The sequence below is a fragment of the Nomascus leucogenys genome, chromosome 5 (assembly GCF_006542625.1).
Source record: "Nomascus leucogenys isolate Asia chromosome 5, Asia_NLE_v1, whole genome shotgun sequence".
NCBI classification, from domain to species: domain Eukaryota; kingdom Metazoa; phylum Chordata; class Mammalia; order Primates; family Hylobatidae; genus Nomascus; species Nomascus leucogenys.
Window position 1 is genome coordinate 9,971,636 of NC_044385.1, and position 72,089 is coordinate 10,043,724.

Consider the following 72,089-nt stretch of genomic DNA (forward strand, 5'->3'; position numbering starts at 1 on the left):
TGAAATAAACATATCGGTGAAGAAAATGAATCTGGAACCAAAGAGGATTTTAATTAAGAGCCCCAAACAGGCTGGGTGGGGTGGCTTGTGCCTGTAATCTCAGCTACTCAGAAGGCTGAGGTGGGAGGATCACTTGAGCCCAAGAGTTTGAGGCTGTAGTGAGCTATGATCGCACCACTGCACTCCAGCATGGGCAACAGAGCAGGAAAACAAACAAACAAACAAAATGGAAAAATGCACAAGAATGGAAAACACTAATATATGAAAAATGATGTACTGAAACAGCCATCCATTTGCTCCTAACGTCAAAAGACAAAATTACAACAAACATAGCTTAAAGATCTTCACTGGCTTTTATTTGCCATTCTAGAATTGAGCAACATCTCATTATATAAGTAGAATGAATGTTCCAAGGAGCTGAGCAGAGGATGTTGGCTTTATAGGCAGAAAAGTGCTGAAGAAAGCAGGAACAGAAAACAAAAAGCAGATTAGTTATTTCAAAGTTACTATTCTTGTAGGGCATGGTGGCTCACGCTTGTAATCCTAGCACTCTGGGAGCCTAAGGTGGGTGCATCACCTGAGCTCAGGAGTTCGAGACCAGCATGGCCGGCATGGCAAAACCACATCTCTAGTAAAAGTACAAAAAATTAGCCAGGTGTGGTGGTGCATGCCTGTAATCCTAGCTACTTGGGAGGCTGAGGCACAAGATTCGCTTGAACCTGAGAGGCAGAGGTTGCAGTGAGCCAAGATGACACCTCTGCACTCTGGCCTGGGCAACAGAGCAAGACCCTGTCTGAAAAAACAGAGACGAAGTTACTACTCTTGTAAAGGTTAAAGCAGAGGGGACTTCCTTACCACGTAGGCTAAAACTGACCTGTTTGGGGATATGACTATTATCTCTGTTTCTCCTGATTTCTGGAAAGGTCAGATAAACAAATTAGTTTTGGCTTGGTGAGGTGGAACTTCAGCCTGAGTGGGTCCATTTGGTTTGATCTGTTGGACCTAGTGCAGGAGCTCAGTCCAAACCAATGGCCTCCTGTGAATTTTATTTAACACTAGGCAACTGTATGGTGTTAGAATGAGGGCTACAGTTAGGCTTAGCATTTCAGCCTTTTGGGCTTCAGTCTTCTCAGTATAAAATGAGCATAACAGTGTTATACGAAGTACTCTCAGGGTTATGAGGGACACTGAAGCCTGGAAACTGAAGTAAAAACTTGGGTGGGGTGCACTTTCCTTTATCTATGCCAGGTGACTTTTCAAAATGAAAATCAACTTTGGCAAAATTTCCAAGAGTTGAGATGAGTGTATTCTTTCTATTTGAAATGATTTAGAAAATTTATCACATTCTTGTTTTGAGACTTGAAGAACAGTCATATCAGACTACATGTTTTCTCATCTTTCCATCCATACACTTAACAGTTATGATCAAACAAACAATGCATCATAAATTGAGTATTTAAAGATTTATTTTATTTTCTTTTTCTCCTTGCGTTTTTTAAACCATTTTAATCTGTTTTGGAGAGACTAGGTGGGGGCAGTACTTTTATGAAAGTAGTAATTTAAATGACAATACGAGAGATGAATCTTATATAAAAAGCTGGATAATTTTCCAGGAAATAATATATTTGTAAGAGAAACTGGAGATAGATGGTGGCTTGGGTCTTTTTAAAAATAAACTTACAAACTTACTAAATCAGAGATTCACCTTATGTATTTGCAATTTTATAAACATTGGTTTCTCATAATAGTTCTTAAATATTTTAAATATTGTCCTTAAACATTACTGAGTAGACAAAATAACAATAAAAATAATATTTCAGCTCAGAGCTCAAAAGTATGATAAGTAAAAGTACTGTCTTGTGTACATAAGAGTTGCTTTCCGCATTCGCCACCTAAAGGGAAATTTGTTAATGCTTTTCTATGAATTAATTTTACTGTCTTTGAATTCCTTTGCAAAATTTTTAAACAATTTTTTGTCACATAGAAGATAGACAAGCTTCCTAGTGAGTAGAAATAATTCAAGTGAATGATAACAAGAAAGGAAAAAAATATGTCTAGAAATGACATAAATTTCCAAGGGCAAATCTAGAATATTCAATCTATGCATGGTTCAGAAAGCATTATTTTCTAGGTGAATGTGTAGTCTTCTAGATATTAGGTGGTGATTCACTCTCCACATTTCACTGGGCATTTATGTACCTCTGTGCCACCTGAACTCTGTTATCTTTCATTACAGGGCAAAGAGGAAGGAAGTAAACTGATTAATATTTATGAACTCCAATGCAAAGTTGGAAAGCTAAGGAATAGTGCTACTCATTGATCTGTAATATTTTTCAAGGTAAACCATAGAATAAAATGAATTTCTTTAAGCATGAAACCAGATGTCTGTTCAAAATAGATCTCTCGCTGCATTGGGATACCTTGTCACAAAGAGAGATTCATAGGAACTAAATGTTTGCTGCATCAATTCTTCTTGCAGAAAATCTTAATTGATTACGGTTTACCTAAATCTTTAAATAAGTATTTAAAGAATAGGTAAATTTTCTTAATAAAAATACAGTTTTAATTTTTATAAGTTATATTTATAACATCTTTCTACTTTAAAATTCTATGACACGTTTATACTACACAAACATTATTTAATGATATATAAGGAATGGTCTTTATAAAGAATTATTATAAATGTGGCCAGGCGTGGTGGCTCATGCCTTTGGGAGGCATGAGCACTTTGGGAGGCCAAGGGGGGTGGATTATCTGAGGTCAGGAGTTTGAGACAAGCCTGGCAAACATGGCAAAACCACGTCTCTACTAAAAATACAAAAGTTAGCTGGGCGTGATGGTGCATGCCTATAATCCCAGCTACTCAGGAGGCTGAAGCAGGAGAATTGCTTGAACCCAGGAGGCAGAGGTTGCAGTAAGCCAAGATCATGCCACTGTACTCCAGCCTGGGCAACACAGCGAGACCCCATCTCAAAAAAAAAAGTGTGATTAATTTCATCTATAATTGAATATTTTCTTTCAGTAAGATAAACCTGTTTGTTTTTTTTTAAGTTTGGACTTTGAATATCTTATGTCTTAATACAGAGACTACAAACCTCAGAAAAATCATGGGGATGATTTGTTAAATTAATATCTTCTAGAATATTTTTTTCATGTGCTGAAATGAAAGCAAAACAATTTGAAGTAAAACTAATACTCAAAAGCAATTCTTGTCAAAAATATTTTTTAATTGCATTACATGGAAATAGAATTATTTCTGAATAGCAGCAAATGAGAAAACCAATTAAAACTAGAAATCCAAAGACAAAAATGACTTGAAGAAAAACACCCGTTTTTGTGTTATGGTTTTTTAAGATGACTAGAGAGAAAACAGCTGTTAAGAAACACAAAATGCTAATTATCATGTTTAGTTAAGAGAAATGATTATCAGCAAAAGTAAAAAAGGGAGGGGAGGCATTATAGTAATGGAAATCAAATCACATAATGTTGGCATTCAACTGAACCCATTTTATCTTGTTCAGAGCAATCCAAGAGGTAAACAGGAAAAAAGAAAATAAAGAGCTTGCAAACACACAGAATTAGACAACAAAACAGTGGGAGCTCAAGCTGCTGGCTTGAACAAAGGTAACATGCAGGGAGAGCGAGGAAATGCCTGCTGTGAATGAAAACCTCTGCCCTATTCTGTTTTGTGGATACTCTTTTAGGTTAGCTTCGGGAAAGCCATTAAAAAGATATGAGAATAAGCCATTCAACATATATTCCTTGGATCAATTATTATCTCTGTGGATGTGGAGTTAATAGCCAGGGGTATCATTTTACTTGGAATTTTAGGCCCACGGGCAAGCATGGATCTCTTTAAATTTTGAAATAATAGCTGTAACCCAGCAAAAGTTGAAGAGGTCCACTAGATTCCATTTATTAATAGAAAGAAGAAAGTCACATTCAGAATGTTACTACCCACATAGTACATTGATTCATTTGGGGAACTTAATTCTCTAGAAAAAAAAAAAAAAGTTCCCTATCGCAGTCTCTTCCACAGTTTTAAAGACTTGAGAGGCTTTTATCCAAAATGCACTAATATAAATAAAGTAACAATATTAAACATCTCTATGTTGACACCTAAATATCCAAACACATCAGTACCTCCTATTTCCAAAAACTTAAAAGGACAATTCTAGCCCTCCTGCAAATAAGTGAGTCCAGGAATGTTCAGAACTTATGTAATTAAAAAAAAAAAAGTTTCTTTTATGTCTAAACTAAATCATATATTTTGCATTTTAATTCAATAAATATATTGAATTCCCATTCTGAGTCAAGCATTGAACTAGCTGTTCTATGGAATACAAAGATTGAAAATACATGACTCTTAATTTCAAGGATCTCATCATACCTAGGATGTGTGGAAGAAATAGCAGCTGCCATTGATCCAACACCTATGTGAGCTAGGTTCCAGTCGTCACCTGTATCGTCATCCCAAAATTAAAAACGAAGTCACGGAGGAACATCAAGTTGAACTTTTGCAAGGCCATGCAGTTCACTGAAAAGTTGTTTCCAGTATAAATCTTTCTACTATGTCACACTTTACACAAGAGTCTGCCATTTGCTTGGGTACTAAGTTACTTCCCAGTCATCTTCCTTCACACACCGGGGCCTGTTGTGGGGTGGGGGGAGGGGGGAGGGATAGCATTAGGAGAGATACCTAATGTTAAATAACAAGTTAATGGGTGCAGCACACCAACATGGCACATGTATACATATGTAACAAACCTGCAGGTCGTGCACATGTACCCTAAAACTTAAAGGATAATTTAAAAAAAAAGAAAAGAAAACTCCTAGCTCCTTTACCATTCTCACCTAATTATTATGTCTGCAGCTTCTTGTTCATTCCTTCAACAGTGACTCAGTGACTGTATGATTGAGTTGCAATAGTGAGTAGTATTGAATACCTGAGCGTTCCCAGTCATTCCTTCTAGCATCCCACAGTTTACAGCAAGACAGAGAAAAACTTCCTGAGTCCTAGGAAAATTGAAGCCTACTTTTAAACCTGATACATTCCACACATGCTCTTAGCAGCTCAAGTCTTCTGGAAAGTATTCAGGGCCAAAGGGCTAAGAAACCAGGAGCCGATGATGTAAAGACACTGGATTCATTACTGGAAAACATAACATTTTATTCAAACAATTGTTGCCGCTGCTATTGACATTGTCGATGCAGCCTTAGGCATCGACAATGACAAATGGTCTATACTGTTAGCCCAGGCTATAAAGTCAACAGGAAAACTCTGAACATTCGTCAAAACTTTGACTTAACTGAAGCACTTTAATATTCTAACCAGGCATTGTCTGACATACACCACAGCATGAATTACCCTCTGGCTTTGCCTAAAATTTTATTTTCTTCCCCGCTCCTCAGATTCATTTGACATGTAGGTCACAACACTGAGATAAAATTAGTCTTGATGCTCTTGAGGAAGCCTATTGGTGAGAATTTTACTTCATTCCTTAATTATCCATGAATAATGGGGAAAAGAAGATTAGCAAGACAGTGTATTATAAAATCTACAAACAATGGATTCCTTTCACTCATTCTAACAACTACAAATAATTTTTAAAATAATTTTCAAAATATATCAAATGTTATCAGCAATGATTGAACTCAGAAAGGCTTATTTAACTGCCTACCTTAGCACTTAACACTGTGCCTGGCACTTAATAAGTTTTTGTTGAACAGATGAACCTCCCATACTACTAATCTTTATTGTTCTATAGGATATTTTTATTTTATTTTACCTTTTCAACATATTTGCAGTGAAACAACACACGTTCAGAAAATGTATAAAATTGTTTATTCTTCATGATAATCCTAAAATACCATAAATCCTGCAATGTGTTCTAATTTTTCAAATACATACTGTATTCAAAATAATTTTAGTTTTGAGTGCATTTAATCCTATTCTACTATTACAGGTCTACTGACCTATAAACCTCAAACAAGTATGGTCACTCACTTAGCCAGAAGATGAGTATCCCTGAGCTCTTGTTCTGGGTGTATTAATTACCACACACCTGGTAGCTTTAAACAACAGAAATTTAGTCTCTCACAGTTCTGCAAGCTCAATGGCCACATCAAGGTGTTAGCAGGGCCATGCTCCGTCTGAGACACTGAAGAACAAACTGTTTCATACCACTCTCTCAGCTTCTAGCGGTTGCTTCAGTCTTTCCTGTTCCTTGGATGCATCACTCCAATCTCTGCTGCCATCTTCACATGGTGTTCCTCTCTCTGTGTCTTTGTTTCTGTCTCCAAATCCTCTCTCCTTGTAAGGACACCAGTTATTGGACTTAGGGCCACCCTTAGTCCAGTAGCACCTCATCATAATCTGATTACATCTGCAAAGGCCTTGTATTCAAGAAGGTCACATTCCTAAGTTCTGAGTGGACATGCATTTTTGTAACGCTATTCAAGAAATTCATAAAGAAGTTCAGCACTTTTGGATTGGTATCAAAATTCTAACGTCAGCAAATGAATTGCTTTCTTTATTAGTATGACTGTGTTCATTAACACAGATAATATATTGGGTTGAAGAAACTAGATAGATCATCTTGGTCTACAGAATAGTCAATGATAGTCTTCAATGACAGCTCAACTTTATCAAAGGAATATGTGTGGAGAGTTGATCTAGTATCAGTAGCCAGGTTTTATTCCCTCAAATACAATCACTCAATTACAATTCTGCTACGTGAATAGCTCCAAGTAATAAATATTCCTTCCCAGTGACTGCAGACAGGCACATGTATAGCTAGCCATTTTCTTCTGTGATTATTTGATATACCCTTTTCTGAATGGTACCCAGTTGTCCCTTCCCAGCTTTTCCTCCTATTTCTCATCCCACCATGTTGCTTCTAACCCCTGTCTCAGTCCATCTAAAGAATCAGACATATCATGGGTAAAGCCATTTAACTTTGCAGGAGGAAAACCATTTTGGCATATGTCTTTTGTTTTCCTACTCATTACTTTCTTACACTTGCTAGTCCCTATACCTGGGGTGCGTTTTCTTGAAATATTTAAATGACCGTCTTCTGACTTCTTTCTGGTCTCTGCTTCAATCTGAGTTCCTCACAGAGGCCTCCCTTGACCACTCTATCTAAAGTAGCTACCCATCTCCATCACAGTTTATTCCTTTACCCTGTTTCTTTCCTTCATATCACTTATTCCAACTGAAAAAAATATGTAATATTTATAATCTAAATAAAATATAATTTATAGGTTTAATTATTTACTGTCTGTATACCCCACTACCCTATAAGTTCCTAAAGTTTCTGATTTTTGTCTATTCAATGCACTGTTGTATTCCTTGCACTGACAAATACAGTAGTAGCCTGACCGATAGCAGATGCTTAATAAATGTGTTGTATGATTAAATACATTAATGATTTGTAGTACTTTATGTCTCTGACAAATTCCTATCTGTACTAACCATTGGCCTGAAAAGTCAACATGAACAAATATGTAACTCACCACGATATTTCCTCCCTGAAATGTATCTAATTCTTGTAGAATACCAGGGATAGATACACAAATAGGAGGAGCTGCTTTCTTCATGATGAGTTCAACAGCCCATGCAAATATGTAATCAGTGATATAGAAATTAGCCAATCATTCATTGGGGATTTCACTGTGTACTAACAAATCACTTTTTTTCGTTTTAGCACACAGTTCAAACAAAGGGCTACATTTTACTAATAGTAGCCAGTTGAAATAACTTATGACAATAATTCTAATCCTTTCTTTTTTACTGCTATCACATGAATACACATTATGTATGTTTTACTCTTATTAAATTTTTTCCACAATATTTAGCTAAGCATGCATTTTAGAGCATCAATTTGTCACACTTTTCTGCCCTCCCTGAGTTTGGAGCCAAATGAGAAAAGCCACAGGAGACAAATAAATGGAGACCAAAATGTCAACCTGTTTCTCATCAGCTGATTAGTGTGGTTTTAGATCTATAGTAAAAAGGACTTTCTAACACCTCATCCCAAAATACAGATGGTACTTCCCGTCATATAATTCCTGGGCAAAGGAATATCTCCTTCCCTTCCCTCCTAATCTTACTTCATGGGAAAAACAGATGTATCAATTTTGCCATTGTCTCATTAATGCTGTATAACAAATAACTACAAAATCACAGTGTCCTGCACAATAAATATTTATCTGTGCTCTCAAGTCTATGACTTGGCCTAGAGGTTCCACTGATCTTGGTGGGACTCCCTTGTGTATCCAGGGTTAGCTGGCAGGTCAGCTGGGTGGGGTCTGGCTGGCTTAGGATGCCATCAGCAGGGACAACTCTTTCTGCTGCAAGTAGTTTCTCTCTCTCCAGCAGATAAGTCTGGGCTTGTTCTTATGGCACAGCAGGGTTCAAAGAGAGCCAGGAAAGCACAAACATACTGTCATTTCTCCTGCAACCTGCTAACCTAAGCAAGTCACAAAACCAGCCTATATCCAAGAGGTGCGAAAATAGACTGCACATCTTGAAGGAAGGAACTGAAAAATAACATTGCAAGGGCATCAAAACAGGGCAAGTAGGGGGTTGGGCCAATTTGAAATCAATACACCACAGTCAGATTGCACCCTCTTTACAGGCAGGCAGATCCAACAAAAGATGGAGAAAAGGGCAGAGCTGATCCTGCTGATTTCTTCCTCAAATGAGGAGGAAATGAGGAAAAGAAAGAGGAAAGATTAACCATCCACAGGATACCCAATGCCAGGAGAAAGGATAACCTCTAAATGTAGATTCATTTATCTACACAACGTCACCAATTCAGCCAACTCAATCCAACATAAAATGAAATAAATGAGTAAAAGCAAAATCAGTATTTAGTGACGTAAAAAACAACATTGCTGACTAATTAAATCTTTCACACTCTCATGAATCGCTTTGCTGACTTTTTGTCAGGTAAACACAGTATGTTTGTTTTTTTTTCTTTTTTTCTCACAAAGATACTATGTATTTGGCTTTTCCAATAAACTCAAACAAACTTCACTTGAAAGATTTCGGTTTGTGTTTTAATTAATTCAAGTCATAAAATGGAATAGTAGACATATAGAAATGGCATGGTTTCTTCTTTGAAATTCTTAAAAGTCTGTGGTTATTGAATCAGAACATTAAGTTTAGAATATATGCCAAGTAAACGAGTGACTTCTCCTGCCATGTTACATGTAACAATTTTGACTTGATGTAATCATTTGGAGGAATCTATTTTTGATGGATTTGCTCAAAAAAGGCCAGTCTTTAATTAGGTATTGTTATCACTATCACCAATCATAAGAGTAATGTTTGAGGATATTTTAACAGACTACTACCACAATCAAACCTGGTCAAGTCCTTTAGCCAGAAAAATAAATCTTGTTTTATTTTACAATAAAAAAAATAGCAAATTTATTAACACATACAATATATAATACAAAGTATTCTATTTTATATTGGTTTCCAATGTAACTACAGTTTGCCATGTTACAAAGTTTTCTTATTGTTTTTCATATTTACTTTTGCATAGCTTTATAACTTAATAGAATTAGATCCTTTAGAACTATAGTCTCCAAAGTTTCTGATCTTATAGCTCTAAAGTAAAAAAAAATAAAATGCCTTTTTATATGTAAGTATTTGCATGCTACAGGTATATAATGTTATGTATCTAAAAAATTATGTATAAAATGGAAATTAAGAAATATGAACTAAAATATACTTGAGTATAAGTCTCAACACTTTCATTCCACACCCCGATGATAATTCTGCTCCCACCAAATGAACAAAGCATTGTAGGGAAGCAGAAAGGAGACTAGAGGAAGCAGTTGTTCAAAAAGTCATTCAAGTATTTAAACTTCTGAAGTTCAACCCTTATACTACCTTTTAAAAAAATGTACAGATATCAAAACGTAATAGAAAAAAACGTCCCCATCAAATCTCTACCTTCAACCCTTCTATATGATAGACTTTGAGGAAGAGGTCTTCAGGCGGCTACTGCTATTATCTGCTCAGACACTTTCCCAACACATTCACTTCCTATAACAGATCTTAGCACTCTGATCATAGCAGTGAGTACCTGAGATTCTCTGGGCCAATTGACTTTACTCTCCTGGAATTGAACATGACTGATGACATACGGGAGCAAGAGGTAGTTAAAACTTCCCAACTGATGGCTGCACCTTAGAAATTCCATGAACTTTCTCTATCTGGATATTCAGCACTGTGCTGGGTACTGTCTTCATAAAGCAGGATGGCCCACTCTGCTTCTATTTCTGAGCTATCTCAGTAACTTTCCAGGAAATCCCTCTTCTTTCTCAGGTTACTCAGTGGTGGATTTTATTGTTTCAACCAAAGAAGTGTAACTGCTGATCCTTTAAGACAGTTTTGAGGAGTTCAAACTCTCATTCATTCAGCCAGTCAGTCTTTCTTTTAACAAATCTTTTTTGAGTATCTATTATGCATTGGGTGCCAGGCCATAGGATAAAAATATGAGTAAGACATGTTAGCTGTTCTTCAAAAGAACAACTTTATATCTGGGGAAATAGAGTTACATAGATAATTGCATTCGAGTTCTCTGATTGTGATAAATACAAGATGCTACAGGACTGAGGAGCAGAGTCACAGAACTCAACTGTGAAAAGACAGGGGCTGCCTTTTGAAAAAGCTGGTACAAAGGCCAAGCACTAAACTATACATCTTTGTGAACGTGACTTCTGGTTGGGACATTCTGAGCACAGAGAAACCATCAAAGCAAATGTCCAATGAGGAAAAGGCAATAAAGTGTATGGGAAACTACCATAGTTTGGTGTTGAGTATGGATTATGGCACTGGGGATGAAGATAGATACTAAAGAGTTAGGACATTATTCTGTATATAATTTTTAAAAAATACTTCTTATCAAATTAGACTGGCTCTTCTGCAATAAATCTGTTAAATGATCTGCAAATTCTTACACTATTTCTGCAATTCAATCAGAATTGAATGATCTGCTTACAGTAAGTAATAAGTCACAAAGAGAGAGACCAATAGCAATTTTTTTAATGGAAAAGGTCTTGGTATGTTGCCCAAGCTGGCCTCAGACTCCTGGGCTTGAATGATCCTCCCACCTCAGCCTCCCTAGCAGCTGGAACTATTGATGCACACCACCATGCCTAGCTCACTATTATCAGTTGCTAATTTTCTTAAAGCAAAATCAGAAATGAACATTGATTTTATGATTAAGGATCTTTTGACCTATGTTCAATGTCTTACTTTATTTCTGCTGCTGTAACAAAATACCTGAGACTGGGTAATTTATAAACAAGAAAAACTTATTTTTCACAATTCTGGAGCCTGGAGGTTCACAATCAAGTCACCAGCAGGTTAGGTATCTGGTGAGGGCATGATCTCTGCTTCCAAGATGGCGCCTTGTTGCTGCATCCTTGGGAAGGAGCAAACTCTGTGTCCTCACATGTAGAAGGGACAGAAAGGAATGAACTTTATCCCTCAAGCTATTTCATAAAGACACTAGTCTTACCCATCCTCATGACTTAGTCACTTCCCAAAGACCCCACCTCCTGGTACTATCACATTGTCAGTTAAGTTTTAACATATGAATTTTGGGGGGCACATGCAGACCATAGCACTCAATCAACACAAGGATGTATCAAGCCACTGAAAAATAGCAGTAAACATGGTGAGAGAAATATGCCTGGTAAGATTATGTAGAGTCATAAAATTAAACTCCATAGTAATAAGGTTCTGCTAACCACACATCTTTTTGTTAATATTGCTGGAATCTAGATTGTCTACTTCTGCTTTTAGTTTACCCTGTGGTAATGTGTCTTAAATATAATTTGAGAAGATTTTTCCTTTTGGCTTTTTATTCTTGTTGAACAATACAGACTTCAGCATATGCCTTAAATTGATTATCTCAAATGTCACCAACTTCAGGTGTTATCCTGGCCAGCATTCTAAGAAGTGAGCATTCTGAAGGAAGCAATTGCAATATTTATTCCCTCTGGCAAGTGGCAGCAGATGCTTAGCATTTTAATGCTCATTTGCAACAGCCAATGTTTTGCTTTAACAAAGCAGTTGTCTTTTCAAAATTGAAAGCCCTTTGATAACAGAAGTTCTATTGTTGCACAGAAAAGAGAGATAAGACCACAAAAATTTAAATCAAGAATGTTGACCTCTCATAACCTTTTCATCTTGGGTCTTAGAGACAATTTCATCCAATGGCTTCCGCAGGTGTCCTCAAAGATGAGATTAACTGTGTCTAGGCTCCAGGTAATTATTTTTCCGCACACCTGCTTTCCCTCAGTCTGATGCAGACACCTGCACACATTTTTTGGAAAATGAAATTAATTCAGAGAAAGGCGCATTTAAAGGTACTGTTTCCTAATAAACGAATTTCGCCTTAGAGATGAAAAGATGTTTGATTTTCCTTTTTAGCTGCTTGATTCCTTATCCTCTAAAACGTGTGTAAATCCTTGACTTGGGGATTCTAATCTCTAAAGAGAACACCATCCACGTGAAATCATGCCTGAAACAGTTTCTCTTCATTAAATGCTGCTGTTTTTCTTCTTTAATCGCTTGGCCCTTCCAAGTGTTTCTTCCTCTTATAATGGGTATACCAAAAAACACTTGGCTCCATGTTACTTCAGATTTTCATAAGCAATAATTAGCTCTATTCCCCTTTGCGGCTCAGGGACGCAAAAGTTAGTAGGAACAGCATCTGGAGCAGCTCCCCATACCCCCCAGCCCAACACTGTCTGGGCTTAAGGATGTCTCCACCAGTATGCTGTTGGTTCTGACTCAGCAGTTATCAGCAAAGAACTGAATGCATATTTCATAAACAAGGATAACGTCTACAGAAGTGATGGCGAAGTGCTTCAGTTTCTCCAAAGCAGATTAACTTTGGCCATTAGGCACCTTCAGAGTGAACGGCACAACAAGATAAGACTGGACACCAGAGGTTGCTGACGTGCCAGAGGGTTTCTCATTAAAAGAGCATTGCCTGTTTTTGAGGACATGGAAAGACCCAATGGATGGATAAGCACTAGAAGTGACACTATCATTCATTTGATTTCCATTTAGAATTATCAGTAGCATTCATTCATTACATAATTTTTGTGAATGCAAATTGTAATTGAGCTCTCTATGGAAAAGAAGGCAATGTTGCAATGTCCACCCACTGTGACACCAAAGGAGCTATTTCCAGAACAGATTTCCTCAGTGTTTGTTGAAGAAGGAAAGGTCCCATTTTCTCCTCTTCATAATCTTGTTCTGTAGTTTCATTTTCCTCCACTAATATTCTCAATCTAGTAGTTACGCCCAAATATTTTTTCTATTTTCTAAAAAGAATCTGTTGGTTAAAACTCTGGGGAAAAAAGAATAAATACAGTCTATGTCCTCAAGGAGCTTAGAGTCTAATGGGAGACAGGTTGGCACAATGGGTATGGAGAACCAAAGGAGTGAAGCATATAAGGTGAACTTTCTGAACTTGGTACTTTTTATGAGTGTATGTTTTCATTATACAATACATTATATCCTTCTTAAGAACAGAACCATAGCTATGATCTCTTTACGTTGCCCACATCAGTTGGTACAGCTATTTGTATTTAATGAGTAATCAATATTTGACTGTGAAAAACAATGGTGCTGAATGTTGTCTCTAAGAATTATTTTAATGTTTCCTCTGCCAAGGCAAAGATTAAATAGATTAAAGCAAATGCATTTTCGCTGCAAACAAATCAGTGAATATTAAAGTGTCTTAGAGTCACAAGGGATGATTTCATTGTTGGTGCTATGCCTTTGACAGATGCCCAGATAACAAACATTAATTTCTTCAATATTTTAAAAGTCCTTAGATTATTATATTATACATATTATTATATTATATGGATTATTATATCTGATAAACATGTGATTGCCTTGTAAGGATGCTGGAGATTGGAGTAGTCAGGAACTACTGACAGGAAGCTCTTGACAAAATTATCTGAGGAGCCCAGAACAGGGATTAGGGATTGTTGTAAGAGGCAGAGCCATGCCTCTTTTCAAACAGAGCATCCATAAGCACCAACAAAGTTGGGTGATATGGATGACACCCAGCTACTCTGAAACAAGAGAGATGCCCCCAAAAGGAGATTCAAGAAGTATGGTTACGATGGTCAAGCTCTCCGACTGTCACAAGCAAGATTTCAGATTAGACTTACTAATTTGCACATGTGAAAAAAAGCTGCACTCCCTTTCTCGGGTAGTAGCCTAATAAAGTGAAAAAAGAAACACTGAGGCCGGGCATGGTGGCTCATGCCTGTAATCCCAGCACTTTTGGAGGCCGAGGCGGGCAAATCACTTGAGCCCAAGAGTCCAAGACCAGCCTGGGCAACATGGCAAAACTCTGTCACTAAAGAAAAGAAAAAAACAAAACAAGAATTAGCCAGACGTGGTGGCACGTGCCTGTGATCCCAGCTACTCGGGAGGCTGAGGTGGGATGATAGCTTGAGCATGGGAGACAGAGGTGGCGGAGATCCCTGATCACACCACTGCACTCCAGCCTGGGTGACACAGCGAGACCCTGTCTCAAAAAGAAAGGAAAGAAAAGAAAGGAGAGAGAGAGAGAAAAGAAAACAGAAGAGAAGAGAAGAGAAGAGAAGAGAAAAGAAAAGAAAAGAAAAGAAAAGAAAGAAAAAAGACAAGACAAGACAAGACAAGACAAGACAAGACAAGACAAGACTGATGTTGAGCTTTCTGCCTTACCTAAGGAGGGAGAGGCCTGTGGTCAGTATAGACACAGACAATCTCACCACTCCAACTGTGAGAATAAAACTTGAAGCTCATTTGCTCCTCTGTGCAAGACAGAGAAAAATCATTAACAATTCAAATAGGGATTTGGTTTGAATGCCTGGGAATTAGCTAAACGGCAGAAAAATAAGGGAAGCAGCAGAGTAAGACAGAGGTCAAGAGGGGCAGGAATGTGAGACTTTGCAGCCCATGGTAGAGATAGAAGTTGCCAGAAAACCCGAAGAGCACCTCCTATGACTTGCAGAGGCACAGATGGAAGTCAAGCTGATGATCATCCTTAGTCCTCCTGCTCGCCTGCAGGGGTCAGACTCTAGGATGCCCTACTGTGGCCCCACCTCCTGGTATCCATACCCTTACATCTCCTGTCCTTGAGTGTGGGCAGGACCTGTGACTTCTTTGTGACCAACAGAATATTGCAAAAGTGATAGACGTCACTTCCATGATGAGGTTACATGAGATTGTTATTTCTGCCTTACTGTCACACTCTGTTGCCTTCTTGACTTGCATATTTTAATAAAGCAAGCATCCATGTTGAAAGCTACATGGTAGGAAATTGTTAGTGACAACAGCAAGGAACTGAGGCCCTCAAGGAAACCATTTGAAAGCAACTGATTCCTGCGAACAACCAGGTGAGCTTGGAGGCAGTTCTTTTACCCGTTAACTCTTTAGACGATACAGCAGGTATAGGTGACATCTTGATTTCAGCCTGTGACCCAAGAACAGGGTACCCAGCTAAGTCATGCCTGGACTCCTGAACCACAGAAACTGTGAGATAATAAATGTGTCTTGTTTTAAGCTTCTGGTTTTGGGTAATTCATTACATAACAGTAGATCATTAGTAAACTCTCTGTGGCTTGGTGGGTTCCCACAGACTGGAATCCACGAGAGGCACCCATACTGGAAACGGTCAATCATCTGAACATGACCATTTCCAGGGGGAGGACTGACACTCAGGATATGGTGTGATAGTTAATTTTATGTGTCAACTTGACTGAGCCATAATGTCAACACGGATATTTGGTTAAGTATTATTTCTTGGCGTGCCTGTGAGGGTGCTTCTGGATGAGATTAGCATTTCAATTAGTAGACAGAGTAGAGCAGATGCCCTCCCCAAAGTGGTGGGCCTCATCCAATCAGTTGAAGGCCTGAATAGAAAAACATTGGAGTTCAAAAGGATACTTTCTCTCTGCCTGATTGTGTTTGCACTGGGACATTTGTCTTCTCCAGCCTTTGGATTCAGACTCAGCTGGAACTTATACTATCAGCTTTCCTGGTTGCCAGGCATTTAGACTTGAACTGGAACTATAGCTTCAACTTTCCTGGGTCTCTAGCTTGCTCATTTCAGACTTCATCCTTTTCAGCCTCCAAAAATCACATGAGCTAATTCCTTAAACAATCTCTCTCTCCTCCCCGCCTCTGTTGTACATATATCTATATGTATATATACACACACACATATATATACATATATACACACACATATATATGTGTGTGTATATATATAATTGTGTGTATACAGCATATATATCTGTACTATATACACATTTATATATTGTATGTATATATATTATATATGGATAATATGTATGTATATATTATATATGTTTACGTCTTATATATGTATAATTGTGTATATATACATATATATGCATAATTGTGTGTATATATACATATATACACACGCATACATATAAAGTAACGGTTTTAGATATTTACTTCAGATATTAGCCAGTGCCATGGCTTGGTTGGTTGAAGTGCCTGTCTAGTAGATATTTACTTCAGCTATCAGAGGAAACTTGCATTATTAAAAGCTAAGAAGCAACCAAAACTGCTAGTTTGACTAAAATGTCCTATGAAATAGATACCCTGAGACATATGTATCCAGGGTCTTAAGAATACTTTACCAACATTAACTTTATTAAGCCTCATATCACCTCTATTAGTATTATCATACCCCCGTTTGAAAGATGTAGAAAGAATCAGACTGGAAAGTGAAATAGGGAGTCCAAGGTCACAAGCTTGTGTGTCTGGAATATAAAACCTTTAAAGGTTGGGCATTTGGGATGTCTTCTTTTTCCATATTGACGAGAACTAGTCATGCAAGGGATAGCTTAGGAAGACTATTATTTGTAAGTCCCCTTCCTCTCTTTTCCAAGCCTTTTGCATAGCCATTTTCATAAATGCTTATGAATTATACATCAGTAGAATCTCTGTATTCTGAATGCACTTACATTTCAGAGTTGTACAATCTTGAATTCATTATTTTGCTTATTTTTCCTTTATTACTCCTCTTCATTTCTGCTAAACATTGTTCCTGTTATAGGCACATTATACCTTGCCAAAGCCCTAACAATTTAGAGTAGAAGAAAACGCTTCCCTCTTCTTATTCATATTTTATCCTCCAAATTTCAGAACATTATTCTGACTTCTGACTATGGCTGAGAAAAGAGGTCACAAATTTCTCCCCACTACCACCAAAAAAAAACTATAAAGTTGAGAAAAATTAACAAAATTAGCCATTCTGATGCTATGGAAATTGACCAACAATATATCAAAATCTGAAAAGAGCTTATGCTTGATGAATTGCTGAACTTTAGTTAAGAATAGCAAACATCTGTGGTATTCTTTCCTGGAGCTGCTCTTATTCACCCCCAAGCTCAGTCAACAAGGAGGTTCTTCCAGAGCAAGTCATGCCATGAGGACCAGCAGCTTTGCTGACAGTGGTCAAAAAGGCCACACTCAATTTAGAGTGGCATAAAATACCTATGCCTAGTGTTAGGGCAAGTGAAACTGATGACTTTGGCAGTCGGTAAGCAGGAAGGACGAATGATTCTACTATCCTGAGGTTTAAGTGATGGGGCAAACTATCTTGGATGAAGCCACCAACACAGAGGAGACCAAAGAGGGAATAAGCTATCCACATACTCCTGGCTTACACTAAGCTGCAAACATGAACATAAGAGACACAAAAGAGCCCAAGGGAAAGTAAAAGCTGGGCATACTTGAAAACACCTTGAGCTTTTAACGTGCTCTCTGCCCACGTTTAGATCTATTAACAGAGGACAGAAGCCATACTGGCTTGGGGTATTTGAACACAACAATTGTCGAATCATTAGGTGATAGCTAAGCTATGTAGGCATAGGACCAACCCCTAGGGAGTCAGGCTTAAAAATAAAAATAGGAATGTTTAAAAACTCTACAGTTATATAACATAGGGGAAAACAGACCAATTTAGCCCAAATTAACAAACAAACAAAGAGCAACAGTAACAAATTTCAGTGTAATTAAAAAAAAATCAGAATCCAGAGCTGCTACAATGCATAATCAAAAATGTTCAGTTTTCAATAAAAATTATAAGACATACAAAGAAACAGGAAAGTGTGATCCATATTCAGGGCAAAAAAAAAGCAGTCAAATAAAATGGCCACTGAGTGTTCTCAAATGTCTGATTTAGAAGAAATAGATTTTAAAGCACCTATTACAAGTATTTCCAAAGAATTTTTAAAAACATTATTTGAAGAATGAAAGGAAAGTACGACAACAATGAATCATTAAATAGAGAATCTCAGTAAAGATATTATACATTATTTTTTAATGGAAATTATTGAGTTGAAAAGTACAATAACTGAGAAAATCTCAAAAGTATATTTGAGATGGCAAAAGAAAACAACAAGGAAATAAAAGAAAAATTAATAGATTTACACAATATTAAAAACAGAGAGACACAAAGACTGAAGAAAATTTAACAGAGCCTCACAGACCTGTGGGACAACATATATGAACAAGGACATGGGGAATGAAGCGCTATTGGAAAAAAATACCATATTATACTGAAATTTAGTATTAATCTGAAGTAGATTATGCTAAATTAAGATGCATATTACAATATCAAGAGCCACTAAAAAGAAAAAAGTCACAAACAAATGTAGTAAAAAGTTATCAACAGAGGAATTAAAATGGTATGCCAAATAACATTTATTTAATGTAAATGAACACAGTAAAGGAGGGACTTAGAAACAAAAGAGACAAGAGACATATAGGAAACAAGGAAAATGGCAAATATAAATCCAACTATATCAATAGTTCCTTTAAATGTAAGTAGTCTAAACACACCAATTAAATGGCAGGCTGATTTACAAATAAGATCTAACCATATGCTGTTGGATATCTAAGGTTCAAAGTCACATTTACATTTCAAAGATTCAAACTGGTTGAAAAATCAAAGGATGGAAAATGATATGCCATACAAACAGTAACCAAAAGGTGGTTGTGATACAGAAGATAGAAATTATGTAGGCAGATAGTAAGGGCAAAAGAGTCCTTGGCAGAACTTCCCTTCTAACAAAAACCAGCCCAAGAAATCATCTCTTTTCTAACAAAGAGCAGCCTGAAAGATCGAGCTGCAAACATAGATAAGGAAGCTGGAAGCTTGCACTGGGGAATGGCGGCAGCTGCACCAGTAGAATACGGCTACCTGGGGGCCAGGCGTGTCCACCATGGAAACTCCAACTTCCCTATTTTGTTAGCATGTGTACAGTAAGAAAGAAACGGACAACATGGAGAAGCCCAGGCAGAGAACCCACCTCATAATAAAAGATTGGGGTGGGGGCTGCCAGTGATTCATGCCCGATGCAGATGCCACACCTTGTCCTAACCATTATTTCACACCCAATGTAGATCAGACACCACCTCTCCACCAGCTCATCTGTAACCCCCTTCCATTTCACACCAGGTCAGCAACCCATTTTTCCGAAACCCCTCTCTGTAGCAGAGAGCTGTTCTCTTTATTTTGCCTATTAAATTTCCACTCTTAACCTCACTTTCTGTGTGTCCACGACCTTGATCTCTGTGGCTGTGAGACAATGAACCTTGGGTGTCACCCCAGACAACAAAGCCACTTTAGTTGCAGTGGCCATAGTAATAACAAAAAAAAGAGATACAGACAAAAAATACTATGAGAGGCAAAGAAGAACATTTCATAATGATAAAAAAGTCAATATATCAGCAAAATATAACAATTATAAATATATATACATCTGAAAACAGAGTGCAAACACACATGAAACAAAAATTGACAGAATAAAAAAAGAAACAAAATTCAAAAATAACCAATCTGGGATTTTAATATCTGACTCTCAATAATGAATAGAACAACGTGGCAGAAAAACAGCAAAGAGATAGATGACTGAGGCAGGCTAACTGACACATAGAGCACACTTTACCCAATGACTATAGAATAAAAATTATTTTCAAGTGCACATGGAACATTCTCCAGACTAGACCATATGCTAGGCCATAAGGCAAGTTTCAATAAGTTTAAAATAATTGAAATCATACACAGTATATTTTCCAGCAACAACAGAACTAAATCAGAAGTCAACAACGGAATAAAATTTAGGAACGCACGACAGTTTGTAACATAAACAGCACACTTCTAAATAGTCCATGGGTCAAAAAAAAGTCACAAGAGAATTAGATAATATTTAAACTGAATTGCAGTGCAAACATAATATAAAATTTATGAAATGCAGCTAAAGCAGTGATTAAAGAGAAATTTATAAATGTAAAACCTAATATCAAAAAAACAAGCTTTCAAGTCAAATACATAAGATTCCACCTTAAGAAACTAGTAACAGAGGAAACCAAACCCAAAGCAGAAGAAACGAAACAATAAAGAGCTGAAATCAATTAAATGAAAACCAAAAAAGAAAATAGGGAAAATGAATAAAACCAAAAAATCAGTTCTATGAAAAGATCAACAAAACTCATAAACATTTTATTAAACTGATTGTTACAGGACTGCCAGGTTCATACGCCCACTGCACAGCAACAGACCAATACATTGAACAGCAGCATTGCAACAGAGAAAGAGTTTAATAATTGAAACAGGAGGAATTTTCATGCCTCAAATCTGTTTGGTCCAGGGGTTCTGGAAAAGGGTTTTTAAAGGGATTTGTGGAGGACAGAGGGCTGGAAAATTTAGTGTCATTGATGCCAGGTGAGGTGTCAGAGCCCAAGCATCAAAAAAGTGGTTGACGCATGGGTTGGTGAGAATTTACTGCCAATATAGATTTGAAAAAGGAAAGTTGTATTAGATAGAAAGAATGCTGCTGGAGTGCAGCAGGTACCTCAGCAAGGGAGAACTGAGTGCACCAAGGGGCATTTTTCCTTAATGGCATTTATGGACCTTAAAGTGAAAGCTGAAGGGCAATTTGCATGACAAATAATTACATTTGCAGACATCTTGGTGCCTCAATGTTGGTAAGGGTTGCACCATGCATGCATTCTGGAGATGTAGAGAAATTCTAGTTACCTATAAATTTTAAGTTAAAAAGGGGCTGAGAACCAGGTGCCTTTAGATAATAAGGAAGTCTAAATTCCTCAGGTAAGGCGGTTTTTGTCTCCAGGGCCTGCCTGATCACCAGGTGATCTCTGTTTTCCTTATTATCCCCCTGACAAATATTTTGGTTAAATCTTTGACCCTTTGTATTATCCCATGCTCATGTCTACCTGCTGTCTATGAGGGTCTCAAGACAGGGAAAACACAACAGTGAAGAGGGACATGGGGTCTGTCTGGCTACTTCTTGCTGGAAAGAGGCGGTGAGGGTATAGGTTGTGTTTTTCCCTTTCTTGCTCTCTGCCATGAAGGGAATGAAGGGAGGTAAAAAATTCATTCGCGGGGTGGGGTAAGACCAGATTCCATCAAGAGGCCCCATGTATGTGGAAGTTGCTGTTGCATACCAGTATTGGGATTGCATAGTCATCTGTAGGTGGAATTGTTGTAATCTGGAAGATACAAATTTAATGAGAGCATTAAAAAGGCAGGGACCAAATATTAAAAGAAGAATGACAAGGAATAAAAGTTCGAGGAATGGGAGAAGCCAAGTAATTTTGGAAACCAATCAGTAAAAGTTTTGGCCTAGTCTTGGTTACTTTGGGAAAGCGTGCGTTGCCAATTGGCTTGTTTGAAAATTTCTTGGACATTAGTTTTCATTGCTCCAGACACATTAATGTAGGTGTAACAAGTTTTGTTGATGACAGCACAGACTCCTCTTTGTTCAGCTAGGTGGTAATTTAGAGCTCACCTGTTATCAAAAGCCCTTCCTGCTACTGAGGCTAAAGACTTTCCTAGTGCTGATAGACTTGCACTAGTTTTTGCTAAGTCTATTTTAAGGGAGTCAGTAAGTTCTCATAGTGGGATTTCATGGTAAATAAAACCTCCCCAAGGAGTGAGAGTTCCAATAGTTTCTACAACTCTCAGCCACAGTTAGATTAACCCAAGGCTCATTCATAGAGATGGAAAAGATAGCGGCCTGGACAGCCTCAAGACCCCATCAGTCATCTAGAGGATAACCTTCAGAGGCTTAATCATAATCCAGGAATAGAGTTAAAGGTGCTTTTCCTTGCCTTCGCCTTTGCCCTTGCCCTTGTCCTCATTCTGCAGGACCCCCTTGTTGGACAGGTTGGTGAGGCTGTGGCTCAGACAGTCCAGAAGGAATAGGTGCCCCTCCACCCGCCAACAAGGGAGGGAGGGACACACTTACTCTTCCAATGATTGTCTGCCATGAGGACAGGGTCCTAGGGGTGGCTTGTAACCTGGAGGTTTGGGACATCCGCTACTCCAGTGTCCTGGATTTCTGCATTCAGAAATGAGGGCAAGATCCCATTCTATTAGTATTATAGGGCTGGGCCCTGGGGTTATTGGCTAATGAAAAAGAATGTGCCAATGCTGTCACCATGTGATTAGCGTGGCAATGGCATTTTTCCTCCTCCAATTGAACATTTTTATTTTTGATGTTTCCTCTCAGTTACTGAAAATATTAAAAGCTGTATTAAATGAAGCAGGAAAGGGAGTTTGTGGGCCTTACTCTAATTTTTGGAGTTTTGTCTGATGTCTGGGGAAGCCTGACTTATAAAATGTAATGCCAGAATGGATTGGCCATCAGGGATTTCAGGGTCTAAATCTGTATATTTATTCATGACCTCCACCAATCTAGCTTGGAAAAGGTGGGGTTTTTAGGTGGTTTCTCAGTAATTTTTCATAATTTAGAAAAGTTGACAGGTTTTATTACAGTTTTTTTCATTCCTTCCAACAAATAAGTTATCATATAATCTTGTCTGCCCCTGCCTCTGTTTGGGCCTGCACTGGCAGCCTGGTTTTGCCAACTGGGTTCTGTGATAGGGACAGCCTCTGCCCCAGCTCTATTATCATTAGGATTGTGTGCATGAGCTTCATCTGTCCAAGCTTAAGCTAAAGACCATATGGTTACAGGTAGTTATACAGGCACGAGGAGGGCAGGAGAGGGCTCTCCCCCATCCATGACTAGGAATTTCAGGTGATGGTTTGGTAATGATCACATTGCCTCTCTATGCAAGTGATAAACTGGCAGCCAGTGGCAGGGAGAGGCCATTTCCTGATGGTCCACATCTATTGCACCAAAGTGTTAACTGAATGCAGGTTACCAGATAGAAGCAACTTCCCAGGCATGTGCATTAAGAGACAAAATGGCAGAGTATGACCTTCTGGGGAACACTCCACTGGACAAGGGAAGAAAGCCTCATTAGGCATGCATACAACTTCCTAAATACACTGTGTGTGCTCACTTCCCAAGAGTAACGGGGGACACTGTGTGTGTGGACAGCCCACCCTAAGGGAAGAATCGTGGGAAAGGGGCCAACTTATAATATAGAGTCCTAGAATCAGTGGTAAACACGGTGCTTGGGTCTCTTCCAAGCCTACTTTCCTTTCTTTCCTGTTCTAAAAATAAAGCCTTTTTAAAAAAACTTCCACTCCTGCTTTGAAACTTGCCTCAGTCTCTTTCTCTGTCTTATGCCCCTCAGGTGAATTTTTTCTTCTGAGGAGGCAAGAAGAGGTTGCTGCAGACCCATGTGGATTCACCACCACTAACTCTGATACCTTCCACTGGTAACAATCTGCATAGTTGGCTGGATGTGGTGGCTCACGCCTGTAATCCCAGCACTTTGGGAGGTCAAGGTGGGCAGATCACTTGAGGTCAGGAGCTCAAGACCAGCCTGGCCAACATGGAGAAACCCCATCTCTACTAAAAATACAAAATTAGCCAGGCATGGTGGCACATTCCTACTCGGGAGGCTGAGGCAGGAGAATCACTTGAACCCAGGAGGCGGAGTTGCAGTGAGCCGAGATCATGCCACTGCACTCTAGGCTGGGCAACAAGAGAGAAACTCCGTCAAAAACAAAAAAACAAAAAAACAAAAAAACAAAAAACATAGTTTTTCTTCATAGGAACAAGTAGTTAATATCACAAATATATCTTGGCAGGTTAAATCAAAAGCAATAGTTAAAGCATGAAATTCTTGAGTGAACTTAGAGGGATCCTAGCTAAATGAACCCAATTTGGATTGAATTGGTGAAAGATCAGACATTTAAAAAGGGACATGAACTCTAATTGTTCCCGAATCTCCATTTGCCACCTTGCAGAGAGGCAAAACATTTTTGAGATTTTTCTGAGGGTTCTGTACTAGTGGCATATGTGACTCTGGTCTGAGTATGTGAGGGGAATAAAGTGTCTGGATATGGGGGTGGTTCATTAGGGGATGGGGCAAATGGAGAGAGTTTAGGTGATGTGGGAGCAGGCTGAGGAGAGCGTGATAGGCAAAAGAAAGGATCATCTAAATCATCAGAATCAGGGAGAGAGGAAGTTTGTTGGAAGCATACATGACAATTTTTATGTAATTTTGGGGTTTGGGATAAAGCCAAAAAGACCCAAACATATGGGATCTCTGAATCCTTTCCAAGGTTGCAGCAAAATGAGTCTAGTTGTAAAATAATATTCCAATCCAGCGTCCCATTAAGAGGCCAATTTAAATTATTGGGGAGCTTATATAGAACCCAAGCTATATTATAAAAGAAAATCATACGCTTCTTTTTGAGAGATTGTGGGTCACAATGGGATCACTAATTAAGAATGCAACTCAAGGGTGAGTCAGATGGAATTGAAAAAGGAATTGAACCCATGCTGGGTTTTGATAAAGGGCTATAAGAGCCCTGAGGCATTCTTGAGGGATTTAGACCTTCCTTTTCTCTTTGTCTCACTTTATTCAGAGGCATCCCACCAGGGATAATGCGCCTGCCCTTGCCTGGATGACCAGTCCAGACATGCCCTTGTTTCAGTGGTCAGACCTAACATGAAGGAGAACTCATCCTTTATATGGGATGCTGTGATGACCTGTGATGAAGCTGAATCCAAAATTGGGTCCACTTAGGGTGCAATGTATATACTGCTCAGGTGATGGGTGCCCCAAAATCTCACAAATGACCACTAAAGAACTTATTTATGTAACCAAACACCACCTGTTCCCTAATAACCTATGGAAATAAAAAGTTTGTTTAAAAAAAGTTAACTGCTGAATCCCCAGCACCTAGAAAAGTGGAAGCATATAAAAGATGCTTAATAAATATTTGTTGAATTAAAAAAAAAATGGGTCTGCCATCAGTGATCAGTAGAGTATGTCTATGCAGAGTTCATATGGCTGCTGCTTGTTTCCAAGGCATGGTTTACAGGATGATGAGTGAAAGGGGACTGGCCATCCTGACAGGCAATAGCGAATTGGTTCTTTTGTCTTCACCTTCAGGTAACACCAGGAAGTGCCCTAGGCCAGAAACCCTCAATTGCCAAAGAGTACTCCAGCTGCTTCACTGGCAGTCCAAAAACAGAATGCAGTCTGGCCAGTCTCTTACCCCTAAGGGCAACGACAGACAGGAATCCCTTCTCTGGGGCCTCAAGATCCCACTGAAGAGTGGCCTAGGCCAGGAACCTTCAGTTCCCAAGAGTACAGAATTAGACCACCGAGAGGAGCTGGAAGGAAAAAAGAACGCAGAAATGCCAGTAAAGTCCCCATATGGGCCACCAAGATGCCAGCCCCAGCATCAGAAAGCGGTCAACTCTCGGGTTTGCAAAAATTTACCAACAGCCGGGTGCAGTGGCTCACTCCTGTAATCACAGCACTTTGGGAGGGCGAGGCAGGTGGATCACTTGAGGTCAGGAGTTCCAAACCAACCTGGCAAACATGGTGAGACCCGATCTCTACTAAAAATACAAAAATTAGCTGGGCGTGGTGGCGGGCTCAAGGAGAATCACTTGAACCCAGGAGGCAGATGTTGCAGTGAGCGGAGATCACGCCACTGCAATCCAACCTGGGTGACACAGCGAGACTTCACCTCAAAAAAAAAAAAAAAAAGAGAAAAGAAAAAAAAATCACCGATAACTGTATAGGTTTGAAAATAGAAAGTTTTATTAGAAAGGAAGAATGCTGCAGAAAAGTGCAGTGGGGCGCCACAGCAAGAAGGAACTTAGTGTGCCCAGGTGGATTTTTCCTTAGTGATATTTATGGACCTTAAAGTGGGAGCTAAAGGGTCATTTGCATGATAAATGATTACCTTTGCAGACATTTTAATGCCTTAATGTTGGCAAGGGTTGCACAATGAGTTTTGGCATGCATCCATTTCTGAAATGTATACAAATTCCAGCTACCAGGTGACATTTGCTCTCCTCAATTGATTGGTTGGGGTAAGGGGATGAAATCATCAGGATGCAGAAAATACATTCCTCCTTGAGTCAGCTTCTTACTGGGCCCTCTAGACCATCTGGCATCCATAGTTTTGCTGGCATGCAGAATCGAAAGAAGTAGCCCAAACAGAAGGTGTATCATCTCACAATGGCTTAGATTTTATCCACAGAACAGAAAAAGGACAGTCCTGTGAGAAGAACCACACTATCCTGGGATAGTAAGTAGCAACTAGCTACAAAGAAATAGGCCAAACTGGCTTAATGACTGCTGCTGTGAGCCTCATTAGATTTTTTCCCTTAATTGATTTTATAAAATTTTCTTAGAAATTGTTTTCTGATGGGCCAGGTGCGGCGGCTCATGCCTGTAATCCCAGCACTTTGGGAGGCCGAGGCAGGTGGCTCACCTGAGGTCACGAGTTCGAAACCAGCCTGGCCAACATGGTGAAATCCCGTCTCTACTAAAAATACAAAAATTAGCTGGGCATGGTGGTGCATACCTATAATCCCAGCTACTTGGAAGGCTGGGGCAGGAGAATCACTTGAACCCAGGAGGCAGAGGTTGCAGTGAGCTGCGGTCATGCCACTGCACTTCATCCTGGGCAACAGAGTGAGACTCTGTCTAAAAAAAAAAAGAAAGAAAGAAATGGTTTTATGATGAAGAAAAAATAGAGCAGTAAGAAATAAAAGAAAGCAATAGGGGCCAAGGGAAAACTTGCCCTTTGAACGTTCACTGAAAATCAATTGATAAAAGGCAGATTAATAGGAGAAAAGAATACAAATGTATTACTATGCACAAGAGTCTTCCAAACAGGAGAGGGACCTCAGAAAAGGCTTGGTAGTGTCAACACAGAGTGACTCTTGATAAAAGAAAAACTCCACCGGAGTTAAATTTAAAGGAGATTAATTGATCAATGAATGACTTGTGAAATGGGCAGCCCCCAGAATCACAGCAGATTCACAGATACTCCAGGGGTGCCTCGTAGTCAGAGCAAATTTACAGATAAAAAAGGTAAAGTGACATACAGGAATTGGAAGTGAGGTACAGAAACAGTGAGATTGGTTACAGCTTGGCGTTTGCTTTATTAGAAGGCAGTTTGAACATTCAGCAGTCTATGAGCGGCTGAAGCATGGCCGCTGGGATTGGCCAACACTCAGCTATTGTTACAGGTGCATACTATTAAGTTAGGTTTCAATTTTGTCTGACTATTAAGCTAGGTTACGGTTCATCTACAAGGATGCAAATACAGAAGTACAGAGGCCTTCTCAGGGCATAGTTTGCTTTAACACCGTACAGATGTAAATCTCCCCCGTAAAAGACAGCTTTTCAGCTATTTTTGTATTTCCAGCCCATTTGAATAGTCATCATGAAATATGTCAAAGAAATATATTTTGGGGTAAAAAATATTTTGGTTTCCTTCAAAACAAATTTCTAAATTCAGGTATAAAAGAGAAATATTGCTACACATCTTTTAGAAATTGAAAGGACTTAGTGCATATTAGGAACAACTTCATGCCAACAAATAGACATTTTAGACAAAATGGAAAATTTTTTAGAAATACACAAAGTACTAAAACTCACTCAAGAAAAAATGGAAAATGTGAATCGGCTGGGTGCCGTGGCTCACGCCTGTAATCCCAGCACTTTGGGAAGCCAAGGCAGGTGGATCACGAGGTCAGGAGATCGAGACCATCCTCGCTAACACGGTGAAACCCTGTCTCTACTAAAAATACAAAAAAATTAGCCGGGCATAGTGGTGGGCGCCTGTAGTCCCAGCTACTTGGGAGGCCGAGGCAGGAGAATGGCGTGAACCCGGGAGGCGGGGCTTGCAGTGAGCTGAGATAGCGCCACCGCACTCCAGCCTGGGTGACAGAGTGAGATTCTGTCTCAAAAAAACAAACAAACAAACAAACAAAAAAAAAAAAAGAAAGAAAAGAAAAGAAAAAAATGTGAATCAATTTATAACAAGTAAAGACACTGAGTTAATAACTAAAAATATTCCCACAATGTAAAGCTCAGGCTCAGGTGACCTCACCAGTGAATTCTATCAAATAAAATAGAGACAATACAAATACTTCACGAATTCTTTCAGAAACCAGAGAAGAAAGGAACACTTCCATACTCAATCTCTGAGGCCAGGATTTCCTTGATAGCAAAGCCAAATAAAAATATAACAAACCACAGACAAATATCCCTCATAAATATGTGTTACAAATACTCTTAATAAAAGATCGGCACATCAAATCCAGTAACATATAAAAAGGTTTATACACCATGACCTAGTGGGATTTATGTCATAAACACAAAATGGTTTAACATCTGAAAATCAACTAATGCAATATACAAAGGATAAAATACATAATACAAAAAGGATGAAAGCAATGTTGATCTCACCAGATATGGTAAAAAGAAAATACAATTTCAGGACCTTCCAACTTTTTTAGGTCATGGAGAAATGTTAAGCCCTGGAAACTGACACCAGGTAACATGGCTGTTTTTCTTCTCTGGTGCATAATTGTTGCTTTCTGATCTTTGTGTTTATATTTTATATATTAACTTGACCCTTTACTCTTTAGTCAAATAGAGTATATGACTTTGGAAAATAGAGACCCTTGTGATTATTACCTATTTACAATAGAATGTTAAGAAATCCCTTTAGAGTATAATCAATAGTAGCCAATAAAATCTTATATCTGTATATTGCCCTTTGTATGGAAAATGTAATTCTGTCCAGCACCTCCCTTTTTGCCTGTATAAATTATCTTCATCTTCTTTCACACTAGGAGCACTGTTTACCATTCTTTGGCATAGGTCTGCTTCCCAGATGGTCAACCCCACATTTTGCACTTAAATAAATGCTTTTAACTGGCTCCTGTGCCTTTTGATTATTTTAGGCTGACAATACAGAAAATCAATTTTTTAAAACCCAACACACATGAAGATTAAAAGAACTCAAAATGTAAGAATACAGTAGCAAAGACATTGAATCTACCTAAGTGATCATCAGTGGCAGACTGGATAAAGAAAATGTGGCACATGTGTACCATGGAATACTATGCAGCCATAAAAAAGAAAAAATTCATGTCCTTTGCACCAGCTTCTACTTCTAGGGAGGCCTCAGGAAACTTATAATCATGGTAGAAGGTGAAAGGAAAGTAGGCACATCTCATATGGCTGGAGCAGGAGGTGGGAGGGAAGTGTTACACACATACTTTAAAACAATCAGATGTCATGAGAAGCTATCATGAGAACAGCACCAATGGGATGGTGCTAAACCACTTAAGAAGAATTCACCCCCCATGATCCAACAATGGGGATTAGAATTCAACATGAGATTTGATGAGCACACAGAATCAAACCATATTACTAGAATATATAAATAACTCATACAACAAAATAATAAGAAAACAGCCAAATTTTAAAATGGGCAGAACATGGTAAAAGAAATCAGCTGCAAAACTCTAATATTGTATACTTTATTAAATAAAATATCAAGGAGTGGCAAACTTTTAGACAATGAAAGAGACTTATGGTTGGTTAGCCCTGGAGATAGAGGAGGAAGGAAACTAACTACAATTGGGAGCAAGAGAATTTGGAAGGATGATAAAAATGTTCTAAAATTGAATTGTGATGATGGTTTAAAAAGCCTCATAAATTTATTAAAAATAGAAAAAGAATATTCTGATAGTTTATGAGAATGCAAGAAATAAATGGAGTTAGACAATAAATCGATCTAGACCTAAGCAAGGACAGTGAGGAATGTTTGGAAAAAAATTATTTTTCCTACATTCTATAATGTTTTCCTCGACAAGTTCAGAATGTGACCCAGAAATTCTCAACTTTCTTCAAAATACAATTTTAGATTTGTCAATGATGAATTCACCTAAAACCACATTGATACAGTTATATTTATATAAATGAAAATGTGCTGTTTATGGTGACTTTGAATTAAAAGTGCAAAATCAAAGAAGAATTCATGGATTTTTAAAAATTATGTATGTTTCTTTTCTCTATGGTAGTTTATAGATTTCTAATTTGAAATATCATAGAATATCAAGCTAATATCTAATTGGAAGTAAATCTTGCTCATAAACAAGTTATTGCTTCTTGCATTTTATCCATCTGAGCTCTGCATTTCTTTGGCACAAGAACTTATCAGTGGTTAAAACACACATACACACAGGACCGCATACTCCCATCAGTCTATTTCCTCAATTGGTAATAGTCCAGATATTTAATTTGTTTTATTCATTCTATGTACCATATGCAAAGAAGCTACATTTACATCAAAATTGCAATTCAAAGAGGCATACACAATGTAAAATGACCAATTTTTCTCAATTAGATTGTCAAAGAAAGGAACAGAGGTTAGTTTTTATTGTTAGTTAAATTCCAAAACAACCACTTATTTTAAAATAATCTTTGGCAGGCTTGATTGTGCACTCAGAAATAGCTTTGTGCGTTGAAATAAAATTAGATGTTGCCTTCTTTTCACTCAGGTGGAAGAATTAGGGAAATTTAAATTGTGCTAAAATTAACAGGGAATTTAAGACATCCATAGTAGATTTTTTATATCCAGCTAGGAAGCCAATCTATCCCTAAGAAAGACCCAAAAATAAATCAAAACACTTCCCCAAATCATAGTTAATTATTTTTGACATTAAGTTGTCAAGCTATAAGACTGGATAATTATGAAAATTCACAATGATTATATAATAAACTGAAGTAAGAAGCTATGTTTAAATTTTTTAAAAATGCAACAGGCCCAGGAAGACAAGGCTTGTCTTTTGTGCTTTAAGATAGGAAGAGATGGCCAGGCACGGTGGCTCACGCTTGTAATCCCAGCACTTTGGGAGGCCGAGGCAGGCGGATCACGAGGTCAGGAGATCGAGACCACGGTGAAACCCCGTCTCTACTAAAAAATACAAAAAATTAGCCGGGCGTGGTGGCGGGCGCCTGTAGTCCCAGCTACTCGGAGAGGCTGAGGCAGAAGAATGGCGTGAACCCGGGAGGCGGAGCTTGCAGTGAGCCGAGATTGCACCACTGCACTCCAGCCTGGGCGACAGAGCGAGACTCCGTCTCAAAAAAAAAAAAGAAAAGATAGGAAGAGATTAGAACCGAGGCCTTAGAAGGACTGATATGAAATCCAAGGAAACGGGATGTAAATGTAATATTTTCTAACAAGCGAAAGTTTACACAAGTTGGAGTTCTAGGGAAGACCTCTCCTGTAATTTGTTATGGCAAATTGCATTAGGACTTCTGGATGACTTCCATGTCATTCATACATCCTCAAATTTGGAAAACTGCCAAACAAAAATCGATCATTTTTGTTTAATTTTTATATCCAACTACTGAATGAGCACCAAATAAAGTTATTTAATCTAGAGCCAAAAATGTGTAAATGGTTGTCCTATCTTCAAGCCAAACTTGTTCTCAGTTGTATTCATAAGCATTAGAACTATTCATTAAGACTACCTTCAAAAGAGGCAAAAAAGGTCATTATGCAATGATAAAAATATCATTTTAGTAAGAAGACATAACAATTATAAGTATATATGCACCCAACATCAGAGTAATCAGATATATAAAGCAAAAATTATATCTTAAGAGATAGACTCCACTACCATAATAGTTGAGGACTTCAACACTCTGTTCTCAGCAACAGACAGATCATCTAGACAGAATATCAACAAAGAAACATTGGATTTCTAGGCAAGTATAGGCACAGAATTAATATTTTTAAAAAGAGAGACATTGGATTTCAACTTTACTTTAGACCAAATGGTCCTAGCAGACATTAATGTGACATTTCATCCAATAGTTAAAGAATACACATAGTTCTCATCAGAACGTCAAACATTCTCCAGGATGCACTACATATTATGCCACAAAACAAGTCTCAACAAATTTGCGAGAATTGTAATCATATCAAGTATCTTTTCTGACCCCAATATAATAAAACTACATATCAATAACTAGAGGAACTTTCAAAACTGTGCAGATACATGAAAATTAAGCAACATGCTCCTAAATGACCACTGAGTCAATGAGGAAATTAAGAAGAAAATTAAAAATATCTTGAAACAAATGAAAATAAAAACACAACATACCAAAACCTATGGAATACAGCAAAGTAGTATTAAGAGGGATGTTTATAGCAATAAACGCTTACATCAAGAGAGTTTTAAAAGTGGATACAACCTAAATGTCCATCAGCTGATGAATGGATACACAAAATGTGGTATATCTATACAATGAAATATTATTTGGCAATAAATAGGAATGAAGTGTTGACACATGCAACACTAATGAATCTTAAAGACATTTTGCTAAGTGAAAGAAGCCAGTCGCAAAATATCATAGATTGCATGATTCCATTTAAATGAAATGTTCAGAACAGGCAAATCTATAGAGTCAGAAAGTAGATTAGTGTTTGCCTCGGACTTGTGAGTATGCAAAAAAATGGCCTATGGCTGCTAAAAGGGTACAGGACTTCTTTTTGTTATGTTGAAAATATCCTAAACTTGATGATAGTTATGGGTTCACAATCTTGTGAATATACTGAAAAGCACTGTATTGTACAATTTAAATGGCTGAAATGTATTATTCTATGATCTGAATATTTGGAGGGTCACTCCCCAAAATTCACATGTGAAAATCCTAACCCCTAAGGTGTTGGTATTAGCAGATGGGGCCTTTTGGAAAGTGACTAGGTCATGAGGGCAGAGTCATCATGAATAGGATTAGTGTCTTATAAACTAGGCCCAGGGGAGCTCCTTGGCCCCTTCAGCCATGTGAGGTTACAATGAGAAGACATCCACTTATGAAAGAAGCAGGCCTTAACTAGACAATAAATTGACTGGCTCATTGATCTTGAACTTCTAAGCCTCCAGAACTATCAGAAATACTTTTTTTGTAGTTTATAAGCTTCTCAGTCTAACGTATTGTGTTATAGTAGCCCCAGTAGATTTAGATATATGGTACACATTGAGGATCCTTTATCCAAAATGCTTGGGGCCAGAGCATTTCAGATTTAAGATTATTTTGGATTTCAGAATATTTACAATATACTTATGGTTGAACATCCCTAATCTGAAAGTAAGAGAAATCCAAAATTTGAAGTGCTCCAATGAGCATTTCCTTTGAGTGTCATGGCAGCACTCACAAAGTTTTTGAATATTTTGAATTTTGGTATTTTGGATTAGGAATACTCAACCTGTATGTGGGTTAATTCTTAACCAAGCTATTTAAAAGTTATTCTAAACTTCAGCCTATTCATTCATCTGACATATTTTAAGGCTCCCATTTTCCAAATACTGGTTAGTCTAAGGGAATACAGAGTGACAATCTATGCCCCATTAAATGTTCAATTAATGAGAGAAACAGAAAAGAAAAGCATCACATTTATTCTTGTGAAAGGAAGATACATCATAAATGTTGTGATCCAGCAAGCAGAGAGTGTAGTTGGAACACAAGAGAACTCAATACACTTAATCCAGCCTGGGGATGAGAGGTCAGGGACACAGCTTCCTAAACAGGGAAACATCTACATGGGTCCCAGGGCATGCTGAAGATAAGAAAGACAGAAGAGGTTTATCAAAGAGTTAGAGGATGATGTGCAAAGACAGGAAGAAATGAGACTGCAAGACTCATTCTGAAGACTGGATATGGCTAGGACAGTGGGTTCAAAGATACAAAGGGTGACACATGAAGACTGGAGATAGAGTTGGGAATATATTACAATAGATTTTGTATGCCAGCATACATTTGTATTACAATAGACTTTGTACTAACTAGTAGGCAATAGAAAAATCACTGTTTGGTTTGAATTTGGAGAAAAGAGAGATGATACAGTTTGCATTTTTAGAATATTTTGGTTGCAAAATCTATAGATTTTGATATATAAGATAAATTTGAAAGACAACATACACTGCAATCCAACTAAGGCAATGGTAATGGATGCCAAGGGAAAAAGGATAGGTCTGAAAGATGTTTATAAGATGGAATTGATTTGATGTGCCAAATGATTACATATAACTATTAAGGATGAGGAAGGAAGTGGGATTATCCCCATGTTTTTGACTTTGGAACTACATTTGCTTGTGATGCCCTTTCATCATGATAATGGCTATTGGAAGAAGGTTAAATTAGGAAGAATGGGAAAATGTAGCTTAGCTGAGGACTTACTGTGATTAAAGTGCCTGAGGAATGTCATAGTGGATATGTCCAGAAATCAGGAGAATATAAGGAAACGGAAATCAGGAGAAAGATCTTTCAAGAGAAATGAATGTGAGAATTATCATGACATACGGCTATTGAACTTAGGAATTGAAAAAACATTGATAGAAAGGTTATACCATGAAAGCAGAGAATAAAACCAAATTTAAGGCTTAAATACTCAGCTCTTGCACTCATTATTTCTGTACTAGGAGCAAGGCAAGATAATGCCCTGAACTTCAGGTTGCTTTTCTCTAAAATAAGCCTCACAAAGAAATAAATTAGGGAAGTAAACTATGTATAACTATTCGTATAGTGCCCAACACATAAGTGCTAGTTCATTTCTTCTTTTCCCTTTATATAGTGAGCATTCATTCATTCAATTAATACTTTTGAACTTTACAATGTGTCAGCAATGTTCTAGGTGGGTATTAAAGCTGATAGATAGCTCCTACCTCCTTATAGCCACGATGATGGGAAAAGGATTCATCACCTGCTGACCAAAACCCCTTGGACCCCAAAAAACCAGCTGTGATGCCCAGATTGTATTCTATGGGCCTTGCAGTGAGACATACAGGTGCAACTCAGCACATTCCCAGCTGTGGTACCTGTGGTACCTGTGGTGAAAGAATTTTTCTGTTTGAGAAAAGCAGAGGGAAAAGTAAAAGGATTTTTGTCTTGCACTTCAGGTACCAACTCAGCCACAGCGGGGTAGAGCAACAAGCAGGCTCTTTGGTTCTAAATACTAGCAAACCGAATTCAACAATTTATCAAAAACATCGTTCATCATGACCAATTAGGATTTATCCCAGGGATGCTAGGATGGGTTAACATATGCAAATCAATCAATGTGATAAATCATATCAACAGAATGAAGGACAAAAACCATATGATCATTTCAACTAATGCTGAAGAAGCTTTGGATAAAATTCAACATCACTTCATGCTTAAAATCCTCACAAAACTGAGGATTGAAGGAACATACCTCAACATAATAAAAGCCATATATGACAGACTCATAGCTAGTATCATACTGAATAAAAAGAAAACTGAAAGCCTTTCCTGTAAGATCTGGAACATGACAAGCCTGCCCACTGTCACCACTGTTATTAATCATAGTACTGGAAGTCCTAGCTAGAGTAATCAGACAAGAAAAAGACAAAAAGGGCATCAAAATTGGAAAGGAAGGAGTCAAATTAACTTTGTTTAAAGAATATACAATCTTACAGTTGGAAAAAACCTAGACTCCACCAAAAATCAATTAGAACTGATGAACAAATTCAGTAAAGAGGCAGGATACAAGATAAAAATATAAAAATCAGTAGCATTTCTATATGCCAACACTGAAAAATGTGAAAAATAAATAAAAAAGTAATGCCATTTACAACAGCCACACGTAAAATTAAATACCTAGGAGTTAACTTAAAGATGCAAGCGATATCTACAATGAAAACTATAGAACCCTGATGGAAGAAATTGAAAAGGACAAAAAAATATGGATGAAAACTCCATGTTCATGGATTGGATGAATCAATATTGTCAAAATGTCCCTACTACCCAAAGCAATCTACAGATTCAATGCAATTCCTATAAAAATAATAATGATATTCTTCACAGAAGTAGATACAATTCTACAATTTATGTGGAACCACAAAAGATCCAGAATAGCCAAAGCCATCCTGAGCAATAAGAACAAAATTAGAGAAATGACATAACCTGACTCCAAATTACACCACACAGCTACAGTAACCAAAACAGCATGGTACTGACATAAAAACAGACACATAAACCAAAGGAATAGAATAGAAAACCCAGAAACCAATCCATACACCTATAGTGAACTCATTTGTGACAGGTGCCAAGAACATACATTGGAGAAAGGACAGTTTCTTCAGTAAATGGTTCTGGGAATACAGGGTATACAGGGTATCCATGTGCAGAACAATGAAACTGGACCCCTATCTCTCACCATACATGAAAATCAAATAAAAACGTTTAAAAGACTTAAATCTAAGACCTCAAGCTATGAAACTACTACAAGAAAACAATAAGGAAACTCTCCAGGACACTGATCTAAACAAAAAATTTTTGAGTCATGGCCCACAAGCACAGGCAACTAAAGGAAACATGGACAAGTAGGATGACACAAAGTCAAAAAGCTTCTACACAGTGAAGGAAACAATCAACAAAGTGAGGACACAATTCACAGAATGGGAGAAAGTGTTTCAAACTACCCATCTGACAAGGATTAATAACATGAAAAGAAGCTCAAACAACTCTATAGGAAAAATGAATAATCCAATCAAAAAAGGGCAAAAGATTTGAATAGTAGACATCCAAATGGCAAACAGGCATGTGAAAAGGTGCTCAACATCATTGATCATAAGAGAAATGCAAATCAGAACTACAATGAGATATTATCTCACCTACCTGAGTTAAAATGGCTTACATTCAAAAGACAGGCAATCACAAATGCTGGAGACAACGTGGAGAAAAGGGAACCATGTACATTGTTGGTGGGAATGTAAGTTATTACAACCACTTGGAAGAACAGTTTGGAGTTTCCTAAAAAAACTAAAAACAGAGCTACCATATGATCCAGCAATCCCACTGCTGGGTATATTCCACAAGAAAGGAAATCAGTATATTGAAGAGATATCTGAACTCTCATGTTTTTTGCAGCACTGTTCACAATATCCAAGATTATGAAGCAACTTAAGTGTCCATCAATAGGTAAATGGATAAAGAAAATGTATTACTCGGGCGTAGTGGCGGGCGCCTGTAGTCCCAGCTACTCGGGAGGCTGAGGCAGGAGAATGGCGTGAACCTGGGAGGCGGAGCTTGCAGTGAGCCGAGATCGCGCCACTGCGCTCCAGCCTGGGCGAAAGAGTGAGACTCCGTCTCAGAAAAAAAAAAAAAAAAAAACAAAAGAAAATGTATTACTCATACACAATTGAGTACTATTCAGCCATAAAAAAAAGCGAGATCCTGTCATTTGCAACCTAAATAGAACTGGAGGTCATTATGTTAAGTAAAATAAGCCAGGCACAAAAAAACAAACACCACATGTTCCCACTTATTTGTGGAATTTAAAAATCAAAACAATTGAACACATGGAGTTAGAGAATAGGAGGAGGGTTACCAGAAGCTGGGAAGGGCAGTATGCGGTGTGGGGAAGGTGGGGGTGCTTAATGGGTACAAAAAAATGGTTTGAAAAAATTAATAATACCCAGTATTTGATAACACAAAGGGTAACAATAGTCAAAATAATTTAATTGTATATTTAAAAATAATTAAAAGAGTATAATGGTTTGTAACACAATGAATACATTCTTGTGGAGATGAACACACCATTTTCCATGGTGTTATTATTACACATTGCATGCCTATATCAAAACCTCTCATGTACCCCATAAATATGTACACCTCCTATGTACCCACAAAAATTAAAAATAAAAAAACCTGCTTAAGAAAGTTTGCAAAGCCTGTTAAAGTACAGCAGATAATGAGAAAATGTTTCACAGGATGACTTTTGTTTTAATGATGATCCTTCCTTATAAATAAATTATTTTATATTAACCTTTATCACTTAGTTGTGACCATTAATCCATATTTTGTCATGTTTTCATAAAATTTTACAGATTTGAAAAAATAATTATATTTATAGAGGATATACTGATTATGATAGTATTTCCAAAGTATATCACTATATCAAACTCCACTTATAAAAGGATTTTGTGTTCAAAGTATGTCTGAAAAACACTGTTTATAATGTCCCTCTCTTTGAGATATGCGATATACACTAGTAAATTAAAAGCTCTGAGAAGTCATATAATAAAAAATCCTGTTTTATTGTGTTTTAGTATCTCCCAAACTTTCCAGGCAGATTATACATCATGCTCTCCTCTGTGTTCCAAGTATCTATCTATTTATCTATCTATCTATATAGCAAGAGAAAGAGAGAGATAATCTACATCAAATATATATAGATATATGTAACCTATATAAAATATAAATATATAATAAAATATAAATATATAATATAAATATATATGTGCGTAATATTTTAAAATAATATTTGTAATAGTTTCTTCAGATTTTAAAATAAGAATTATATTAGCTTAATAAAAAGAATTAGAATACTCTCTGAAATAGTTTATATACTGATATGGTTTGGCTCTCTGTCCCCACCCAAATTTCATCCCAAATTGTAATCCTTAAAATCCCCACATTTCGAGGGAGGGAGCCGGTGAGAGGTGATTGGATCATGGGGGCAGTTTCCCCCATGCTGTTCTCCTGATAGCGACTGAGTTCTCATGAGAGCTGATGGTTTTTTATTTATTATTATTATTATACTTTAAGTTTTAGGGTACATGTGCACAATGTGCAGGTTTATTACATACGTATCCATGTGCCATGTTGGTGTGCTGCACCCATTAACTCGTCATTTAGCATTAGGTATATCTCCTAATGCTGTCCCTCCCCCCTCCTGCCACCCCACAACAGTCCCTGGAGTGTGATGTTCCCCTTCCTGTGTCCATGTGTTCTCATTGTTCAATTCCCACCTATGAGTGAGAACATGCGGTGTTTGGTTTTTTGTCCTTGCGATAGTTTACTGAGAATGATGGTTTCCAGTTTCATCCATGTCCTTACAAAGGACATGAACTCATCATTTTTTATGGCTGCATAGTATTCCATGGTGTATATGTTCCACATTTTCTTAATCCAGTCTATCGTTGTTGGACATTTGGGTTGGTTCCAAGTCTTTGCTATTGTGAATAGTGCCGCAACAAACATACGTGTGCATGTGTCTTTATAGCAGCATGGTTTATAGTCCTTTGGGTATATACCCAGTAATGGGATGGCTGGGTCAAATGGTATTTCTAGTTCTAGATCCCTGAGGAATCGCCACACTGACTTCCACAATGGTTGAACTAGTTTACAGTCCCACCAACAGTGTAAAAGTGTTCTTATTTCTCCATATCCTCTCCAGCACCTGTTGTTTCCTGACTTTTTAATGATGGCCATTCTAACTGGTGTGAGATGGTATCTCATTGTGGTTTTGATTTGCATTTCTCTGATGGCCAGTGATGATGAGCATTTTTTCATGTGGTTTGGCTGCATAAATGTCTTCTTTTGAGAAGTGTCTGTTCATGTCCTTCGCCCACTTTTTGATGGGGTTGTTTGTTTTTTTCTTGTAAGTTTGTTTGAGTTCATTGTAGATTCTGGATATTAGCCCTTAGTCAGATGAGTAGGTTGTGAAAATTTTTTCCCATTTTGTAGGTTGCCTGTTCACTCTGATGGTAGTTTCTTTTGCTGTGCAGAAGCTCTTTAGTTTAATTAGATCCCATTTGTCAATTTTGGCTTTTGTTGCCATGGCTTTTGGTGTTTTAGACATGAAGTCCTTGCCCGTGCCTATGTCCTGAATGGTATTGCCTAGGTTTTCTTCTAGGGTTTTTATGGTTTTAGGTCTAACATGTAAGTCTTTAATCCACCTTGAATTAATTTTTGTATAAGGTGTAAGGAAGGGATCCAGTTGCAGCTTTCTACATATGGCTAGCCAGTTTTCCCAGCACCATTTATTAAATAGGGAATCCTTTCCCCATTTCTTGTTTTTGTCAGGTTTGTCAAAGATCAGATAGTTGTAGATATGTGGCATCATTTCTGAGGGTTCTGTTCTGTTCCATTGATCTATGTCTCTGTTTTGATACCAGTACCATGCTGTTTTGGTTACTGTAGCCTTGTAGTATAGTTTGAAGTCAGGTAGCATGATGCCTCCAGCTTTGTTCTTTTGGCTTAGGATTGACCTGGCGATGCGGGCTCTTTTTTGGTTCCATATGAACTTTAAAGTAGTTTTTTCCAATTCTGTGAAGAAACTCATTGGTAGCTTGATGGGGATGGCATTGAATCTATAAATTACCTTGGGCAGTATGGCCATTTTCACGATATTGATTCTTCCAACCCATGAGCATGGAATGTTCTTCCATTTGTTGGTATCCTCTTTTATTTCATTGAGCAGTGGTTTGTAGTTCTCCTTGAAGAGGTCCTTCACGTCCCTTGTAAGTTGGATTCCTAGGTATTTTATTCTCTTTGAAGCAATTGTGAATGGGAGTTCACTCATGATTTGGCTCTCTGTTTGTCTGTGATTGGTGTATAAGAATGCTTGTGATTTTTGTACATTGATTTTGTATCCTGAGACTTTGCTGAAGTTGCTTATCAGCTTAAGGAAATTTAGGGCTGAGACAATGGGGTTTTCTAGATATACAACCATGTCATCTGCAAACAGGGACAATTTGACTTCCTCTTTTCCTAATTGAATACCCTTTATTTCCTTCTCCTGCCTGATTGCCCTGGCCAGAACTTCCAACACTATGTTGAATAGGAGTGGTGAGAGAGGGCATCCCTATCTTGTGCCAGTTTTCAAAGGGAATGCTTCCAGTTTTTGCCCATTCAGTATGATATTGGCTGTGGGTTTGTCATAGATAGCTCTTATTATTTTGAGATATGTCCCATCAATACCTAATTTATTGAGAGTTTTTAGCATGAAGGGTTGTGGAATTTTGTCAAAGGCCTTTTCTGCATCTATTGAGATAATCATGTGGTTTTTGTCTTTGGTTCTGTTTATATGCTGGATTACATTTATTGATTTGTGTATGTTGAACCAGCCTTGCATCCCAGGGATGAAGCCCACTTGGTCATGGTGGATAAGCTTTTTGATGTGCTGCTGGATTCGGTTTGCCAGTATTTTATTGAGGATTTTTGCATCAATGTTCATCAAGGATATTGGTCTGAAATTCTCTTTTTTGTTTGTGTCTCTGCCAGGCTTTGGTATCAGGATGATGCTGGCCTCATAAAATGTGTTAGGGAGGATTCCCTCTTTTTCTATTGATTGGAATAGTTTCAGAAGGAATGGTACCAGCTCCTCCTTGTACCTCTGGTAGAATCCATCTGGTCCTGGACTCTTTTTGGTTGGTAAGCTATTGATTATTGCCACAATTTCAGGGCCTGTTATTGGTCTATTCAGAGATTCAACTTCTTCCTGGTTTAGTCTTGGGAGGGTGTATTTGTCGAGGAATTTATCCATTTCTTCTAGATTTTCTAGTTTATTTGTGTAGAGGTGTTTGTAGTATTCTCTGATAATAGATTGTATTTCTGTGGGATTGGTGGTGATATCCCCTTTATCATTTTTTACTGCATCTATTTGATTCTTCTCTCTTTTCTTCTTTATTAGTCTTGCTAGCGGTCTACCAATTTTGTTGATCTTTTCAAAAGACCAGCTCCTGGATTCATTAATTTTTTGAAGGGTTTTTTGTGTCTCGATTTCTTTCAGTTCTGCTCTGATTTTAGTTATTTCTTGCCTTCTGCTAGCTTTTGAATGTGTTTGCTCTTGCTTTTCTAGTTCTTTTAATTGTGATGTTAGGGTGTCAGTTTCGGATCTTTCCTGCTTTCTCTTTTGGGCATTTAGTGCTATAAATTTCCCTCTACACACTGCTTTGAATGTGTCCCAGAGATTCTGGTATGTTGTGTCTTCGTTCTCGTTGGTTTCAAAGAACATCTTTATTTCTGCCTTCATTTCGTTATGTACTCAGTAGTCATTCAGGAGCAGGTTGTTCAGTTTCCATGTAGTTGAGTGGTTTTGTGAGTTCTAGTTTGATTGCACTGTGGTCTGAGAGACAGTTTGTTATAATTTCTGTTCTTTTACATTTGCTGAGGAGAGCTTTACTTCCAACTATGTGGTCAATTTTGGAATAGGTGTGGTGTGGTGCTGAAATAAATGTATATTCTGTTGATTTGGGGTGGAGAGTTCTGTAGATGTCTATTAGGTCCACTTGGTGCAGAGCTGAGTTCAATTCCTGGGTATCCTTGTTAACTTTCTGTCTCGCTGATCTGTCTAATGTTGACAGTGGGGTGTCAAAATCTCCCATTATTATTGTGTGGGAGTCTAAGTCTCTTTGTAGGTCACACAGGACTTGCTTTATGAATCTGGATGCTCCTGTATTGGGTGCATATATATTCAGGATAGTTAGCTTTTCTTGTTGAATTGATCCCTTTACCATTATGTAATGGCCTTCTTTGTCTCTTTTGATCTTTGTTGGTTTAAAGTCTATTTTATCAGAGACTAGGATTGCAACCCCTGCCTTTTTTTGTTTTCCATTTGCTTGATAGATCTTCCTCCATCCCTTTATTTTGAGTCTATGTGTGTCTCTGCACATGAGATGGGTTTCCTGAATACAGCACACTGATGGGTCTTGACTCCTTATCCACTTTGCCAGTCTGTGTCTTTTAATTGGAGCATTTAGCCCACTTACATTTAAAGTTAATATTGTTATTTGTGAATTTGATCCTGTCATTATGATGTTAGTTGGTTATTTTGCTCATTAGTTGATGCAGTTTCTTCCTAGCCTCGATGGTCTTTACAATTTGGCATGTTTTTGCAATGGCTGGTACTGGTTGTTCCTTTCCATGTTTAGTGCTTCCTTCAGGAGCTCTTTTAGGGCAGGCCTGGGGGTGACAAAATCTCTCAGCATTTGCTTGTCAGTAAAGTATTTTATTTCTCCTTCACTTATGAAGCTTAGTTTGGCTGGATACGAAATTCTGGGTTGAAAATTCTTTTCTTTAAGAATGTTGAATATTGGCCCCCACTCTCTTCTGGCTTGTAGAGTTTCTGCCGAGAGATTGAGAGCTGATGGTTTTACAAGTGGTGGTTTCCCCTGCTCTTTGCTCTCCTGTCACCTTGTGAAGAAGGTGCCTGCTTCCCCTTCTGCCATGATTGTAAGTTTCCTGAGACCTCCCCAGCCAGGCTGATCTGTGAGTCAATTAAATCTCTTTCCTTCAGAAATTACCCAGTGTCAGGAAAGTTCTTTATAGTAGTTGAAAATTGACTGATACATATAGCATGGAAATTATCTTGAAAGTTCGAAAAAAAATTATAATAAAGCTATCTGGTGCCACCATTTTTAAAAAATCAAGTAGCCTTTTAAAAAGTTTTAAAATGTTCTTCCATTGTGATTAGACCACTCTTTCTACATCTTGAGTTAGTTTTTATATTATTGTTAAGAAATGCTTGGATTTCAATTTTTCTTAAAACTCTATGCACACTGTTCCATTTTTTTCTGATATCTAATGTTAGACAGGAAAATTTAAAGGGCAGTCTGATTTTACTACATATAGGTAATTTGATTTTTTGTATGCATGTGTTTTATTTTTTTACCTTTGTAAGGAAAAAGTGTTGCTTGAATGTCTCTAATTATGAATCTTTTTTCATTGATTCCTTTTTTGTATGCAAGAGGATGTGTCATTTGATTAACACATACCAGTATTTTTTTAATTCCAGCAAATTTTCTTCATTTGAATGAGTGGATCTGAATTCTTCCTTAGAAATACCACTTACCTCTACTTTGGATCTCTAATTCTAGCCTTCTCTATCATTAATTGTGTAGACTCATCTCCTTATTATTTTCCTCTGTAGAATCTCAAAAACTTTTCTGAGTCTTTAAATTTCTTCTACACATCAGTGATTTCATTTTCCCAGGTTTAATTAAGATATACTTAACACATATGCTCCACAAATATGCGGGACAAAGACTATTTAATTCTGCTATACAATTTTAATTTGGGGGACTCATTAATTTCTTATCTCCATTAACTTCATTGGGATTTCAGCTTTTGTCTTTGTTGATTACACTTTTTTTTAAACTACAGTCTGTACTTCTTTTGGCTTCATGCATTATATTTAGAAGACAATTATTTTTTCACTAAATTTCCTTCACTGGCTTTTTTAGGGGGTGTTATTTTTTCTTACTGAGCCACTCTCATATACTGAGTAGAGAATTCAGAATTACTATTTACTGAGAGACAGGGCAAAAAATTATTCTTGAATTAATCATTCAGCCTCAAATAAAATAATGTGACATCTGTGATCTGCTTCAAAATAATAAAGAAGTGGAAAATCAGTTATAGATAAAATAAGATTGCCTAAGACGTGACAATTGTTGAGGCTGAAAATGGAAACATAGGTGTTCATAATACCATCTATTTCTACATATATTTTTCATAATAAAAGGCTTAAAAGAATTCATCAGTGATAGTTAATTTTATGTGTCAACTTGCCTGGGCCACAGGGTGTCCAGTTTTTTGGTCATATATAATTCTGGGTGTTTCTGTGAAGGTTTATCTTAATCTATTTTGTGTGGTTATAAAGATATACCTGAGAATCAGTAATTTATATTAAAGAAAAAGAGAGATTTACTGAGCTCATGGCTCAACAGGCTGAACAAGAAGCACGGTGCCAGCATCTGCTCAGATTCTGGTAAGAGATTTTGTGCTGCATTAAAACATGGTGGAGAAGGCAAAAGGGGATGCAGGCACACGCAAAGACAGACCAAATCCCATGGGTATCTTGGCTTCACAACAACACACTCTCATGGGAACTAATCCATTTCCCAAGAACCAGTCCAGTCTCAAAAGCAAGAACTCACTCACTACTGCTAGAATAGCAGCAAGCCATTTATGAGGGACCCACCCTCCCTGACACAAACACCTTCAAATAGGCCTCACTCCACAACCCGGCCACACTGGGGCTCACATTTCAACATGAGATTTGGTGGGGAAAAACAAACCAAATCCAAACCATAGAAGAATGTTTGAGATGAAATTAATACTTACATTAGTAGACTAAGTAAAACAGATTGCCCTTCATAATGTAGATGGGCCTCATCCAATCAGTTAAAGGCCTGGAAACAACAAAAATTTGACCCTTCCATGATTAAGAGAGAATTCTACCCGACTGATAGCCTTCAAACTGATTCATTGGCTTTTTGTGTGTCTTCAGGCTCAAACTGAAATGTTAGCTATTCCTGGGCCATGAGCCTGCCAGACTTCAAACTGAAACTACACCATCAGCTCTCCTGAGCTTCCAGCACGTTTACATGCTTATTGCAGATCTTGAGACTTGTAAGCTTCCATAATCACATGAGCCAATCAATTTCATGTAATAAAACTCTACCTTTCTCTCTCTCTCTGTATATATATGTATACACACATACACACTATATATATACACACACACACACACACACTTTTTTTTTCTGGAGAACTCTAATTCATCATACAGGCTATCTGATTAGATTTCTAATAGGGTAAAATCTCAGACCTTTCACAGTCCTGACTTAACAGTCGTAGGCAACACAGGGATTTAATGAGATCCTATTAGGTCTGTATCAGTGGCCTCTAAAGTGTCCTCTAAAGACTATCTGTTGTGGTGTGTGAATAAATATTAAAATTTCTATTTATAATCATTTTTTCTCATCCCTTTTAATTTCATTATTTTAGGTTTTATAAGTTTTGTAATATATAGGGGGAGTAACAGCTTCATCATTTCAAAAATACATCTATTAAGAGTGCACGTTCAAATTTTTAATCAGTGGGGCAGATGCTCAAAAAAAAGTTTATAAAGCATTGCCCTAATTTATAGAAGTTGGATTTGCTTATTTTCCTGTTGTATCATTCTCAAATTATCTTTCCATCTAGTCTCTAGAAGCCTAAAATCTCTAGTCGTAATTTTGAATTCATTTACTGAAGCAGGCTGAATAAAATGGATGGTGTAGGAAGGATGATACTGAAAGACACAAACACTAATTGACACTTCAGCTTCTATTAGTTCAGCAGACTGAAATGCTGTGCTCTGAGGAATCTAGGCACATAGCTATATATGGCATAATGTATAGAAGAGAAGGGAAAGGAGGTTCAGAAACCCGAGGACCTTTTCTGGAAGGCAACTTATGTTTGGTTCTTGACAAGGCAGGTCTTTGAGGCTCCTGAGGACACGGATAAGCTGTCTTGCATTGACTACTAAAGCAAAGAGTCTCAGAGGGAAGGAATAATTGACCAGACTGAAACTTTGCTCATGTCACAGTTGACTAACACCAGCTGTGGAAAGAAGATGGAAGCCATAGGAAGGGGCAGTAACTTTTTAATTTTAGTAATATCTAATAAGTTATTATTTGCCATAAAAGTCATTGTTGGGAGATAATTATCCATGAACAGCTTACATGGTCCAGGTCCTCTGAGCAAAAAACAGCCTTGGAAGCTAAAGACAGCATCTCTGTCCATATTAGAGGATAGAATTATTTCTTGGCCACTGTGATACAAATAGAGAGCATCTTTCTCCCAGACACATTCTAGAACAATAAAGCCCCCCTACTCTGTGCACAGAGAGGATGTGCTTAGATTCTGGGGCAAAGATGAGATAAAGAGATAGAGATTATACATATATATATAGAGAGAGAGAGAGAGAGACAGAGACACAGAGAGAAGGTCATCAGCAGTCCTACTTAAGATCCGAGTTCCTAAACTTCTACCTCCACCTTTCTACTGTGTATGCAGGTACCATCTGGTCTTCAATGCATCATTCTGTGGGGACTGGAGCTCAGGGAACCAACACAAGATATTGCCCTGGCTGCCATTTTGCCATGAATAATAAACTCTGACCCAGCAACCTCATGTTTTTCATTAGTCAATGTGTGTAAACTGTGTCAGGCTAACTGATTAGATTTCTAATAGGATAAAATCTCACACCTTTCACAGTCCTGACTTAACAGTCATAGGCAACATAGGGACTTAATGAATTAATGAAGCTACCCAAGAAGTCTACTTTAAATTAGTTTTGGTTTAGCTGTGCAAAGGAAGATTTTTTTCATTAGTGATTATCTTTACCCTATTTAAGTAAAATTTTCCTAATGAATACACTTCTGAATAGTAGCCAACTGTTCATTTCAATTCTGTAATGTAAGGTGGTATTATAAGTCCTGCATAGTCCTTTGTAATTCCATCACTCATTTATTTCAACCATCCAAAAATAACAGTATTTAAAAATTAACAATAAAATATATCAATATGCCAAGCACTATGAAGGACTCTGGGGACAATCAATAGCCAAGAAGACAAAGAGGATGTTTCTCCTCATGTTAAACAAGTATGATTGGTGCTATGAAGAAAAGGAGAGAGGGAAAAGGATTTTAAAATGTTCAAGCAGAGGCAAGAGCAAGAGCAAGTGTGAAGTCTCTAGGGAAGTAGCATGGAGGAAGGAAGGTAATTCCGAGGCACTAAAAGGTATCCAACCCCACCTGGGTAAAGGGAGCATGGAAATGGGTACAGGTAAGCTGCAGGGGAAGGACAAGGACGGATCATGGATACTTAAAAAAGACGTATTAGGGGCTGGGCGCGATGGCTCACGCCTGTAATCCCAGCACTTTGGGAGGCCGAGGCGGGCGGATCACGAGGTCAGGAGATCGAGACCATCCTGGCTAGCACGGTGAAACCCCGTCTCTACTAAAAAATACAAAAAAATTAGCCGGGCGAGGTGGCGGGCACCTGTAGTCCCAGCCACGTGGGAGGCTGAGGCAGGAGAATGGCGTGAACCCTAGGGGACGGAGGCTGCAGTGAGCCGAGATCATGCCACTGCACTCCAGCCTGGGTGAAAGAGCGAGACTCCTTCTCAAAAAAAAAACAAAAGACGTATTAGGAATTTAGATATTTTAATTCAAGAAACATGAAAAAAACTTTGTAGAATCCTAAGATGGTAAGATACATAAAGAGATTTAAAGTTTTAATATTCTACCCTGTATGTTGGAGAATGATTTAGACGTTCACAAAACAAATGCAGAGAAAACCATTAAACAGCTCTCACGTGCACAAGTGATAATGAAAATACAACATATTTGAAAGAAGGGAAGTTCAGAACTAGGATAGACTGAGTCTGTGATTCATGGTTTGTAGAGTGGGAGACAGAGTTAAATCAAAGATGATCCCCAACTTTCAAACTTTGGAATCATTTACTGATGTTCTTAAACATCATGCCCTCTTCCTAGGGTCCACAACCTTGCACCAGAATTCCCACCAGAGTATCCTCACACTGCCTTCCTGCACTTCTGAGATTAGCCACTGCCATGCCCTTTCTCTATGACTGGACACCCAACAGTCTCACCTTTGACTCACCCTTGTTGACTGCTCTCCTGAATTGAGATCTGTTATCAGCTCTTTTCGATCTTCATGCTGTGTCCACAGGGTTGAATGACCCCTCCAGGACCAAAACTGGACCAGCTGTGAGTGCTGTCCAAGGAGCAGGTTTGCTCCCCGATCCCAATTCCTCTTCATAGTGGCTTTATCTTGCTTTCTGTTCTAATTAAATGTCCTGCCAATTTTAAAATAATTATGGCTGTACCTTTTCTTCCAAAAAAAATTTAATCTCCCAGTGAATTGAGATAGTTCCATCTCAACTTGTTCAAGAAACAAAATCATGTAAGAAAATAAATATACTCCTTATTTCCTTTCTTTTTTTCTTTCCTCTTTTTAAAGAAATAAATCCATATGCTTTAAGACCTTGAAACAATCAGGTATAATTCCCTTTTCTGGGCAAAACCTAATTTGTTTCTTTTAAGTTAAGCAATGAAAGGGAAATTTTAAGTGCCAAAAGAAAAATATCAGTCAAAAAGATTTTTCTACTGCCCATTTATTCTCTATCTTAGGAAATGACTTTTTGAAGTTCCAGACTGCACTACAAAGATTTTGGCGGTCTACTTGTCTTTGGTTTTGTTTTGTTTTCGGAAATATATCCATATCTGGAAACTCCACTGTTGAAGCAGGTAAGAAAGGGGTCTTGCCAACAATTGGGCAACTGCCTCAAGAGAGGAAGGTATTGAGACTCCTTTTATCACTTCTTCTGGGACAAAAGTAGTTAGCCATGGAACGATCCTATGCCCAAATGCTTTACTTCTCTTGAAGGAGACTGTTGCCTTCACAACATAAATACGTGGTACTGGCTGAGTGGTTGGGTGGGAGGCAACAGGTGGTGAGTAGTAAAGAAATTGATATCAGAGGCTGGAACAATCATAATCCATGTTATACATTGTCAAATATTTAGTAGAAGTAACTTGGGAGGGAAATCGTATGCCGTGTTTCCTACTTTTGGCTGTTTGGCTAAGTATTAAGAGATAAGGGTAAGTTCATGAAGAATCGAATAATACACAAGCACAAATAAAAGAGAGTAAGAGTCCAGAATTTTGATCTTTGAAGGACTGGAAAACCTGCTTCTGAATTTGAAACAGTAAGGGATGAGATTTTAAAAGACTTTCAGAGGCAAAGGTCAAATAAAGCTTCTCAGTTGAATTAAGTGACTCAAGCAAAGATTAGATGAAGGGCCTGAACCTCCCGTTCTGGCCTAATAGCCGTGGGGTAGCCACTGTTACATTTAGAAAAATAAATAAGGAGGCAATAAAACAGAAACTGAAAGGGAAAGAAGAGGCGAGATGGAGAAAGATAAAGAAAAATAGAGAGAGGAAGAGGAGAAAGGACGAGAAGAACGGGGAAGAGAAGGTGAGGGCTGGGAAGCAGAAGGGAAGGGAAGGAAAGGAGACAGGAGGAAGAAAGGGAAGCCAGCTATTAGAGAGCTGGGTCTAGGAAAGAACATTAGGTGTGGTTACTGATAATGTAACTGACTAGAAGCAAATAGGTAAGGAGTTTTCTCAGGGAATTATATTTGAAAGAAAACAAGAAAGTTGTATCAAAAAACCCCCAAAAAACCAGAAACACAAAACTTAGACTATTCAAGGGTTAAAACAACTCTTACACTCCAACCCTCTACAAATGGGAAACAAGTTGCAAAATCTATACAGTTCTTAAGGGGGAATATTCTCCAATTATCACTTCACATGTGTCCAAAGATGATGATAAACAGGAAAAACAAAAACAAATACAAAAAAAACTCACTCCACCCTCAGATGGCAGAGCTAGAAGACAACACAACAAAATGAAAAACGAAGAAACAAAAGCAAAGAAAACCAGGTATTTCCTATTGAGCCAGTGTCCAGTCAGAGCAATGCTCTCACTTACAAGACCTGCCTCACAAAATCACAGGACTGCAGAAAGACTATAGACCAGTTACACCAGTACTTCTTTGGAATGAGAGTTTTTATTTCAGTTATCCTACACCTGTTCCACTGTTGAGAGAATTGGGGAGGGGGAACTGATATCCTAATCGTTTGCTTTCATACCCACACCTGAAGCAGCCAATTCTGTATCTGATGGACATAGACTTTGATCTGGATGACATGATTAAGTGACAATCTGGGGTTTGTTCCCCATAAAGGGATGTTGATTGTGTTCTATGTGTGGAAATAAGAATGAAAGAGCTATTTAGTGATCTGAAGGGCAGATTTGGCAGAACCTGGTTAAATGTTTATCAAACATATTTCTCTTCTCCTTTTTCATGCACAGTTATACTATGTCTTCAGCTTTACTTGCAAATAGGATGGCCATGTGACTAAATTCTAGGTAGCATATGTGAGCAGAAAAGATGTATGCCTGTCCAAGTCTGTCCCATCAAAATGCCATGATCTCTATCCTCTTCCTCTTCTGTGGCAACTTTGGACGGTGTGTCATAAAGACAGAGGCATCACAAAATAAAAAGGACCCCTTAAAACTGCGTATAGCAAAGCTCCCACACCCATTTACACTGGACTAAAATTTGAGAAAACAATAAGCATTTTGTTATTTTTCATTGTTAAACCTATGAGATTTGATAGTTGTTTGTTATGGCATTTAGCCCACCAGTATTAATTTAGAAATTCATCAGGAATACATCAGTGTTCAGAATCCCAAATGACAAACAAGCAATTTGTATTCCCTTTGTTCTAATAGATGTACTTATTTTTCTGTAAAAGCTACAGATCTCAGCGTGAATTATTTAAGAACAATAGACATCAGTAACAATTTGCTAATGCTATTCATTTCCACCCCCAAGAAGGGAAGGGGGAATCACTTGTGTGATGAGCACTGAGATCATAATAGAAATTGGACAAAGGTTTTCCCAGAGCAGAATATCTAATAAATGGATTACCCTATGACCGATAGACATGTTCTCATTCCCAGATTAGATGATGGACTAGAAATAAAAAACATCCATTTCAATACCACTCACCCAACACTCTTGTGCTAATCATGGACATATAGATCATTTAGTGATGTGATTTATTCCTGGCACAACTGGATAAGCCTTCTGATTAACAGAACATTAATTACTCTATGTAAGTTTCCTACTTCAGACCTATTGAATGGTTTCCTCCTTATGTGAAGTTCTATAAATATCTCATCACTTTTCCATAATAAAAGATATACTGGCATGTAAAAATAATACTTTCATATCATTTATATCGCTACTTTATATTTAATAGAATTTTAAATAAACAGCATACTTTAAACATCCAGGAAAAAAATTTCTCAAAGTCCCATTCTAAGAACCTTTTAGCAGAAATGATAGGCGAAAACGAAACAATTTTCTTTTCTTTTTTTTTTTTTTTTTTTTTTTGAGACAGAGTCTCGCTCTGTCGCCCAGGCTGGAGTGCAGTGGCGCGATCTCGGCTCACTGCAAGCTCCGCCTCCCGGGTTCACGCCATTCTCCTGCCTCAGCCTCTCCGAGTAGCTGGGACTACAGGCGCCCGCCACCACGCCCGGCTAATTTTTTGTATTTTTTTTAGTAGAGACGGGGTTTCACCGTGGTCTCGATCTCCTGACCTCGTGATCCGCCCGCCTTGGCCTCCCAAAGTGCTGGGATTACAAGCGTGAGCCACCGTGCCCAGCCGAAACAATTTTATTTTCATAGAAAAGATCTGATTATTCCTATAGAAAGAGAAAATTAGAATAAGCAAATGTTAAAGACAATGTTTGTTGATTAAAATGGCACATATATAATGAATATCTATAACAATCTAGATAATAAAAGTTTGTTTACTTAAAAATAAATATGCTAAGATTAAAACATAAGCATCAATCATATCTTATGGTGTCTTAGTATTTTGTTTGGTTTTGCCATGTAGACAAAATAATTGGAAGATTGAATTTTCATGTAGACATTCGGATTCTAACATAGCATACCACTTGTTGGTTAACCGCTATCTTTCAACTCTTTAAATATAAGCAATATTCTGACTTAATAAAATCTTTCTTCATTTGGAATAAGTAGATTTATAGACATAATAAATTATTAATCTTATCATGATTAATTTATACTAGAAAAACTCAGATATTCAAATAATATTTTAAACTCAGGTATATTTGAAAAAGATTTAGAATTTTTCATTCCCAGAGATCCAGATAAGTTTTTTTTTAAGAACAAATACATTATTCAGAATGCTTCATATCAGCATAAGCAATTGAAGTTAGTTTCATATTTAAATTTATACCTGTACCTGGACTCATTCTGTTTCCATTTTATAACCACTATACTATAACAACATGTTTTCAAGACATTGGTAATACCGTCATATTTTTGGAATGGTGCTGTACAGATTATTCAGTGAAAATAATTATTCTCTCTTCAGGAATTTACAGTTTAGCATTTCAAGTTGACAGTTTAGCATATAATCCTGTAAGTAATTAATTCACTAGCTCTACATTCAAAATTTTGTTAGCAAAAGCTAAACTGTTCAATTTTTAATATCTTTTTCACACCTTTTTTATTTTTATATATTATGCTTTTCCAATTAAAGTTTAAATAAAATTTCAAACTATGTTCTAAGATATTCATTCACAAAATTTATATAATGTCTAAGGGCAAAAACTGGCACATTACTTCCTGAGGAAATTAATATAAGATATTCACTCACAAAACTTGTTTAAACATCTTTAAGGGCAAAGGCTGGTACATTACTTCCTGAGAGAATTACATATGTTAATTGAGGGCAGATATTAGCCCTTGATATTAATGGAAATTATTCATGCTTATTGTGCATGTAATCTCATCATTTGCAAGTCTTTTATTAGTGCATAAAAATAAAAATCTGAAAAGCCATGTTTTTCAAGTTAAATATTATTATATAGTAGAATCTTTTATATAAAGCCTTAGATTTAAAAGTGATTATTATGTGGTCTCTGTTTTCCCTACCATCTATCCCTTTGGTCTCCCTAATTAGTTATTTTTACCCTAGTAGTTATTTTTGGCCCTTCAACCAATACCTTATTGTCCCTGGTGGTATAAGAGAAGGCCACAATTGTAAAACAGAAAGATTAGTATAATTTTGCTAAACTGACATATTTTATTAATTTCTCAGTTGAAATTTAAAACTGTTTTATAGCTAAATCCTCTTGAGATTTCACTGAGACCTGTAGCAGATAATCATAATATCTGTTTGCAAAGCAGGACTAAAGAATGTCAAGAGTGGGATGTTTTAACAGTGTATTTTTGAAACAATTAGACAATGTTGAGGGAGATAACAAGTGCATTAAAGATGGAAAATCTAGGGAGATGGTGGATTTAGTAATTAATGTGAAGTGTCAGAAATTCTAAGACCTGTAACTCATTCTACTCATTTTCCTGTGATTTTGAGACTATGAATCATTTGAATATCTTAAGATCTGATTAGCAGTCTAAGATCACAACTCTGAAATTCACATCCTACCACAAAACAACGTGAGTTCACTTCTCAAGGTATATCTCTCTGGTGGCACAAGCAGCGGACTGAGTAACATGGGCAATGCATGCAAAAGGCCAAGTGAGAGAATCCCTAAGGGTGATGTGCTGAATATTCACTCTTCTCAATGGTAGTTAGCCAGTGTGATGCTTAATTTTATGTGTCAGTTGGACTGGGTTAAGCGATGCCCAGATAGCTAGTTGAACATTCTTTCTGGGTGCATCCGTGAGGGTGTTTCTGGAGGGGATTAGTATTGGAGTCAGTAGACTGAGCACAGAAGATCCACCCTAATCAAAGTAGGCAGGCATCATCCAACCTACTGAAGCACACATTAAGCAATAAAAAGGGAGGAGGGCAAATTCTCTTTCTTCTTGGGCTGGGACACACATCTTCTCCTGCTCTTGGCCAACGGAGCTCCCGGTTCTCAGGCCTGTAGACTCCAGGACTTGCACCATTGGTTTCCATGGCTCTCAGGCTTTCAGACTCAGACTGAATTACACCACCAGGTTTCCTGGTTCTCCAGTCTACAGAGGGCATATTGTGAGACCTCATGGCCTCCACAATTGGGTAAGCCAATTCCCATAATAAATCTCTTATATATCTGTAAGTGTATCAGAGCAATGTCACACTGCTATAAAGAAATACCTGAGACTGGGTAATTTATAAAGAAAAGGGGTTTAATTGGCTCCTGGTTCTTCAGGCTGTACAGGAAGTATGGCTAGGGAGGCTTCAGGAAGTGTACAATCATAGCAGAATGCGAAGAGGAAGAAGGCACATTTTATTACGTGGCCAGAGTAGGAGGAAGAGAGAGAAGGGGGTGGTTCCACACACTTTTAAACAACCAAATCTCATGAGCACTAACTGACTTTACAAGAGCAACACCGAGGGCGAAATCTGCCCCCGGGATTCAGTCACCTTCCACCAGGCCCCACCTTCAACATTGAGGATTACAATTTGACATGAGATTTGGGCAGGGACGCAGACCCAAACCATATCACTAGGTATCCTACTGGTTGTCTTTCACTGGAAGACCCTGACTAATACAGCCACTGGCATTCATTAGATGTCATTAAGCTGAGCATATTAAGTATATGGAAAAGAGCCTTCATTATACAAACATACTATAATTTCTTTTTAAAGTACTATTTTACTAATAAAAAGAGAGGGTTATCCATAAGGGGTCACGTATGTAAATAATACCAAGAGTCACGCTACCTCAGAGTGTCTAAATAAACAAAATAAATAACACAAGAGTTTTTGCCTCATTTCACTAAAATTGATGCTGTAAACAGATTACTCAAAATTTCAAAGCTGCTGATTCCCACAAATTTAAGCAATCCTCCCTGATAAATATTGGTTTGCTTTCTTTTATCATTTATATTTTCCAACAGGCAAGACAGCACTGTTTGTCTTTGTCCAAATACCAAACTGTTCATGGACCAAGAACAGTTTTTTTAGTTTAGGCAACAATCATGACTACATTATAATCCCTCCTCTATTCCCTCCTTTTTCTCAGGACAGCTACCAGCTGGCCCCAAGAGAAATGGAGGGAGACACACTTGAGAGCATTTATTCCATTTTTAAAAAATTAACTCCAATTTCAATTTGAATGAGGAAAGAAAATGTCCTATGCAAAGATAGGACGTTTAAACCAGGCTAGAACAAATTCATTTTCAACCTAGACTGAATAGGACTTTGTATCTACAAACTCTGGTAGTCTGAGATACTAAAGCATCATCCAATGATGTTTAGGGTACTAACTATTTAAATTAATGTGGATTTTTAAAAAGGAAAATGTCTTTGCTTATACAGGCTGCTACCCTCTTTGGTCATTTTTGTGAAAAGTCTATGAGCCCCATCTGAAACAAGCCATATCTGGGGCATCCGAGCAGGGTTACCCTTGGGAGTGGTGGCAGAAGGTCATCAGGAACTCCCTCCTTAGTGATATTAGAGGGAATAATAGAAAATAATTGACTTAAGATTTTAGGGTATCACCAAAAACTAAGGAAATAAAGGTCCAGATACTTCATTGCATTATTGAGGATTCAAACCTTGGTGAGAAATTAGTATTTCTTTTCCTGAAACAAATTAACTTAAAATGTTTGGCTTCAAACATCACCAACTCCAGTATTTTCCCTTCTAAAAGCAAACCCAAAATGTGGCATGTTGGTTAAATGAAGGCAGGTTGATACTGTTGATGAATTTTCCTGTGGGACCCCACTCTGTCATTTTTTTCACCGGTGTCTGAAGTGAACTTTAAAAAGAAAATATAGATTTATTTACTCTCATTCTCATCCATCTTTATGGATTTCTTTGCCAAAAAGCTGCCTGAGAAGTTCTGGGTAAGTCCTCCTGCTCAAAAAATATCTCCACAATTCTATATCTGTCCATCATAAAACTTTGTTGTTCCTTTTTAAACAATGCTGGCCCATCTTTTCTCCTGTTAAAGGGGGCCCATGGAATATGGGCTTTGTTCATACTATGGTAGAATTTTAAAGAGCAACAGAGAAGACAGCAGCAACTTACACAGTCACTGAAATGACAACATTCAATTATTTTGCCTTTGTTTTGAAAGAACCTTGAAAAAATGCAGTTCTTCCAGGAAGGCAAATCATTTCTACTAATTCTACTAAATAACTTCTCTAGGATCCTTGTTAGCTAGGAAAGAATAAGATATATACAAATGGAACCCAGGAAAAACAAATCTTGAAACTTCAGAGGCTCCCAAGTGTCCAGAGGAGAAATAAAGTACTAACTCAGAAACTGTGACAGCATCCAAACAACTTTCTTTAGAGTTGTGCATAAAGAAAACTTTAGCCTTTACCTGCAGCACCATCTGGAATGGTGATTCAGTAACATTTAAAGCATAACTTTCAACAGACAGTAGACAAACAGTCATCAATTTTTAGATATTATCTCCCAGCATTTTTTAAACCAGTGGCTAAAAATGAAATTAGTGACATTAAAAGAATGAGATGGCAACTGTTAACACCTAGTCTTTAGGAAAAAAATGTGAAATTAAATAAAATGACCTCATTCTGAACAATAATTTAATTCTGGAACACTTAACAGCATCGTTTCTTTTATTTCCCACTTAGGCCATTATTCAGGCATGAATCTTGGCAGAATGGGCAAATAGATAAGAGGTGGTTAAGTATAAATTTAGAATTATTCCCATTTAATTTTAGTAAATGATTTTTTCATATCTTACAAAGGGATATTTAAACGGGCTGGAAATACTTGATTTTGTATTACTTAAAGTCTCTGTTATCCAATAAATTTACTTCATTTTATAATATTTCAGGTTCAATTTTAGTGAATTAGTATCTCTGATAAAGTACAGTCATGTGCCGCATGATGATGTTTCAGTCAGCAATGGGCCACATACACGGCAGTGATCACATAAGATTATAATACCGCATTTTTACTGCACCTTTTCTATGTTTAGATATATTTCTATGTTTAGATACTCAAATACTTACCATTGTGTTACAGCTGCCTGTAGTATTCAGTACAGTCACGTGCTGCATAGGTTTATAGCCTAGGAGTGATTGGCTATACCGTAGAGCCAAGGTGTGCAGTAGGCTACATGATCTACTTTTGTGTAAGTTCACTCTGGAATGGTCCCATGATAACAAAACTGCCTAATGATGCATTTCCCAGAACATAACCCTGTCGTTAAGCAAGACCTGTGTGTACATTCTGTTTATAGAGTCAAAGGTGGGTCACGTGATCTATATTCCCTTTAGGCCTTTTGTCTCATTTGCATTCAGAATTGGGAAATTCTTCTCTGCCTCTGTGTTCTTTTCTTAATCCTTCCTTCCTCATCCTCACAATTACCAGAGATGCGCCCCTATGCAGGGAAATGAACTAGACAAATAATTTGGAGTCTTCAATCAGTGGAGGCACGAAAACAGCCAGGCCACATGCTGAAGAAGTCGAAACTCTTCCTACCACTTTTTTTCAGATGGAAAAGACTACATTTCCCCATATGAGGTGGATTTATTTTCAGCTGTATTAACGTATTTACTCAAAAGAACTGCATTCCTCCCTCACTCATTAAACAACCAGTTATTGAATATTTACTGTGTGGCAAAAACATAACGCAGTGAAAAAATCAGATAGGCTCCCACCATCCTGGAGCCAGATTTACCATCTAATCAAAGTTCTGCTTCCAACTCATCTCCTTCTCTACATTTCTCCCCTCTAAGAGTCTCCTACCCAGGCACTACTGAAACAATCATCCTTGTGCTTTCTAAGTTGATTTTTTTTAACTTGAACCAACTTTCTTAGATGATTTCCTGGCTCCATTCTGGCCTTTCTGAATTCCAAAGAGTTACATAAATAAGTTTAATTAACATCCTCTTGAGTCCCTACATTCTTCTTATGACCAGAGATAGTATTATTCCTCTAGCATCAGGAATACAAGGTAATATCATCTTTAATACCACTTGGCACTCATTCTGTTGCAAAGGGAAATCTCATTCCACAATTCCCTTAAGAAGCTTCCAATTTTTGTTTCATGAGAAATTATGATGAAGTATCTTACAGAGTTTTTCAAGATGAACTTCAGTTTTCAAATTAACAATTTCCCTTAGAACACTGTGGCTTGTTAAAATTTTAGGTTGGTTACTTTAAAATAGACCTACTCCTGTCAAAAATGCTCTGGTGGGAGGTGAGGAATAGCACTGAAGTGAGAAAGAGTGCATTTTATAGTGACAGCTCCACAGTTCTTCAATGTTGTAGGTGAAATAATTAAATTGAGACTCAAGCCTACTCTAATCTAGGCATATTTTTATATAAGTCACTCACTAAATTATCCCAGTCCCAAAGGACCTATTCCAGGGAAATAAATGCCACCCAAGCTACAATCTGGATGGGAAAACAAAATTTGGCACTGCATTGCTAATAAATCAAAGGTTTTATCTCTTTCTCTCTCTCTTTCATCAAGGCAGAAATATTAGAAAATGGGTCTTATGAGATAAGTACATTAAAGAGGTAACATGGAAATAAAATCGGGCCAGGAGTCAGGGTGATGGGTATCAATTTATCAATGCCAACTCTGCCACTTAGTTTTTGACCTTGGATAATTTACTTCCCCTTTCTGGGCACAGAGTTCCTAATCTATAAATGTAGGTTAGCAATATCATCCTCATGGGACTGTAAAAAGGGTAAAAATGAGGTAAAATACATAAAGTGCATAGCATAGTGCCTGGCACATGTTTAGCTCTCAATAGGCATTTGTTTCTGTCCTCTTCTCTCTCTTCCTCCCTCCCTTCCTTGCTAGAGAATCCCATATAAGGCAAAGGAGACCCAGATTCTGGATAGGCTCCAAGAAGTTGACCACTCCAGGAGGCTTCTGTCTGTATATGAAATGGGACAAGTTCTATAGACTATGTGAATGCTGTTGCCTGTTTGGTGTGATTCGACAGCTGCCAAAACATCTGCTGTGAGACAACGGGCACTTGGCACTATGAGTAATGTTAGCTGTAGTAACTGTGCAAGATTATGCTATGGTTATCATACTATTAGTTTGTCATCATTGAATGCTTTAAACCTAGCCTGAGATTAAACCATTATTCTCTCCAGTGCTTAATTTTCTAATTTCCTCCTATTCAGCTCTCAGAAACTGCCTCTCTGGCTGCTACTTTCTCATGTTCCACACAGGCCCTCTCTCATCTTCTTGAGTTCCAAACCCTGAAACCTAGTTTCTGTAGTTGAATCTGTGTCTAAACTCAGGATTTATCCACCTCCTGGACTTTGTCTTCTCATTATATTCCCACGACTTACACATATATTTCCCCAGCCTGCACTCCTTCCATGAGCATCAGCTAGTGTATCCAACTGCCTACTGCTTAGATGGGTAAAATAGAACTCCTGGTTTTCTCCCCACATCTACTTCTTCGACTCAATGAATGGCACTAACATTCATTCAGTTGCTTGGATCAAATATCTAAGAGCCAGCCACGATTTTGTTCACCCTCCTCATTTTTGCTGCCTGCTCCCCACTCCAACATCCAATCACCAGGAAGTTATGTTAGCTCCCTGTTCAAAATATAGTGCAAATGTCACATCACCCAGCACCCAGCCCAAACCATGCTCATCTCTATAATTGTCTCCTAAATGGTCTCTCTGCTTCTATTGTGATCTCTCTCCAGTCTGCTCCACACCAAAGCAGCCAAAGTAATCTTTTACAACATAAGTCATGTTACTTTCCTACTTAAAGCCCTTCACTGTTTTCCCATTAAACTTCCACCCAAGCCTATACAGCCCTTCATTATCTGGCTTCTGTCTCCCTCTCTGATGTTCTTTGCTGCTCACTCTCCTACACTCCTTATCCTCCAGCCACATTGAAATCCTTCAATGCCCCTGCCCTCTCCCTGCCCATAGCACCCCACACTTGCCAATCCTTCTGCCTGAAAGGAGTTCCTCGGAGCATTACAGTATCTCGCTCCCTTTCTTCTGACCATCTTATCTAAAGTTACTCTTGTACCCATCATATGGTGACTCTCTTTCCTTTAGCTGCTTGATTTTCTTCACATTCTGGCACTATCCAAAATGGTTTTGTGTATGTGTCAATTTATCATCTGAATCCCACACTAGAAGGGAAACTCCTTATGACAGAGATTTTATCTCTCATCTGCCCCGATCTCCTTCTTGGCATATCATTGTAGTCACCCAATGGGTTCTTTCTGCCCACTGCCCAGGCAAAACCAATTCACTGAGAATGTGGTATTTCCATAAAGAAAGTTTAGTTAACACAAGGTAGCCAAGACTGAAGTTATCACTCCAGTCAGTCTCCTCGAAGGCTCAGAGGTTAAGGTTTCTTAAGGATAGTTTGGTGGGCAGGGTTCTAGGGCATGGAGAATGTTGATTGGTTGGGGATACAACCATAGGAGTGTGTAAACAGTCCTTGTGTGCTGAGTCCATCTCTGAGTGGAGGCCCACAGGACCAGTTGAGTCATGAGTCATGAGTCCAGGTGGGGTTAGTCAGTTACCAGAATGCAAAAGTCAGAAAAACATCTCCAAGGACCAATCTTAGCTTTTACAATAGTGATGTTATCTATAGGAACGAATGGGGAATTCTCAAATCTTGTGACCTCTGGGCACATAACTCCTGAGTAGTAAGGGATTATAGAAACTATGCCTACAGTTTAGCAGAATTCAGGCCTCTCCCACAACTCTAATCTTGTGGCCTTCCATTAGTCTTACAAAGGCAGTTTCAGCCAGCGGAACAAGGAAAGGGTCAGTTTTTGGGAGATGCTAAGACATCCTTCCTTCAAAGTCAAAATATAAACCAAATTCCTCCCATGGTTAGCTTGGCCTATGCCGAAGAATGAATGACAATAACCAGCCTGTGAGGCTAGAAATCAGATAGAATCAGTCATGCTAGGTTTCTCTCATTATCATAATCTTTGCAAAGGCAGTTTCATAATAAGTGCTCAAAAATTGTTTTTAATTAATACATCTATTCACTTAGTTACCTGACTTCTAAAGCAAATAGTAATTTTATTTCCTCTTTCTCTTTCCCTCATGTCAGCTTCATCACTAACTCTTGTTCATTCTATCTCCAAAGTTGCGTCTCCACTCCTGTACCCACCACTGTCTTCACTGTTACCACCTGATAATCTAGACCCTCATCATTTCCCATCTGAACAATTACAGCAGACTGCTAACAGATTTTCTTAGCCCAGCTTTTTTCTATCCCTTGTTGCATGTCGACTTTCTTCTTTCAATTTCTCCAGTTCACTAAGGTTCTTAGCTCTGGCCCAGAAGTACACTTAAGTCTAGAAGATTATAGAACTCTCTCTGGAACCCATGTGGTATTGTGATATAATAAGAAATATATACTTTGGTCTTCATTCCTTGTCCCTGGCCAGAGCTTTTAAAATCCTTATAACTTCCTAAGTGATAAGAGTTCCTAAGTGATTCGAGCCATAAAGGTAAAAGCAGTATCTTCTGTTATTCATAATACACCTCTTAACAACCACACCAGAGTTTGTTAATAAGATGACTTTTAGAAAGCTCCTAAGGATGAGGGCTGGTTGCCAGGGGAAGTAACCGAGGGATTAGAGAGTTAGAACTTTCAGCCTCTAAACCCTAACCTCCAGGGAGAGGAGAGGGTTTTGAAACCCAGGTAGTCTCCTTGAAAGGAGAACTCTAGGCCAGGCCCGGTGGCTCTAATCCCAACACTTTGGGAGGCCAAGGTGGGTGGATTGCTTGAGGTTAGCAGTTCAAGATGAGCCTGGCCAACATGGTGAAACCCCATCTGTACTAAAAATATAAAAAAATTAGGCGGGCATGGTGGTGCACACCTGTAGTCCCAGCAACTCAGGAGGCTGACCCAATCACCGTCAGCCAATGATTTAATCAATCCTGAGCCTCTGGGTTGGTGAAAAGGTGGAGGTGCTGGGAGGGTGACGTGCCCAGACAGCATAGAAGCTCTGCACATACCTAGGTGTTCCCCATACCTTGCCCTGTGCATCTCTTCCATCTGGCTGTTCTTAAGCTGTACTCTTTTATAAGAAAAACAGTAATTTAATAAGGAAAGTGTTTCTCTGAGGTCTGTGAGCCATTCTTGGAACTTAGGAGAGAGTTGTGAGAACCCTGATTTATATCTAGTTGGTCCGAAGCACAGGGGACAGCCCAGACTTGGGATTAGCATCTGAAGTGGGTTGGGGGGTTTCTAATAGGACTGAGCCCTTTTAGAGGCTAAAGCAACTCTGTCTTGGATGCTAATCTGCCATGCTGACTTCTGATTAACCCCAGTTCTGGGAATACCTGTAATATTTCTACTTTCATGTACTTACCATAAGTCCTACCCTCAGGTTGAAATAACTTTGATGTTATTATAAACAAATACTTACCGGAAAATCTGCCCTTAGGCAAATCCCCTGTGACATATAAGCCCTGGGTCTGGGAGTAACTGCATGGGGATCCACCATCTCATCCTGAGACAGTTTCTGCTCATAATTCCCTATTAAATGTTTCTTTCTGAAGAAGTGAATTTGTCAGCCTCTTCCTTTGGCCTCTCAGCTCTCTCTACCTTTGGTGATAAGTGTGCATAGACCTGCTCACTGTGGAACAGCCCTGGACCTGTGAGATCCGACCCTATTTCCAGATATAGCTTAAGAATTAATCGTAGGACACACTGTTGGTATCTACAGAAAACTGGAGCAGTGCTTTGTGTGGGAAAAAAACCTGCCTATCTGTGTCAGAAGTGAAGTATTGAGAGCAGTAGCAGAGAAGAAATTGAAGTTCTCCTTTCCTTCTTTTTTTTTTTTTTTTTTTTTTTGAGACTGAGTCTTGCTCTGTTACCCAGGCTGGAGTGCAGTGGTGCGATCTCGGCTCACTGCAGCCTCTGCCTCCTAGATTCAAGCAATTCTCCTGCCTTAGCCTCCTGAGTTGCTGGGACTACAGGTGTGCACCACCATGCCCGCCTAATTTTTTTATATTTTTAGTACAGATGGGGTTTCACCATGTTGGCCAGGCTCATCTTGAACTGCTAACCTCAAGCAATCCACCCACCTTGGCCTCCCAAAGTGTTGGGATTAGAGCCACCGGGCCTGGCCTAGAGTTCTCCTGTCAAGGAGACTACCTGGGTTTCAAATTCTAGTTTCCCTACTTACTGGTTTTTGTTTTTTTTTTCACCATGGGAAAATCAGTTGAAATATCTGAGCCTGTTACACATCTACATAATGGAGGTAATAATACCTATCCTGTACTATTGTTGTGAAGGTAAAATGAGTCATAATAAGGATATAATAAATTTGGATATTTACAACATTTAGGGTAAGACACAGCACACAGTAAGCACTCAATACATGTTAGCTATTATTACAGCTGCTTCTATCCTCCCACCTCAGCCTCCGGAGTATCTGGGACTACAGGTGTGTGACTCCATTTTTTTGGTAGGGACAGCATTTTACCATGTTGTCCAGGCTGGTGTTGACAACATGGTGAAATGCTGTTCTCTACCAAAAAAAAAAAAAATGAGAAAATTCACTGGACAAGCTATTGCATGCCTGTAGTCCCAGTGACACTGGAGGCTGAGGTGGGAGGATTACCTGGCCCTGGGGAGGTAGAGGCTGCAGTGAGCCATGATCATGCCACTGCATTCCAACTTGGGTAACAGAGAGAGACCCTGTCAAAAAAAAAAAAAGTTTTAAAACAAAGGAAAAGGCAAGGACTGGAGTAATTTACCTTTTAAAAAATATAGTGTCTTGGGCAAGAGCCACAGAGAAGCTATGTGCACTATCTTGTTTTGTCTTCAAAGCATCTTTCCAGAGAGCTGCATGTCACCAAAGAGTCAGAGGCTTTGTGAAATTATGTTGGCAAGCAGATGGGCAAACATGGCTTCTCACATTTGTTACTTTGTCTGACATAAGCATGAGGGCTGCATCCTTGCGTGGAGCATAGAGTGGGCTCAGACAACAGCTCTCCGTCATCTTCCCCAGAGCACCAGCTCAGGTCATTGTTTGGCATGGAGCAAGCAATGCATATGTGTCTCTCAAGTAGATTGAGTGCAACACATTTATTTGTCAACACTTTTAAAAAATGCCTGAGCTTTTATTTATTCTCTAAAAGTGTTGAGAAATTTACAAAAGTGAAACTTGCTTGATGGATTAAAGCCAGTGGTTGGAAGCCTGTATGTCAGTCAGCTTCAGGCAGCAAGGGAGTCTTTGTGAGCACATCTGCTATATACCAAGTGAGGACATTGATTTTAAATTTGACTCAGGATCTAGCATAAAGCTTTGAATCTTCATAATAAGCAAGCCCTGGAAAGATCTCTTTAAAGTGGTGAGAATAGGGCCCTTTTGGACAGAATTGGAATTAGTGCTTCAACACCTGCCTAGCTCAAAGCATACCAGAGCTAAATTTACCTTTGTGGTAAAGAGTAAAGCATGGCTTGGAAAGTTTTCATTGCTTGTAGGGTAAATGAAACCATTTCCAGCCAAAGTAGGCCCAAGTTGCTGTCAGCCAAGAGCAAGACAGTCTCCCACTTTGCACTCTCAGCCTTCCCAGTTAAAGAGTTTTGTATCTTTACTCTTACTTAAAGTGAGCAAAGAAAGATTCTCTATCCTCCTTACCTCTTGAAGAGATCCAAAAGGTGATTAAATATTAATGTTTGTTTTGCTTGGGGAGAGGTATTTTCCACCTCAAGCAGTAGAAGGTAACATTTCTTAGGCTCTTCAAGTATGAATCACACTCATATGTAGAATGCAGAGTGGCTGAAAGCCCAGATTCTGCGGTCAGATGCCCAGACTCAAGGGCTCTGCCACCTAACAACTTTGTGACTCCACCTATATTATCTTCCACTATATTAACCTCTGTTAATGTATTAGTATATGTTCACACTGCTGATAAAGACATATCCAAGACTGGGTAATTTATAAAGACAAAGAGGTTTAATAGACTTATGGTTCCACATGGCTGGGAGGCCTCACAATTATGGCAGAAGGCAAAAGTCATATCTTACATGGCGGCAGGCAAGAGAGAATGAGAGCCAAGCGAAAGGGGTTTTCCCTTATAAAACCATCAGATCTCGTGAGACTTATTTACTACCATGAGAACAGTATGGGGGAAATTGCCCCCCCATGATTCAATCATCTTCCATCAGGTCCCTCCCACAACACCTGGGAATTATGGGAGCTACAATCAAGATGAGATTTGGGTGGGGACACAGCCACACCATATCAGTTAACCTCTCTCATGAACTATTATATCTACAATGTGCACTTATAGTTTCATGCTCTGCCTCATCTATTCCCCACACCAACCCTCACTTAAGGCTCACAACCCTCGGACCCTGATGCAATTAATATTCCCATTTTACAGTTGAAGAAACGAGGCTTGGGGACATTATGTTATTTGCCCAGGGTAATGGTGCTTTTAAGTGGTAAAAGTGGAATAAATCCCAGGTCGGTCTGATATAATCCATATTATGTATGGTGGCCATTCTTCAAAGGTGTGCTAGAGAGCCCAACAGAGTTTCTGCAAGACTGGACTGTCAACAAAGATAATAAGACTACAGATAACAAAAGGAAAGTCAACAAATGTAAAGTCAGTTGAAGTCACCATACTTTATTAGCTTGGGAGAAAATAACCAAACCAAAGTCTTGATATCTATCAGCCTGCAAAACAGAAACCTGAAAGAGTCAGATCACACACTGCTATAAGGATATAAGACATAGTCCCTGTTCTTGGGTAAATGATAATCTAGTTGAACAGATTAAATATTGAATTCATAAATGCGAATTGATATGTTGCAAGTCCCCCATATCATCACCAATGGGATGCATCATGCATGAGCAGCCTACCATAGAGTTAATCAGGCAAGACTCTTAGAGAAACTGATGGGCATGCACTCTTCTAAAAATTAAATTGAAATGTATGGTTCAGATGTTAAATGCTATAGGAGTTTGGGGGAGATAAATGACATTATTGTAAAGCTAAGATTTGAACTGAGTCTTGAAAGAAGGAGATTTGGATAGATGAACAAGAGATTGATTGGTATTCCAGAAAAAGGAAACCCATAATTGCAGCCATGGGAGCAGGAAGAAGTGTAACGTGTCTGAAACACTAAGGAGAGAAAAGAGGTAAAAAAGCCTATTTAAAAACATACATTGTTGTCAATGTGATTAGTTTAAAGAGAATGTTAATAAATAATCAGTTACTAGTTAGCTGTAAAGTAGGGCTGTGTGGGTATTAGTGTTTCCATTCAAAATATAAGGTGAGAGTTGACGTAACATCTACAAGGGTATGCATCAAATTAGTGTTGCACTAGCATTAAAAACTGATTAGTTTAGCCTCTTTCATTGTCATTACACGACACATTCCTGGAAGTACATAATATAGAGCAGAATTAGACTCTTCAAATCAGGAAAAGGATAAAATAAACATTACAGAGTTAAATGTAATTCTAGTACATCAAACAGAATGGCATCTAATACAACCAGGATGTTACCATAGGGCTCTCTATCTTACAGGGTATCTGTATCTATCTACATATTTATCTCTATATTTCTCTACTTGTATTTATATATAAACTATCTATCTTTAAGAATCATCTCTTAGTGTTCTTTTTGGAAGTTTATTCCTTTTATCTAAAAAGTAAGCTCTGTGTAAAAAAATTCATAGACCAGAACAAATTTGACATTAAATCACTGCCGTCCATTTTCAGTATTTTTCTCTCCACCTTCTTAAATTTTTAACTTGAGCTACCTGCTAGTCTAGAATCTTTGAAGATTTATTTTTAAAAAAATACTCTTCATAAGCCAATTAAGATGATGGAATTTTGAAAACATTTATCTCCCACTCATAGAAACCCACACAATAGAAGAAAATGAAGTTTCATTACTCATATGGAAAGATTCTGACATAAGGTGGAAAGTTTACACAGATACCTTTTTTTTTTTTTTTTTTTTTGAGATGGAGTCTCGCTCTGTTGCCCAGGCTGTAGTGCAGTGGCGCTATCTCGGCTCACTGCAAGCTCCGCCTTCTGGGTTCACGCTATTCTCCTGCCGCAGCTTCCTGAGTAGCTGGGACTACAGGCGCCCGCCACCACGCCCGGCTAATTTTTTTTTGTATTTTTAGTGGAGACGGGGTTTCACCGTGTTAGCCAGGATGGTCTCAATCTTCTGACCTCGTGATCTGCCCGTCTCAGCCTTCCAAAATGCTGGGATTACAGGCGTGAGCCACAGCGTGTGGCCACAGATACCCTTTTTTTTTTTTTTAACTTTCCTCAGTTTCAGAATATAAATGATCTGTACATCATGGTTCATGCTGAAAGTTGAAATTCAGCTTAACAATTCACCATTTTCAAAGCACAGCTCATATGTAGGTTCTGTTTTCATTATGTATTTGTAATAGATTGAGGTTGGGACTGAGAAGCTGTTGATTATAAGAAAGAGGTAAAGTTAGAATTCTATAATATTAATGGTGACAAAGCAGTTATTGGTTTTTGGTGAGTTATAATGTGTGAGACTCTGCTAGTTCTTTATACACATTATTTTATTTTCATAAGATCCCTGTGTGATAGGATTTTATTTTTTCTGAAATTTTATATCAAGGAAACAGGCTTAGAGAGGGTCAGCAACGTGCCCAAGATCCTACATGATATTAAGTGGTAGAATTGTTACCTGGTGTAATGCCTACGTGACTCAGCTGAATTTCTACCCTGCCCTAACTGTGCTTATCTTTAAGAAATAGGACAACTGCAGTAAGACGTTCCCTTTGTAACCAGACCAGGAGAGACTGGTTAGAAGCAAGATGGCTCACCCAACAACTTTAAAAAGACCTTAGATTTTGTTATGATTTCATTTCCATGCTAAATGACATTCCCACCAGCACCATGACAGTTGACAATTGCCATAATAATGACTGGAAAAAGTCGTAACAAGACAAAAAGAAAGATGACACTGTTTCTGAGAACTTCACTGCCCATTTCCAGAAAAGACCTAGACATTCCTCCTTTTGCTGTTAACGTCCAACTTCTTTGTTGGAGAAACCTTACATTTTAACCCTCTCACCCTTGCTAGTTGAGAAGTTGATCTGTGAGCCACGCTTCCACTTCTCAATTCCATGGCCATCAAATAAAGCTGGCACTACTTGATACTCACTTGAGGTTTTGTGTATTGGCTTCATGACACTAGACAGGAAAGAATACCACCTTTGGGGAAAAGTTGAGTCAGGCAGTAACAGAACAAGGAATCCACCATGAATGCCTCTGAAATGTAAAAATGTACGACACACACTGTGTTTAAGGGCTGCACACCTTCTAATTGGTAGACCACACCTAAACCTCTTGACTATAAAATAAGATCAATGGTTGCATAAGATACATTGGCTTCTCTTTAAAAAGATACCATTGTTGTCAGAAAAGGGAAACAGATAAGATGCTTGTTTCTAATATAAATCGAAGGACCTGGGCCATGCTTGAAAAAACTGAAAGAAATTCTGGAAGCCGGGTGGGTGTTGAGTAGATTTAATAACTCTGAGAGCAAACAGAATAATCCCTATAAATGTCCAGTCCAGCATCCAAGTGGAAGAACTACAGGCCTGAAGGGATGGAGTTCTAGAAAATAGAGCTGAAAAGAAGGCTCAAACGCACGCAAGCGGAAGAAGGCAGGGCCAGGACTTCATGCACTGAAGTTGCATAAAGTGGCATAGAGAACAGGTAAGAGGCAAGGATACATGATGCATTCGGAAGTGAGATTTAAAATGATGGAGAAGCAAGGCAGTTACTGAAATCTGCAGCCTGCTGCAAGGCAGGGCTTGAGCTGATTAGCTTGGGCCTGCCTGGTTTTCCTCCAGGAAGTTGGTTTGCTGATGTGGGAGACCACTGGAAGCAGTTGAGTGGAATGAAGTAGGTTAGGATAGTTGTGAGTGCCAAGAGCCATAGAGGCAACCAGAGCTTCCAATCCCAATTCTGTCTCTGATAGACTATGCCACATTGAATTTTCCATTTCCTCATCTGTAGAAATTGCCAGGATAATATTATATAATAATAATAGGGTTGTATGTTGATTGAATGGCATACTTCATGTAACTAACCTTTTTCATGTAGTATCATGTATATTAAGTCTTTATGAAAAACTATTAATACAGAAACATTTGGAGTTTCCATTTGAGAAGGCCATCGTAACTGTAGGGTTATGGTTCTGGCTGATAATCGTTTATCTAAAAATATAATTTTATCTGAGCAAGAAGAAAAGCAGAGGGAGAATAAAGCAGAAAAGAAAAAAGGGGCCAAGCACAGTGGCTCATGCCTGTAATCCCAGTACTTTTGGAGGCTTAAGTGGGAAGATGGCTTGAGGCCAGAAGTTTGAGACCAGCCTGGACAACATAGTATGACCCCATCTCTACAAAAAAATTGATAATAAAAAATTAGCCAGAAGCAGTGGTTCACACCTGTAATCCTAGCTTTTTGGGAGGTGGAAGCAGGAGAATCACTTGAGCCCAGGAGTTCAGAGCTGCAGTGAGCTATGATTGCACCACTGCACACCAGCCTGGGCAATAGAGCAAAACACTTTCTCTTACAGAAGAAAAAAGAAAAAAGGCTGCAATTAATATGACAGTATCTATTTCTCTCAATACTGCTAAAATCTCTGTAACCCAGACTTTCTTGCAGAAGCATCTAAGTGCTTGGCAGGAGAACAATGTTTAACTAGAGTAATACAGTAATGTAGCACAGTAAGGGATACTGAGTCTCTAATCACATCTGTCTCCTTCCGCTGTGTATTTGTCTGTTTTTACACTGCTATAAAGAATACTACCAGAGACTGGGTAATTTACAAAGGAAAGAGGTTTAATTGACTCACAGTTCCACATGGCTGAGAAGGCCTCAGGAAACATAATTATGGTGGGAGGAGAAGGAGGTACGTCTTACATGGCAGCAGGCAAGGGAGACCATGTGAAGGAGGAACTGTTAAACACTTATAAAGCCATTAGATCTCTTGAGAACTCACTCACTATTATGAGAACAGCATGGGGGAAATCACTCTCATGAACCAATCACCTCCCATCATGTCCCTCCATCAACCCGTGGGGATTACAATTCAAGATGAGATTTAGGTGGGGACACAGAGCCAAACCATATCACACTGCATCCTGCAGAAGCAATCATGTGAATTTTCATTAAACATAATCACAAACATTACTCCAGACTTGCAAAACTGTTGATGCTACTGCCATAAAAGCATACCCAGAGTTTGCCCCCAGGCACTTAGTTCTCAGATAAGCTGTCGATTTGAGGTAGGAGCTCAAAGAGTAGGCCACTTGGCTTTGGCTTTTATCCCTTTTGACTCTTCATAGACTGTCTCTTCATTCCTGAACAAGCCCTGGCCCGATGCCTTAGTCTCTTTCCTAGCCTGAACCTCAGTGGCAGCCCTGCTGTGTAGCTCGCCTGACACTTCCAGCCCCAAGCGTCACTGTTGCTAGTTTCTGCTGCTGATGGTGGTTGCTGCTGTCCTGGCAAACGTAGCCCATCTAGGAGATGCAGCACAAGGGTGAGAAGCAAGCAGTCTGGGAAAAACACCCCAATGTATTGTTTCCATCAGATCACTCCTAGGCAGCTCTAAACAACTATTGTTCTATCTTACTGTTTTATCTTTCTTCCATATTGAGGCTTTTCTGTTCTAATGGCTCAATACTATGGAAAAGAGAAATTGCCAGAAATACTCTAGTTGAACTAATATTTACTTTGTGTTCGTCACTGTGAGTCAGAGCAGGGATCTCTCTTCGGGGCCTGTCCACCCACCCAACCCCCAACCTCTGCACGCATGGAAATAAGGGAAAATCTTGAGTTCTTTCAAGGGAAATTCCAGGCACCTAGCTAGCACTGAGAGGTAAATGAGCAACTTGATATGGAAGAAGGCACCAGTAGGTTGAAACAATAGCGAAGAAAGTTAAAGTCATGAGATGTTTAATTCCTTATAGAAACTAAAGATAACATCTTAACATATGTCCCTGAATTTTTCAGAAACCCAGACCCCCACCAAACAGATCCACTGGCACGTAGACTTCAGATAAGGGGGAACTGAGGACTGAACTCTGACTGTCTTATTTTGCTCTAAATTTCTTCCTCAGGGGCCCGGAGGTAGTCACATCCATGGGTAACAGTCTTTTCTGCTGACCCCAAATTTTAAACACAACTTCTCTTCCTTAACCAGTTTCAAATCAGAAAATCTATGCATCTACCCATGGCCTGTAAGCTTCTGCCTCAAGACACACCTCTTTAGGTCAAACCAGTGTATAACCTTCATGTACCGATTTACAATTTTGCCTGTAACTTCTGCTTTCCTGAATTTTACTCCTGCCTTTAAAAACCCTTACTTGCAAGGCACGGGGGAGGTCAGGTCTTAAGCATGAGCTTCCCAATTTTTCTTACTTGGTGCCCTGAAAATAAACGCCCTCCTTTCTCCTGCTGCAAACCGCACTGTGGATGTTTGGCCTCACTGTGCTGAGCAAGTGGTCCCCAGCTGGATTTGGTAACAGTTGATCAAAACACCTCATTTACTCACTCCCCTTCACAATAAATCTGTGCATTAAAG